Below are 72,089 nucleotides of genomic sequence, written 5' to 3'. Positions count from 1 at the left end.
TCAATGAATGGGTATGTGATGAGTACACACCCATGACCAATATTTATCAGCCTCTGATAAAATAAAATAAAAAACCAACCCTCCAAATTGTAGGATTATCAACTAAGAAAGCATTTTTTTGGACCATTCTGGTCTTTGGAAATTCCTGTCTATTCTGAGCCAGAATCTATCTGTCTCTATGATTGATAGAGATCTCTAGATCTGTCCTCTGGGGAAACAGGAGTGGTATTTGCTTAGTTAACAATAAAAATTCATCTAAAGTAAAGGATCACAGTTTAAAAAGTGACATAATTAAACATTTTATTTTAACTTAAAGCATATGAATGTACATTTATTCGCCAATCTTCCGTGCAGATGCAAGGCTGGGAATGTGGATCCTTTGATGATCTTTATCAGTTTGTGCTGTCTGCCAACATAAACCACACCTACAGTAACACATCACGCACATGTGAAACAAACTGAAATGAGAGGAAAGCCTCTTGAGTGGGAGAAAGAAAAACCTGGCTTGGACCAATCTGAAAAGATACGACTCATTCCTAGCACAGGCATTGTGTTGGATAACGTAGAACAAAAGCCACAGAGAGGGAAAAAAAAAAATCCAGAAGCAGTGACCATCCAGCCATGTAGTGGAGATCTCTTTTTATTTATATTAGGTCAAGGTGATTCATTACCTGCATTAAGTGAAGAAAGCACTCATGGTGTTTTCAGACTGTCCTACCTATATCACAAGCACTAACCAAAATATAAAAATAATTCCAAAGCTCCTAAAAATCAGGCCAATATAAAACACACGGTTGTCAGTTTTCTTTTCCGCTATTAAAACATTCTAAGATTTACCAATTTATGGAATGCTCAGACACTTCTTTGATTTCCATTTTGAGGATCAATTTCTATCTCTGTCCAATAAATTGCCCTTAGTTTATTATATGAATTTTATTATATTCTCTAATTAATCTGTCCTAGGATGTCTTTTGCTTGAATTTTTGAATCATGTTTTCCTTCTGTGATTTTCCAAAGAGTTCACTCATTCATTAATGCTCAACTTAAAATTTAAAGACTGAAAAGGTATTTTCAAGTATATATTTGTTCTTAAAATAGTGATATATTTTATTTAATAGATATATCCAAAATGTTCATTCTCACATAAAGAGTTTAAGAATGTCTTATATTTGTACAGTGGCATGTGCTTTAGCATTCATTATCTTGCTTAAGTTTCAAAGCAACTATGGGAGGTCAGTGGTATTCTTTCTCTTTTAAAAAGACAAAAAGAAACTCAGAGGTGGTCAGTGTCTTGTAACATATATGGGCCACCCAGTGGGAAAGTGACAGAACCTAGCCTTTTGATTTTGGGGGCCTTCTTTTACATTTCCTAAGTGTATCAATAAAAGCCAAAGAGCAGTAAACGGGGCTTCTCCTTCACTGCATGGCTCTGTGATGCCCAAATATATTGACAGATTCAAATAATGTTACTATTTATTTGACTTAAAGACTCTTCCCACCGTGCCCTTGGCAGTCCCCCCTGGATCTGTCTCTTGCTTCAACAGTGTTTGGACAGAACAGACCCAGGGGTGTCCTTCTTCCAGCTCCCTCCAACCTCTTTTCCAGTCACCACCTACGGAACCATCTTAGACATCCTCAGCCTCTGAGACCAGCCAACACGATTTTTGTTTGTTTGTTTTTAGCTTAACTCCTTATTGCCGAACAACCATGAGCTCCCAAATGCATCAGAATTATTCCACCCAGGAGGAGGCTGCCATCAACCGCCTGGTCACCCAGCACCTGCGGGCCTCCTGCACCTACCTCTCTCTGGGCTTCTATTTTGACCGGGAGGATGTGGCTCTGGAAGGTGTGGGCTACTTCTTCCTCAAGTTGGCTAAGGACAAGCGAGAGGGCATCTCTTAAAGACGCAAAACCAGCTCAGTGGCCGCATTCTGTTCCAGGACGTGCTGAAGCCGTCCTAAGATGAACTGGGGTAAAACTCAGGACACCATGGAAACCGCCATGGCCTTGGAGAAGGACCTGAACCAGGCCCTGGGGGATCTGCGTGCCCTGGTTCTACCCGCAGACCCTCAGCTCCGTGACTTCCTGGAGATCCACTTCCTGGGTGAGCAGGTGAAACTCAGCAAGAAGATGGACAACACCTGACTCACCTTCGCAGGCTGTGGGCCCCGGGCTGCGCTGGACTGGGCTGGGCAAATATCTCTTTGAGAGGCTCATCCTCAAGTACAACTAGGAGCCTTTGGAACCTTTGAGGGGCCCCTCTGCATTCCCCTGGTGTCTGGCTTTTGCCTGAGCCACTCCCGGAAACCACTAGCTTTCCTTATAACCACCCGGAGCCCTCCTCTATGGTACCATGCATTGGACCAAATGGAAACAATAAAGGTTTTTGCAACAACAACAACAACAACAACAAAACTCTCTTCCTTCTTCAAAAGGTTTGTCAAAGAGCTCCTACAATGATTAAAGTGAAATAAAGTATTTGGAAAGGTCTTTTTTAAATTTAGTAAGTTGTGCCTGGCTGGCTTGGTTCAGTGGATAGAGCATCAGCCTGTGAATTAAAGGGCCCCGGTTTTTTGATTCTGGTCAAGGACACATGCCCGGGTTTCGGGCTCGATCCCCAGTAGGGGGCATGCAGGAGGCAGCCAATCAATGAGTCTCTCTCATCTTTGATGTTTCTGTCTCTCTCTCCCTTCCTCTTTGAAATCAATAAAAAAATATTTTTAAAAAAATTTAGCAAGTTAGTTTTAGAATTTTTTGATGTTGTTAATCCTCACCTGAGGATATTTTTCCATTGATTTTTAGAAAAAATGGAAGGGGAGGGGGAGCAGAGAGAGAGAAACATTGATGTTGGTTGCCACCCACATGCCCCCTGACCAGGGCCCAGGATCGAGTCTGCAACCAAGGAATGTGCCCTTGATGGGTATCGAACCCGAGACCTTTCAGTCCTCGGACCAACACTTCATCCACTGAGCCAACCTGCTAGGGCTTAGAATTCTATAATATACCTGGAGGTAATTCTAGATCATATTCAGTGTTTTGAAAGTAGGATTGAAAATCCCTGTCTGATGTTGATTTAGCTTTGGGGGTTGGCATCATTACTGGTTTATGGTAAGTAATCATTTCTTCATTTTGTGACAGCAGAATATACTTTAAAAATTAAAAGGCTATTTAAAAAGTAAACTACAGTACACATTTTTACCTAGGTCAGTGAATAAATATAGGTAGATCGCAAATTTTAAAAATATTGTCAGCAACCCGAATCATACTCTGATTTGAATAAATCTTTTGTACAACTTTAATGACCTTTCTTAACATTCAAGGTGGGAAACTCAAAATTTGGAGGGGAAAATGCAAAAGCAATCCTATGAATCATTTAGCATGAATTTGGTTTAAATTTATTCCACCTGAGAGACGTTTCATTATTAATATAGTCCAAAAAGCTGGTCCTAGCTTCAGACCTTTTTATTTATAAAGAATATTTCTTGTACCCTTGATGATGGCTCAGTTGATTACAGCATCATCCCAAAAAGCCAAAGTGGTTCGATCTCGGGTCAGGGCACATACAAGAAGCAACCAGTGAATACATAAATAAGAGGAACAGCAAATCAATGTGTGTTTTTTTCTCTCTCTATCTCTCCCTTTCGCTCTCTAAAAAAATCATTCAATCAAAAAAATATTTAAGAATATTGTTTGTATTTTTATTTTTAAGAAAAATATAATTTCTAATTATATACATAATCCCCGCAGAAAAAATTCAACCATCAATTTCTTTTTTGAACTCCAAATAAAAAGTGAAATAAGAAAGGCCTGAGAAATTCATGTTTCACCAAAAGCTTTTAGGTTCCTCTCTCAGTTACTATATATGCCATTTCCTCTGTTAGATGGACATACGTGGTGAGCTTTTCATGACTCATATGACTTTTGTCTTGATCAAGATGACCTCTGGCACTATACCCCCCAAAACAATAAGCATAAACTGAGATGGCCCTGAATCTCTTTTTAAAATAACACACCGTTTATGTTTGACTAAAGATCTGCATCTACTATCATTTTCATGAGGTTTCTTTATTTGTCATACACACTCAGAACTTGTCTTTCTTTTTTACTTATAGTGCTACAGATCAAGTCTCACCTCCATCTTCACCCTTTAACTCCACCAATGGTGTCTGTCATCTGGGAGTTCAAAGTTGACTTGTTTAAAAGGTTGATGGCCTACAAAATATGTCCATGCATGTCTTCTCACCACATACTGTTAACAAAAAGCTATGATGAATATTGTAATCTTTAAACTATAATTAGATCTGCTTCAATTTTCTAAGCTCACAGATTTGTATTACAGCGATCCTAATTAAACAGAATGAGAGTACATGCCATTTCCAAGTCTAAATGAGAGTACAAGAAAAAAGATGATGTAGATATTGGTGGCACTGCATTTAGGCCTCTGGCTAAAACTGGAAAGTAAGCAGTCTCTCTCTGATACATAAGTCTCAGGTACTCAGTCACATGGTGCTATATGCTGGTTTCCTGTGACACCACACATGGAAAATGGCAAGAGAGAACTCTAAGAGTAAAAATGAGGTTTCAGTTAGAGGACTCTTACTTTGTTCAAGTAGAAATGATGGTGACTTCGTTTAGGGTTGTTATGGTAATGGTGGTGATCAGTGTGATAAAGATGGAAAAGAATGAAAGAATTTGGAATAGATTTTGGAGGAGAATTAATAAAAAGGTATTAATGAATTAGATATAGGGATTGAAGAAAAGGAGGAATCAAGGACATTCTTTAAGTCATTTGCCTCAGCTGCTGATTGTTAGTGTTGGTGGGTAACATTTATTAAGATTGAGACTAATAGCTCAGCCAGTGTGGTTCAATGGATTGGGCGTCATCCCATGCACCAAGAGGTCACAGGTTTGATTCCTGGTCAGGTGACATGCTGGGTTTTAGGCTTGATCCCCAGTAGGGGGCATGCAGCAGGCAGCCAATCAATGATTCTCTCTCATCATTGATGTTTTTCTCTCTCCCCTCTCTGAAATCTATAATATATATATATATATATATTTAAATACTTTGTTGTAAAAAGAAAAAAGATTGAGTGGAACAGGCTTTGAGTAGTAGAGGGGTGTATATTAAGAGTTCTGTTATAGACATGACATATTGAAGTTGCCTAGTAGCGCCTAGTAGCCATCCAACTGGGGATTAGAGTTGGAATTTGGTAGTGGAGAGTCAGATATTTATCCTTCTCAGCAGCCATTCAAATCCTTTGACATAAGGTGATGCCATGGCATGCTGGCTCTGGCAGCGTTGAGATATCAGGTAGGAGAGAAGAGTTTCCCACACGTGAGTGCTTGAAGTATAGGTGCCACAGTTGATCTTTCCCATTGCTGGCTGTGCCTACCTGCCTTTAAATGACACAACGACTTTAACTCTTGGCTTGGAATTCTGAGGGTTGATAACAGTTTCAGAGGGTGGAGGAGGCAACCAGATGGACCACCCAACGGTCTCCAATTGAGGCTTTGGGTGCTGTGTAAGTGTTCTTGGGGGATTTGGATTTTCCACATGGAATCTCTCTTAGCTGTCGTGGTATTTCTCTTCCTCTGGTGGAAGGTGAAGAGAGCTGTCAGACCTTTCTCACTGCACATGTTTGATTTATGATATTTTAAATTATTGGAATTCACACATTAGCTGACTACTCCTCCAAGATGGCCCCCAATGATCTCACCTCCTTGTATTTATGTCTTCGCACAGTCTCCTGCCACAGTGAATCGGGGATGAGGCTGGTGTGAATTACCAATAGATGAAGATGGGTGACTTCTAAGGCTAGGTCATAGTGAGATTGCAGCCTCACCTGTTCTCTTGTATTGCTCACTCTGGGGGAAGCCAACTAACATATTCTGAGAACACCAACCGGCCTTGGAGAGTTCATGTGAAAAGAGATGAGGTCTCGCACCAACAGCGAGCACTACCTTGCCAGCTATGTGAGTGAGTCCCCTTGGAAGGAGTACTCCAGGCTCAGAGCACCTTCCCAAGGCTTCTGCTGACATCTGACTACAACCTCTTGAGAAGCCCCAGGCCAGAACCACCTGTCCAAATTGCTCTAGAATTCCTAACCCAGAGAAACTGCGAAAGGTAACACACAATTATTATTTTAAGTATTTTGGGGTGATTTGTTATGCAGCAATAGATAAGATCCATTTTGCCTTTAAAAAGACAGCATCATTGTTGTTATGAACAACCTTATGACTTGCACTTTCATTTTGTGATATTAAAAACATGGAAAATAGATGTACTGTGAGCTTTCCAGAAGAGAAACAGTCAAACAATCAACTCACAGACTCTTGAATTCCAAGCTCCATGCTAAGGAACTGATACAGCAGAAGTTGTGATTATTTGTGGAGAAAGGAGCCACATAACCTAAATGTGTTAAATTGTGGTGGTTTAGAAACTCAGCCTGCATGACAAAAGAAAGCACAAAACTATGTTGGGTCTTTTGTTTTTATGTCATAAATAATTCCAAAGTTCAGAGGAAGGAACTCTGGTGTTTCCTTTACATCAAAGCAGACTAGGCTGTGCTGTTTTATCTGAGAATAGGAAGTTATGAGATTTTGAATTCTGAGTATCAGTCAGAATTTTTCACAGCAAGTACCTCCCAAGATGTAATTTCTAACCCAAACTTGCCAAAATATAAGTGTTTTGGTTTTTTTGATTTGGGTTTTATTTTTTCTGGAAACTTGTCCACCTTTAACAGAATTTGTTAAATCCTAAACTTACTTCCAAAACTTAAATGTTACATTCTGCTGTACTGGTCTGACTGCACTGTTGTAAACAATTGGGGGCCCCTTCTTACCCACAATGTAGCGTCTAAATGGATCAACATTGACAAGCCTGTACAATTTGAATCAGTTTCAAGTTGATTTTGCATCATTATCAGAGTCTTAAAACCACCTTGTAGGTTTTAACAGATCCCATTTAACAGATAAGAAAACTGACACCCAGAGAGGTTTTGCAGCAGCCTCATTTCCTTGAACAATTTACCAACTTACTTTACCTGTCTGAGAAATGCGTGGGTTGGACTGTTTTCTGAAGTCTCTTCAGTCCTGAAATTCCTTTATTCTGAGAGATTTCAACCAGATCAAGCCAGTGTGTGAGACACGAAAAACACAGACTCGGAGTTAGATAATCTGAATCTTTGTTGTACAATTTTGCTGACTTTGAATACTTGGGGGAATCATTTAAACTTTCCCAGTCTCAGTAGCCTTGTCCATAAAAGGGAGTTAACAAGAAATACCTGATAGAATTATTTTATAGGCCAAATGAAATGAAATATTGAAGTCACTTCTTTTCTCTAGAAATTTGATCTAATTACTCTCCCTGCATCCCAGGTTCCCATGCATAAAATATGGAAGGAATGCCCTAACTGGTTTGGCTCAGTGGCTAGAGCATCGGCCTGTGGACTCAAGGGTCCCAAGTTCAATTCCGGTCAAGGGCATGTACCTTGGTTGCGGGCACATCCCCAGTGGGGAGTATGCAGGAGGCAGCTGATCGATGTTTCTCTCTCATCGATGTTTCTAACTCTCTATCCCTCTCCCTTCCTCTCTCTTTAAAAATATCAATAAAAATATATTTTAAAAAATATATGGAAGGAAGCAAGTTCACTTTTGGTAAAATTACATGCTGTGATGCATCCCCAAATCCCCCCCACCCCCTTTTCAGGACTATAGCACTCATTCCCCAACTGCCTGGGGTTTGCCAGGTAACAAGTGTCATCCTAGTCCCGCTGGAGCAGCGATTTTCAACCTTTTTCATTTCACGGCACACATACAGTAACTACCAAAATTCTACGGCACATCAAAGATTGCATTTTTTTTTTTTTTTTTTTTTTTTTTTTTGCTGATCTGACCGAAAAAAAAAAAAGGTATAATATTGATTTAGTCACACCTAACAGCTATTGTTGTCATTTTTTAAATTTGACAATATATGGGAAAAGAGGTCAGTGCCCCTAACTAACTAGTCAGGTATTGCATGCTTTAAAAATTCTTGCTGTACACCAGTGTGTCTCTTGCTCACGGGGTTGAAAATCGCTGCTCTGGAGAATAGCTTGCAGCTGAAAACAGCTGCCTCCTCCGAGGTCATGTCCCCTTCCCAGGAAGCGGCTCATATCCATTGACTGTCAATTCAGGGCTATGAAGGCCCGGCCCTCTTGCTTCAACCTGGGGGGAATCTGAAGGGCTACGCCAGCTCCCGAGCTCTTTATGAGACAGGCGGAGCCCTCTGTTATAAGGCGTCTCAGTTCAACCTCTCGCTGCCCCGTCTGGTTTCCTTCACTCCTTCGCAGATGCCCTTCCTAAGAGCACTCACCCCCAGAATCTTTCCGTCTTAGAGTCTGTTCTCTGGGAACTCGACCAGCACATTGTAACATGACGATAGTGAGATCACAGATAAGAACGTTATCAGCAACGTTGGGTATCATTTCCTATAGCATAATGAGGGTTATCTAGAAAATACTGAACCAGTGTATTTTTTTATTCCTCCCATAAATTGTGTTCCTCTGTAGCCAGCCATTCTAGCATTATGGCCCCAGGGAAGAGAAAGGACAAATGTCACCCGCACAGTAGGATATGATGTAAGAGCAGCACCTTACAGCCAAAAAGAGGAAGTTTAGGGAAAGTTTCAGTTCAAGGAGGGGAAAGGAGAGACCAAAGGAAGAGACTGGGGAGGAGGTTGGATGCTGGTGTCCACACTACCCATCTTGGAGTGGTCTCTGTGGGGAGGTGGTAGGAACCGTCAGGGAGGTTCAGGCGAGACTGAGAACTTTTGGGCTAGTGGCTCCTCCTCTGGGACTAGGCAGAGGGAAGCTGCAAGATAGCACTGCGTAGCTTAGTTGTGATGGCCTAGCATCGGCAGAAATGAGCCCCGTTTCCCCAGCCCTGCGTGCGGCTGGTGGAAAGCAGGCATTTTAAGCATGTCCTCCCCCTGCCTCAGCCTCAGCCTCAGCCTCAGCCAGGGGAGGACAGCACACTGAGGAAAGGGGCAGGCTGGCAGAAGCCCCGAGGTGGGAAGAGGAGGAAAGAACTCTGCAAGAGCATCAAAACAGAAAAGCTGCTGAAAATATGACAGTCTGACTTCCGGGAGGAATCTTGATGAGATAATGCCAGTCTGGAAGAGGGTTTGAAAATTGCACAGTAGTCCGGGAGATTAAAAAAAAAAAAAATCACTGCCCATTGCAGTGTAGAAATCAATGTTTTTCTTTTGAAAATAATTATTAAAAGCATAGAATTTTTTGCTTTGTGGCCTGCTTATGTTCTATGTTTCAGAGATAATTACTTCAAATCCTATTCACTTTCCACAGCATTGAGGCCCTGGCCTTGCTGTGTTCTAGTAGACAGTGTATTCCTTATTTATAGCTCTGACAGCGTTAGTTTTCTGGAAACTCTGTATCAAATTTCGCCATCTGTTGCATCTCAGGGTAAGTTTAGCAGAACCCCTCATTATAGATATAGGAATTATGACTTGTTGACATTTCCATTGTAAGCTCTAATTTTGTATTGTTTATGCATAACTATGGTTTTACTTTACATTGGGCTGAAAGTTGGTAGAATTTCAGATAGTCTTTGTGAATACTAAGTTAGATTCCATATGTACTTCAGAAACTTGTTTTTAGTAAGAGCCTGCGAAAAAATTTTAATCTGCTTTTATAACTAAAAAACTTAGTTTAAGTATAAAGCTGTTGGTTGATGTAATCAGATTATGTTGTTTTAAAAACCAAACTTGTGAAAACTTAGATTTTAAAAGTAATTACTTATGTTCACTTTGAATCATTTAAATATAATTGGAATATTAGTTGAGAATGTTAGGAAGCATGTTTGCTTTCTATGATTTATACCATTTAATTGAAGGCCTAAGAGAATAATATAATGTATAAAATGAACTGTGGCCAACATGCAGTGTTTTTTTCTAATTGTATTAAGTAAAACAATTTGAGTGCTTATTTAATGAATAAGTTAAATAAGTGGTTCTCTAATAAATCATTAGACAAAATATGCCTTTTGTTTGTAATTGTGTTAATATTTTCTCAAGGAATAAAGACTTCCTGTTATAAAAAAAAAAGACTAAATAGTTAAATGTCCTAATATTCAGAATCATAACAATGCCTTTCTAACATCATTTTACTTGTTATGTTATTTACACTCTAAAAGTTTTATCTAACTGAAGTGGTAGTTCAAAATAATTTTCAGAGAAGTTAGGATGGCATAGGGTCTGTTCCTCTGATTGAACCCTGATGCAAGGCTTTTCATAATACTTATATGGATTTAACCTGATTACTTTTAAACTTAAGTGAATATATACACATTCACTATTTAGTAGCTTTATTTTTGTTTAGATATGCTGATGCAATATAAAAAGACAATGATTTTTAAAGATCACTTTCTCAGCTCTTGCTTTCAAAATCCTGACCATATTATTATTTGTCAACTGCTATGGAAAGTCCATACTTGACAAACTGGGGAAAAGTAGTAATTTGTGATGCCAATATGTCAATTTATTGATAATAAAAAGAGTAAATAATCATATTTGTCTTCATAGAATCATAAAATAACCTTGTCAAGCCCTTACTATAGGGCATGTTTTGTATCTAGTGGTAGGCCAGGATGTGGAAAGCAGCTTATTATAATTGCCTTAAATGATCTCTCCCCATAGAGTAAAACAAAAGCTAATAGTTGCATTTATGATTTTTAGATTATCTATTAAGTTTATTATTAAGCTATTTTATTTAAAAGAGAGAGATATATTGAGAAGAGGTTATTGTTACCAAGGAATTTTTAATATGCTATATTTCTGAAATGTAAACATACATTTTAATGCATATTTAAATAACAGTATAGAAAATAAATCAAAGCAATGAAAAATTGTAGTAAAGTTCATATTATCCAAATGAACCATTTGGGTGGTCTTGACATGTACTTTTGGTTAAATATAAACTTCAATGCAGTAATTCTTGATGTACAATTTTCATTTAAAATATGCCTCTGAGATTTTTTAAAAATACACATATATACATAGAAAAAATATAGCTAGAATGTACTCTAAAATGTTAACAACTTTTCTCCTCAACATAGTTGGTTTTTATTGCTTTTTCTGTATTTTTGTGTTTTCCAAGTCTTCTATAATGAACGTATTAATTTTTGAGTCAGAAAAAAAAAACAGTAAATGCTAACAAGGAGCTTGAGAGGAATGACCATCTGATTGTATTGGTAAAAATTATCTTTAATAAGAAGACCAAAAAACAGGCAAGGGGAGACCGTGGAGCCTGACATGCCATGGCAGAAGGATAGAATCTTATTAGGGAGTTTAAGGAGATCTAGTGAAAGATTTGAGTCTGAAAGATCACTTTAGGTACAGCATGAAGAATGGATTAAAAGGAAATGGTTGGCACAAAGTCCACATAGGCAGTTATAAAAACCTGAAGGAAAAGTTATGAAGTCTTCGTTTATATTGAGACACAAACTTCATGCACCTTCTCAGATCCCCTGAATGCCTCCTCCGCCTTTTCTCTCTCTCTAGGTCAGAAATTCATCAGTGCCAAGTTGCTGCTTTACTTTTGAAGTTGTATGGGGTACCACACTTTGGACATGAGATCTGCCTTCCTGAAAGCCACCATATGTTACAACCGAGAAGTTTGGGGGCATTTAGCTCTCTCTGAGATAAACCTTCACCAGTAGCAAATGAAGCCAAGAGAGCCCTAACCAGTTTGGCTCAGTGGCTAGAGCGTCGGCCTGCGGACTGAAGGATCCCAGGTTCGATTCCGGTCAAGGGCATGTACCTTGGTTGTGGGCACATCCCCAGTAGGGAGTGATCGATGTTTCTCTCTCATCAATGTTTCTGACTCTCTGTCCCTCTCCCTTCCTCTCTGTAAGAAAATCAATAAAATATATTTTAAAAAATTATTTTTAAAAAAATGAAGCCAAGAGAGACATCAGCAGATACATTTCTCCTCTTTTCTCTCTGTTGTGGATGATTCTGAGATGTAGTTCCTCCTTGTAACCTTTCGGAGAAGTCCCATGCTTGTTGAGTGATTTGTTGTGTCATTGCACGACAGGACCACTGTGGTAACACAGTGCATCTCGTTAAGTCACATCTATCCTTGCCTCATTCCCTTCCCACCTCCTAAATAGAGTGCCTCATCCTCTGCTTTCTACAGCAGCTGGGCTTGGCCCATCTTTACCAACGTAGTGACAGGGGGAGTGAGTGGAGAGGAGGACAACTATTAAAGGGATATTTAGAAGGTAGTATTGGCACCAGTTTGGTGGCTGATCTATTATGTGGGGAGCAAGGGACAGGGGTGTGTTTAAGATGATTCCTAGGTTTATAACTTGGACATATGAAGCCCTCAGTCAATATTTATTAAATGAATGAATACATGAATGAGAGTACCATAAAGGGAGTATGTTTATTAATGTACCATATGTAGAGTACATTCAAGGATATTTAACAAATATTAGCAAGGAGGTTTCCAGCTCTTTCTTAAGAGGCTCTGACACAGTATGAATGAGTGGTCAAGGCCCTAGAAAGAGTAGTGAAATGTTGAGCCTAGATGGGTACTGACAGGCTGTCTACAGTTTAAACAGATTCTATTCTTGTTGACTCTGATGGAACCTAGTCTGTTCCAAGTAGTACAGTGGAGTTTAAACCATCTCAATTGTCCATGCTTCACAGAGCAACCAGGCACAGTTAACATAGTGCTAAGTTCTGAAAATCTCATCTCTGAGCTATTTTCATTTTCACAAAAACCACAGAAGAAGAGAGCTAAAGAGCCATCCAGAGATTATCTGGCTCAGTTCCCCTGGTTCAGGGATGATTTAGCAAACAGGTTTGGGGAAAACACTGGTATTTATTTTTCTGTAGAGCTGACTGACACTCAACTACCAAATGACAATATTGTTATAGAAAAGCTGGCCAAGGAAAGCTTACAACACTGAAAAGTAAGGAACATCTTTTATTCGACTATAGAATGGGTGATTCTCTGAAGGGACATTTTCTGTTTTGCAAAGTTGGGGATACTTTGGCCTAAATGGAATTTATTAGTAAGCGTAGATGCTAGAGTAGAAATAGCTGTAAAATAGTTATTGTGCTTGGTGCTAAAACCGAAATCACTGGTCTAAAACCATAATGAAATCACCAGTGCTAATCACAGTGGAGCAGTATCTTAGGTTACAAAATCATTGAGAAAGGGGAAAACCCATTTGGCTCACTGGATAGAGTGTCGGCCCATGGACTGAAAGATACCAGGTTCAATTATGGTCAAGGGCATGTACCTTGGTTGCAGGCTGAATCCCCAGTATGGGGCATGCAAAAGGCAGCTGATCGATGTTTCTCTCTCATGGGTATTTCTAGCTCTCTATCTCTCTCCCTTTCTCTCTGTAAAATCAATAATAAAACATTTTTTAAAACTCTCACAGAAAGTTTATTATGTTCCAGACATTGTTCTGAGAACCTTACAAATATTAAATATTTAGTCCTTATAACATCCCATGAAGGAGGCACTATGATTGGCTCGTTTCACAGAAGAGGAAACTGAGGTGCTGAAGGGATCACACACTATTGTGGTGCATTGAGGATCCAAATTCATTTCCCAACTGCCTTACATTTGAGGGTCATGCTGTTCAGACTATCAGCATTTTTAAACACCCAGTGTGACACATTGATCATAATATGAAGAGCACAGACAAACTGAGAGTAACTGAGAGCAGATTCATGTCTCTCATCTCGTGTTTATTTCAGTACATACACTTTCTGAGTAAACGATAAACAGAATTATCACGCTATTTACATTGTTTTTTCTCTCTCCATTTCTCTCCTTTTACTCCCTTCCCCCACTGACTGAATGTAGTTTGATTCACATATTTATATGCATGTAGGATTAAACTTCTTTCCAATAGCCAATATCCATCTTGGAGCTGGAGCCAATCAGGAATAAGCTCATGAGATTAGGGAAGCATGAAGTTTTCTTGGGTTTACACTAAGGGATACCTTGTTTCCCCATTGCTTTTCCAGGTGGAGACTCTTTTTACACTTGCATTTAGCAATTACTTATGATGTGCCTTTTATATGACAAGCACTGTTCTAGACCTTTTGTTAAACAAGATCTACCAAGTCCTTACCCTAAAAGAGCCTATAGTCTAGAGGTGAGACAATAATCTAGTAAAATTTTAAGAGATTTGATAAGAGCTATGATAATAAATCAGGGAAATTAGTTAGAGAATAGCTATGGGCATGATGCATCTATATTAGATAAGACAAGCAGGGGTTCTTTCTGAGGTGACATTTGGGCAGAGACTTGAATGAATTAAGGTAAGCCATGAGAAGATCTCGGGGTTGAAGGCAGGGCAAACAGAAAATGCAAAGACCCCAAATAAGAGCCTTCTTTACATCTATTTTAGGACATCGAGAAGGCTGGTGTGACTAAAGAGGAATAAACAAGGGAGAAAGTGACAGAGGATCAGGTGAGAGAATTAGACAGGCGTTAAATCATATGGGCCATAGTTAGGAGTATGGGTTTTATTCCAAGTGTTGATGGGAGACTCCTAGAGGATTTTGAACAGGAGTCCTTTTATCTTTTAAAAGGACAACTTTGGCTGCTGTGTGGAGAGTGACATGTAGGGTGGAGTGGAAGCAGGAAGAATAATTAGAAGATTATTGCAGTAGGTTTGCCAAAAAATAATGATGCTTGGACCAGTTGCTAGTGTAGAAGGTAGTATGAGTGGGTGGAGTTGTGACATATCTGTATCTCTATTATATCCACATCTATAAATTAGAGTTGACAGGAGTGACTGATAGATTGGACGTGGAGCATGAGGGAGAGGAATCTTGGGTGATGAAAAGGAGGGAGCTGCATTATTGTTTGGAAAATATTTCTCAGGGAAGATGATGAGGGGAAATTTCATGGGAGACATTTTAAGGTAAAATGGGACTAGGGTCCAGACTACAAGGACCACCATCCTACTCCTTCTTTCTTGGGGAGCTTTCTAGTTAACATGACAGGAGGCCCAGAAGAGGTCACACTTCTCTCATCCAATCAAAATCAAGGACAGCTTCCGTTTCAGCCCCCTCTTCAGAAAAGTCAGACCAGTCACGCCCAGAAGAAGAAAGTTCTACCTTTTTTGCAGGTGGTGGAAAAACTTCCCAAAGGAGGGACCTGTGTGTATATAGCATCTATGCTGGACATGCTATATATAAACACAAATGTACCTTATGTATTTAAAGTATGTATACCAATGCTTATGAGATGAATATATCCACTGTATGCACAGAATATGTTAGCATTTACCTGGTTATAAGTACTTTACCTTGCTTTATACAGTTGACAATTGAACAACACCGGTTCGAACAGCACGGGTCCACTTATATGCAGATTCTTCTTCAATAAATACAGTGGGAACTTCATCTTAGCCGGGTTTGCTTCTATGGATTCAACCAACCCCCGATGAAAAGACGTATTTTCTCTTTCCCAACCAGGGATCAAAATACTGTTTTCAACCCTCGAGCGGCAGGTTGGTTGAATCTGCATTGGGGAGGGATGACTGAAGAGTCAAAAGTTATACACAGATTTTCTCTCTGTGAGAAAGTGTCCACGCCACTAACCCTTGCGTGGTTCAGTACTGGTCTGAGTTCCCGCGTTAGCCTCATCACCCAGTGATGGTCATTCTCAATCCCAAAGCTTCTTAAAGTCCCTTTCTTACCCCTGCAGGCCCTGGTATACAAAGGAAACATTGCCTGGCTACAACAACCTTTTGAAACCAAAGTGTGTCAGTGAAGGAAGGAAAAGCCAGTCTAACCCCACCACACACACACACACACACACACACACACACACACACACACACTTTAAAGTGGAGGACACTGAACCTGGAGAATATATGACTCACAATGAAGTTCCAGTAGCTCCCTGTGTACACAATAGCCTTGACTTTTTTCAGAATTATATTTGGAACTATGTCTAAACTAAACTAGTTCAAAGTTCCCACATTTTCATTTGATACAGAGGCTGCCCTAATCAGATTCCTCTATACTTAGCGAAGGGAGAAGGAGATGTGCAGAACAAGGAAGAGGAGGTATATAATGGGAAACCCAGAAGTCAAATTCATTTTATAAAAACAAGTTACATTATGAGGAAAGCCTATGCATCATTATCATTTCATCCAATTTAATCTCATTTGACTGAAAACTCTACCGGGGTTTATAGACTTGGAGATGTGACCAGGGTTGCAGGTTTTACCTGTTCAACAGATGGAAAAACTCATCCTCTTAAAAGCGGTGAACTCTGGAGGCGGCCTTTTCCACCTGCCCATGCCCACAACTTGTATGTTAGTGACAAACAGAGGTTACTCCCATTAATAGTAATAATGATTACTGAGCTTTTGCTATGCACCAGGCTTAGAACTCGATTTGCACAATCTCATGAATCCTTGATCCTTATATCACACGATGCCATAGGGACAGTTACATTTTTAGAATGGTGAAACCGAGGCACCAGGCGCCAAAAAGCAGAGTAACTTGCCACAGGTCACAGACATAACGATAGAAGAGCTATTATTTGAACGCTGAGCACTTAACACCCTGTATTCTTGTTACGGTTCTCAGTGAAGCCCAGCAGTCTTTGGGAAACACCAAGGTTTGTCCAGTACCAGCTGGTAGCTAATGTGGTGCCAGAGCCCATTCACGCACGTTGCCCCTAACGGGGCGAGGGGAAATTTCCCTTAAGTGGCAGAAAGCTGTAAACAGAGTTTCTCATTTTACTTTGGCGGAGAGTATGTGATGAAAAGGGGAGAACGTCTTTTAACATTTCCTGTCGTTAATTTTTTTTTCTTTAAAGATATTTCCCCCCTCTGGTTCTCCAAATTGTCACAAAACATTTGCGTAATGACCTGGTGCTGACACGCTTAGATGAAACTCTAAGGACAACTTGGATGAAGGTCAACTTGTAATTAAAGCATCCAGGAGACGCAGGCTCTTAGGGAACAGCCGTGACTCCACGGCAAACACGGCTGCGTAGCCAGACGTCACACTCCCGCGTGCAAACAACCTGGGGCGCGCCCACCCGCGCTCCGCAGACTCCTCCGAGCAGCCCCAGTTTTGGAGAAAGTCTGGAGGGCACATGTTGCTCCTCCCCCTCCCGGTTCAGGGTCAGGCAAGGAGAGAAGGAAAGGCGAGCAAGGCCTCGTCGGGATGCGGGACCCTTGTCGCCCCAACTAAGCGCAGAGATCGCGCGGGCGCATAGCTCCTTAGCGCTGGGCAGAGGGAGAGGAGGAGGGGGGAATCCCGCCCTCCGCTCCCCTCCCCCCGCAGGATCGGCGCGCCCCTCCCCCGCAGGAAACGTGCCCGCCCGCCCCTCCCTCCTCCACTACCTCCTGGGGACCTGGGTTGTAAAATCCCACGGGTGGGACGGACTCAGCGACGGGGCGGGGCGAGGCGAGGCACTGACCAGGTCCAGCAACCCCCTCCCCGCGCCCAACCGCCTCTCCGCACACGCTTCCCCGCCCCTCCTCTGGCGTCGCTCTACTATCACAACACCCCTCCCCCGGCCCCAGCTTGGCTGCAGCACTCCCACCCCCGCCAAACCCGCGCGGGCTGGCCTATCTCACGCTCCGGGACCATCTCCCCAGGCTAGACCCCCGCAGCCCGGGCTACAGGGAGGAGCCACAACGGCGGTAGCCCCGCCCTCGGTTTCTTGGACTCCCCGGGCCCCTCGAACATCTGGGTGCGGGGGTGAGCGTCCCATCTGTGGCTCCTGGGCGGCCAGATGTGCGCGCTCCCCCGCCCTGGCCTGGAGGCCGGCGAGTCTGAGCGGGCGCGCGGGAGGGGCTGGGAGTTTTCCCGGGAAGCTGACTTCCCCGCCGGCGGAACCTCAGCCCCCGGGGCACCCCGCCTTGGCCTCCCAGCGCTCCCGGACGCGCCGCCCCCACGAAAAGTTTCCAACCCAGCCCGGGCCCCGCTGCCGAACAGCCCTAGGAACCTCCCAAACCAGCGGGGAAAATAGAGCCGGGCTACGGGACTCCCCACAGAAGAGCCCCCTGTGTTTTGACCATGCGGCCCGAGTCCTGGCCGTGGGACCCCACGTGTGCAGCCAGCAAACCCCGTGTGTGGTTGTATTTGGGGTTTGCCCTGAAGTGCTCTTTGACCGGTTATGGATTCCTTTTTTGAAGTTGGAGGTCGTATTGCAACCGGTACAGGCAGTTCAGGACGGGAGAAAAGCCAAGTGAACCCTGTGACTCAACCCCCTTGGAATGTGCCTGGAATAATAATGGGGACTTGAAAGGTTTTTATGGCCGAGGTGGAGGAGGCGAGGCTCCTGCGCCTGCAGCTGGCGGCCGGCCGAGGGGGGCAGTATTGCCTTTTTCAGTGCTGCCGCGCGGGCAAACAGGACAAAAATAGTCGGAGCATCTGGTTTGAATCAACCAAAGAGCATTTCTATCAGCTTCACCCACCGTCCTACGGAACTGACAGAACAGGACAAGCCAAGTATAAAAGTACCCTTTTAACGCTCCTGCATTCGCTAAACCCAATCACACTTTACCGCTGGTATTTCCAAGTGTCCTAACGTACAACTGTCGTTACTTTATATATGTTGCAAATTAAACTTCCTTTTCTGAGGTTGTGTGTGGGCTTGTACTCGAGCATTTGCATTTGCAAGCAACGCTCTGAATATGTTATCCGTTTTCAAAAATGGATGTTGAACCGTGAGGCTCTAGAATAGTGTGTTTTTTTTAAAAGTGAGGCTAACATATGGATTGCTTATACTATTACATATATAGTCGCATTTCCCTCCCTTAACGCCCTACTCAGTATTCCAAAGGCAAGTTGGAACAAAAGGAAAACGTGTCTTAGTGTAAAGAGAGAACCTGTGCCAAGAATTACAGTCACAGGGTAAATAACCTTGTTTTCTCCTTCATCCGTGGCCGCTACCAAACCCCGCTCTTGGAAGGTGGCCAACAGTCTGTCTGGTGGAGGGTGCTGCTAATTAGAGAGAGCCCATAAACCTCCCTGTCGAAGAGGGCATATGACCTTCCCTTCGAGTCTAAACAATAAAGCTGGCGAAGTGCAGACTGCACTTCACGCTGGCTGCCCTGCGGATTCCCTAAATAGGAACAGGATGAAGGCCAGGCTCAAGAGGTTACCATAGCTCTGCTCTCACACTTTGAGGAATGGGTCACTCCACTTCCCAGTGTAACTTGTTTCAATTACTCCATACAATCTATTTAGAGGAGAGCAGCTTGCAGAGAGAACTCATTGTCTCATCTAAATGAGGAAGCAATTACTTGCTGCAGTCTAACTTGCTTTGAGACTGTCGGGTCAAATACCAACCAGATCTCCTGTAACTTGACTTTGCACTTTGGAAGATACATCTTTTTCCTGACCATTTTATTTCCCCCTGCTTTTCTGAAACGCTTTTTTTCCTATTAAGGTTACAAAGTTGTCATTTTCCCCCCCCCCTCTTCAGCCTTCAAAGCTTTTGTTAATTTTAGAATTTGTTACTGCAAGGTAAAGACTACAGCCTCTTCTGTACATTGTTTAATGTTAAATATTCAAAAACGTATTATTATTTTTTATAGGCATCGTCTCAGGACATAGCCAAATAGTCCCCCAAGTCTTCCCTTCTTTGTCTAATTTATCTCCCTGGGAGCCCCCTGCGAGTTTTAATTTTACACATGTTGTAAACTATAAATAATCCAGTTCCACTTCCCTAGAACATGTGGAAACTGTAGCCTGCTATATATCCTAACTGTACTTGCTTTCAACTTTAAAAAGACAATGAAGTCCATCTCCAGTGTAAAAAGGCATTTGGCCCTTTTTTGTGTTTTTTGTTAGTTATGACCCAGTGTGGAACAACACAGGAGAATTCTTCTTGTTGTCAACAGAGCACATAAAAGGGTTTACAAGGTGTGGTTGAAGACAGGAAGTCATGGAGCAAATGCTGGTGGGGAGGTGAGGAAGGAAGGAAAGCACTTCCTGAGAGGATACTCCTCCTGTTTAAGCTACATCCTCTCTTCACATCTCTACCTGTTTATCTTAACCAGTAATTGATAATAAATGGTCTTTACTTTTCCTATTTTAAAAGCATCCTTTCCTTACTGAAGCTACTCTTAAAACCAAATCTATCACTAACTACAAACCACTTTAAAAAAAAACTTGTTTAATCTTCTAATAATCCGAAATTTTTGTATAATGCATGTATCATTTCTATGTTAGCTGCTTAAGTAGTCTGTGATTGCCAAGATAACCAAGTGTAATGGAATTAACGACGCAGAGTCTAAATCCAAATTGTGGCTGGGTCCCAGGTTAGTCACTATTGAGTCTCGTGTTGTTTTGTACCGTAACATGCTGTACTGGTTTGTAGCCTAGGAGCAATGGACTAGTAGTGTTCAGCAAACTTGTTAGTCAACAGAGCCAAATATCAACAGTACAACAATTGAAATTTCTTTTGAGAGCCAAATTTTTTAAACTTAAATTATATAGGTAGGTACACTGTTATTAACTTAATTAGGGTACTCCTAAGGCTTAGGAAGAACCACACTCAAGGGGCCAAAGAGACGCATGTGGCTTGAGAGCTGCAGTTTGCCGACCACGGGACTATACCATATAGTCTAGGTGTGCAGTAGGCTATACTATCTAGGTTTGTGTATGTGCATTCTATGATGTTCACAAAATGATGAAATCGCCTAAGGAGGCATTTCTTAGAATGAATCCATGTCATTAAGCAGTGCAAGACTGTATATAGCAGGTCCTCGAGTAATGTTTTCTTCAACATTGTGTTTCTATAACTAATGGGGGGAAAAATAGATTCTTGGTGAGGCCACTGTCTGTGTGGAGCTGGCAAGTTCTCCCCATGTCTGCATGGGTTCCTCTAGTGACCCCGGTTTCCTCCCACCTCCCAAAGCGGTGCACGTGGGGTTAACTGGCCTGTGAAAGTTTTCCAGTGAGTGGGGGTGTGTGTGTGCCCTGTGCTGGATGGGCCTCTTGTCCAGGGTTGGTTCCCACCTTTCATTGAGCTGCCAGGAGAAGCAGCCACTTATGACGGGAACTGGAATCAGCTGGTTGAAAAAGACTTATTTTACTTATTACTAATCTTTCTTAAATGTCTGCATAGCTCACATTTATTTGAATCTATACTAATATAAGGGTAATTTGCTAATTAGAGTGGAGTCTTCTGGACGTCCTTCCGGACAAAGCTGCGGATGGCCGCTGCCACTGCCAGGGCCCGGCTGAGACTCAGGCAAGCCGCGGTGGCTGAGAGGGCTGAGTCTCAGGCAGGTGGTGGATGGCGGCTGCCACTGGGAGGGCCCAAGGCTCAGGCAAGCTGTGGTGGCTGCGAGGGCCAAGGCTCAGGCAGCCGCTGCAGTCGGCAGTGGCTGCAGCGGGGGGGGGGGGGGGGGGGCGCGTCACCTTCCCCTGATCCACCAGGTCGCCTCCCTCAGAGGAAGGCCAGACTATGGCTTAGGCCCGCTCCCTATGGGGAGCGGATCTAAGCCATCAGTAGGACATCCCCTGAGGGCTCCTGGACTGTGAGAGGGGGCAGGTCGGTCTGAGGGACCCCTACTCCAGTGCACAAATTTTCATGTACCGAGCCTCTAGTGTTTAACATTAGAGGTGTTTTGTGTCTTTATTTAGAAGTTTGGTAAGGTTTCTGTGACCAGAAATATGCCATAGAAACTTAACTCTTGTTTCTATCAATTAGCCTATGGTAAAATTCGTGTCGCTCTACATCATTTTGCTTAAAGTCTCAGTTATCAAGAACCTACTGATGGAGTTAAGTGAGGACTTACTGTACACACACCCACATATATCTTATTGGTGCCATTTCTCTGGAGAATTTTGACCAATATAGATACCTACAGTTGACTTTGGCACTACCATGATCTATTGTAGCACACGAGTTTAGAGTATCCGAAATTAGGCCTAACACTACAAAGGGGTTTGGGGGTGGGGAATATCCATCTATATCTGAAACTTTTTCCCAGTACTCTGAGATAGCATCATGTCAAAACACATAATTCAGCCAAAAGCTCTAACCTGGCTTCATCAACTCTTCTTTTTCTCCTTTTCCAAATTTCAGCATTCAACAATGCTTGGAAGAGAAAAACTCCTCTTCCAAGGGTGATATACAAAACCTTCTGTTTCTGTGTTTTACCTCCCTTCCTCTTCACAACCTTCTTTTTGTAGTTCCCAAAGAAATACAAATGATAAGAAACTGTGGTAGTTCTATGGGACTAAATGTTAAAAGTTACCTTGAAAAATTTGCAAGGCTACAAAAAATGTAGTAAGGTTTCAAGAAATTCTGCCTTAAGTGAAAGTAATGCTCTGAGCCCTGGCTGGTGTGACTCAGTTGGTTGCACCGAAAGGTTGCTGCTTTGATTCCTGGTCAGGGCACATACCCAGATTGCCCGTGTTGGAGGCAACAGATCAATTTCTTTCTCACATGATGTTTCTTTCCCCCTTCCTGTCTCTCTCTGTCTAAAATATGTTTTAAAAACCCCCACAAAAAACCCTTCTAACAACAACGAAAAAGTAATGCCCCGAGTACTCCAGATGAGAGATGATGATGGCTGAAAATAGGGCAGTTGAAGGAGAGGCGAATGTAATGGTCAAATGTACATAGTTTGAAGAGAGCCAAAAGGACTTACTAATGTATTAATGTAAGAACGAGATGAGGGTAAGGAGATCTCCAAGGATTAAAAGAAGGGAAAAAGAGTGCTGTAAGAGAAACCAAATAAATTGTTCAGTAACCAAAAAGAAATCCCAGCAGTAATGATACTAAAAGAATCCAAACATCTGGTAAAAGTAAAGATGTTTTTATTAAAGCAAAACTTATTTTCCTTAAATTGTTATGCTATCCTACTTGGATATAGGCATTGTGAAGAAACATAACAGAGATACTATGTACAGTAGGCACTAAAAGAATATATATTTTTAAAAGTATGTTTTTATTGATTTCAGAGAGAGGAAGGGAGAGGGGGAGAGATATAGGAACATCAATGATGAGAGAGAATCATTGATTAGCTGCCTCATGCACGCCCCCTACTGGGGATAGAGCCGGAAACCCGGACATGCACCCTGACCAGGAATCAAATGGTGACCTCCTGGTTCATGGGTTGATGCTCAACCAAGCCACACTGGCCGGGCTCAAGAAATATTTTTGAATGAAAAAGAAAATTGTTGCTAATCGGATTTGTACATATGCCAAACACCATACTTTCCTTTTTCTTTCTTCCTCCTCTTGTCCTTAGTCTGGAACTGCCAGGCCATCGAAGGGTAAATGTGACTTTCCTGCTTTTATTGAGCAGTCTTTTAGCATCCTGTACTTTCAGTACCCTATACTTATAGTTATCAATCTTGTGCTTTAAAATTTCAATTTGAAGCATTATCTTATAAAAAGCAATTTAAAAAACATTATCAGAACCAGACCATAAGGAGACTGTTTCAAGGCTAGAATACTGATAGGTAGATAAAAGGGCAGAATGTTTTTCAGGGAACAATGAATCAGTCTCTGACATTTTTGTTCTATGAATCTCTCAAGAACAGTGAACCACTTTAAAGGGAGAAAAAAAAAACCACTGGGAAAAAAATGTCATAGTTCATATATCCATGTGCTCTTTAGAATTCATTTTTTAAAAAAAATTTATTTTATTGATTTTTTACAGAGAGGAAGGGAGTGGGATAGAGAGTTAGAAACATCGATGAGAGAGAAACATCGATCAGCTGCCTCCTGCACACCCCCTATTGGGAATGTGCCTGTAACCAAGGTACATGCCCTTGACTGGAATCGAACCTGGGACCCTTGAGTCCGCAGGCCGATGCCCTATCCACTGAGCCAAACTGGTCAGGGCTAGAATTCTTATTTACATTTCTAACTTCTTTGGATCATCACAAGGATATACCTCCTAATAAAAATGAAACTACAGCCCTAACCGGTTTGGCTCAGTGGATAGAGATCAGCCTGAGGACTCAAGGGTCCCAGGTTCGATTCCCGTCAAGGGCATGTACCTTGGTTGCGGGCACATCCCCAGTAGGGGGTGTGCAGGAGGCAGCTGATTGATGTTTCTCTCTCATCAATGTTTCTAACTCTCTATCCCTCTCCCTTCCTCTCTGTAAAAAATCAATAAAATATATTTTTTAAAAAATGAAACTATAACTCCATTTGAAATACTTCAGCACACATTATATACCATAATGAAGTAACACAAAGGAACTTTTTAACACAGGATTTCCTTCTGAAGTTTAAATGTGAGGCAAACAGACGTATGACTTTACAACAGATGGAACCCCAGAACCTTCCCAGGATACGTAAAACTGAATTTTGTGTTATATTCTATGTCTGAGACTTCTAGCCAATACAAATTGATGGCTAGGGTTTCTTTACTAATTGTTTTTTCCTATCTTCTCTTTCCAACATCCAAATTTAATAATTCAGTGTTTCTTTTAATCCCCTGGATGAGCATTCCAGAATGTATATGATTTTCATAATTTGCTCTGTGATTTATAATCTTAAATGTGTGCATATGCTGTCTATTCTTCAATCAAATCATAATAATAATCAATTCATGTAACCCAACATATGTACTCTGACAAGAAAGAAAACCAAATCGTCACTAATAAAACAAGTTTATTTTATATTACAGTTTTCAAAAACCACATTTGTAAAATTACCCCTATATTAGGTCTAAAAGGTAGCCTTTACAAAGAGTTTACAAAACTACTTTCTCTTAACTATTAAAGTACATAGATTTAAAAGGTTTTAGAAGAAAAAAAATGTTAATTCATGGTAAACATTTAAAGAATTCTTACACATTAAATCTGTAGGATACCTTAGAAGGTTATGTTTTAAAAAACAGAGAAAAAAATGTCTTTCCCTTTCAGAAAACTTTACTCTTAAATTATGTTTATTTAAAAATGTACACTGTGTATTATACTGACAATGATCTTCCCAGATTTAACTACTAGCTTACATTAATAGTAGTGAAATACTAATTACTTATTAATTACTAATTAATTAATTACTTAGCTTGCAAGTCAATCAGCCCATATAAGAGAAAACAGGAAATTGCTTTCTAATACATATTAACTCCTTAATTTTCCTGATAAAATCAAAATCAAAATTTAGTCTATTACAATTAAACACACAGATTATTGATATTAAAGATAAGAAAGTATTGTATTATTTTGAATAACACAACAGTTCAAGCATTCCGGAAGCATAAACTGTTATTTCAAAAGGAAAAAAAATAAAAGGAAGGAAAATATATTTGTTTAACCACTGTCTTACAGAAATTTAGAATATTTACATCTTTATAACACTGTAGAAATCTTTGGTGGTGACATATGGATTAAGTTCCCTGAAAACACTTTAATAATTTTGTTCCATCAATCTGTGTAGTCAAGTATTCATAATTAGTAATGCCGGCAGTATCATTTTCTAGCCAAATCCACATACATATAGTGAAGTGTGTGGAGGAAATCTTATGCAGGTCGTAGGCGGGTTTATATAATTAATTACTTAGCAAGTAGGCTTATTTCTGGCTCATTTTTTATACCAGAAAAATAGAATAAACTAAAGAACAAATCAATTCTTACATCTAAGCAAACTCTGGAAATAGTTAATATTAATGAACAAGTTGAATGCATATATGTTAAAATGGCTACAATTTCTGGATAAACTTTAACAGCTACCAAAATAGTGCCCTAAATAGGCTTGTGCAGCATGTGATGCCCATTCACACCAAGTGGTAGTGGTGGGAAAACAAGGCACTGTGGTCTAGGGATAAATTTACCTCTTCTAAAAGCAGTAGACTTATAAGCAGAGAAACAAAACTGTCCTGCTCAACCTTAAAAGAAACTAAAATGTATAAGCCTATTATACAAGGTTCAAAGGAAAGGGCATGCTAAAACACATAAGAGAAAAGCGCCCTGGCCGGTGTGGCTCAGCGGTAGAGTGTTGGCCCAAGCACAGAAAGGTGCAGGGTTTGATTCCCGATCAAGGGCATGTACCTGGGTTGTAGGTTTGTTCCTTTGTGTGCGGGAGACAACCAATCCATGTGTCTCTCTCAAATTGATATTTCGTTCCCTCTCTCCTCCTCCCTCCTTCCTACTCTCTTAAAAAAAAAAAAAGTTGAAAAGAAGCAACATTTAAGAAAAGGAGAGGAAGGAAATGACAGGAAAGCAAAATTACATCACTGTATATAAGGATGTAACCAGTACAGTAGAAATACATCAGAGGAAGCATTGTAAGTGTGAAGAGACACAATTAAACAGAAGGATTTAATTACCTCTATGAAACTGGTGTTGTCTTTGATTAAACGTGTTGATTCTAGAAGTGGAGAGGGATACATAATTCCTCCAGTTTAGAAAAGTACGAGTTTACCATGACTAAAGAATAGGTATAATAATGAAATTATATTTGAAAATGATAAAGTGGTACAAATCAGCCCCAATAGATAATGTTTTTGATACACTGTCCTTTACATGACCTTGTCAGGTACTTTGAGATGACACTACCTTTGCACAGGAAAGCAAGGTGTAGCATTTATACTGATAAGTCTAGGACTATGCAATATAAATACACTCTCTTTTCAAGAGTTTTCATCAGAATTCATAGGAATTTTGAATACAAATTAAAGTTTTTCCAGAAACTAAGAGGCTAAAAATTAGTCAAGGTAAAGTAGATGAAAATACTCATAGAAATAAACTTTAGGAGAAAAGACGTTGAATGAATTTTTACTTGGTGTTATGTATCAAGAATGTGAGATAATCTAGAAAAAATACATATTTTAATATATATTTTAAAAAATGTTTTTATTGATTTCAGAGAGAGGAAGGGAGAGGGAGAGAGATAGAAACATCAATGATGACAGAGAATCATGGATTGGCTGTCTCCTACATGCCCTCTACTGAGATCAAGCCCGAAACCCTGATTTGTGCCCTGTGGGGAATCTAACCGTGACCTTCTGGTTCATGGGTCAATGCTCAACCACTGAGCCACACCATTGGGCTAGAAAATATTTTAAGACTTGTATCAAGAGAAGTGTCTGAATTATACTAAGGTACTCCTGAGTAACCATTCTGTTCTCTGCCAACACTCTGAGGAGGTCCGGAATATACACTGTCAGCTGGCTTCATTTCTTAAAAGGTAGAAAAGTCAAAGATCTTACAAATCTCTTTTTTTCTTTTGGACAAACAAGTAGAATCCTCAAGTAAATTACCTGAACAAGTATAATTGTACAAATTTCATTACTGATCACTAAAACCATCACCAGAAATATACTGACTTGGAGTTCATAATGCATAGCTATGAATGCAGGCTAAAAATGCCTTACAGTCCAGTAACTCAAAAATAGCTTGGATTAAAAAAATGATATTTTCTAATATCTATTCTAATAGCTTCTAATACATGAGATTAATGACATCTGTATTTTGCATTGGCAACTATCTTCAGGAAATTATATCAGCCAGAAAAGAAGTGATTCAAGTGATTTTAGTTAATGCCAGATTTATTCATCAGAAGCACATATAAGTGCCAAGCTTGTGAATGGATTGGCTAGATATTTTCATTAGTTAGAAGAAACCTAAGTGCTATACTGGTCTCTGACTCTATTTCATAAAAGCTACTACTTTTAAAATCTGAGAATGTAACCAGTGTTAATAAAAAACATGCTGAGTTCAACTACAATGTACAGCTAAATACAGAAAACTAATAATTAAGATAATTTCTTATCTTTAAATGAGATAAGAACAATTAGTTATATTTTTCTACTAATAAAATCAAGCAAATTTAACAAATGAAACCCACAGGAAAAAAGATGACATCATTTAAGGCATAAATTTGACATATCAGAATCCAACAAATAATAAAGATAGTGTCAGTAAAACTTAAAATGTACAGTCATAAAAAAAGTAAACAATTTTCAAGTGTGCAAAACTAGTCAGGAATAAAAGTGCTATGTGGATACCTGGTTTTCAAATATTTGTTTTGAAAACTTTCAGTTGATGGTGGAAAAACTATAAAGTGTTTAAAAAAAGTAAAAATTTTAAAGAATATGTAAAACATACTTTATCTCACATCATGCCCTTGTGCTATCACTGCTGGATCAGAGGCCTATTTAATGACTATCCTCATGTGATAGCTATAACATAAATGGAGGTAAACAATACAATACCACAAAGGCCGATGGATCTTGAACCATAAGACGACTTTTTTCAAGTATACTGGGTTTGTGTGTCCTCTTAAATCCCAGGCACTTGATGTTGTTGATGAATTTGAAAACAGATTAACACAATTTTCTATTCTTTCTGATATATATATGTATTGCATAACTACCTTTAGTAGTCAAGATTTAAAAGTAATTGTTAAAGAAATAAAAATTATTTAAATTAACAAAAGTAAACCCTACCACCGCCACAATCTAAAGGATTACTTTAATATGTAAATCCTGAACATAATGTTAGGAAAAAAAGTTGATACATTAGCATAATTTGTCTTGGGATACGTGAAGCGCACATGATTAAAAATACACCTGCGGTCTCTTCTTCACTTTGTATTTTAGTGACCCATACCGCACCTGAAGAGAGAGATGTGTTGTTATTGCAAATTAGATGGTTATTTTTTGAAATGATATAAGATTTAATAGTTCATAATCAGCATAAGAATTTTTTAACTTTTCTGATATAGAGAATCAATTATCCTGTAAGTGTGTATGCAAAAGACAACAGTATTTATATTCTAAAAAATGTAGTTGGTTCTATGTTGAATATATGCTGTAGATTATTATCACTAATAAAAAAAACACTAACTGTTATTATTTATGCTTTGCTTGGTACATTGCTCATAGTAATCTGAGGCCATTCCCTGGAATCCTCCATTGCTTTCTGGGCACATGGACAATATATAATTATAAACTTTTACTATTTAATCCTCATGTAGGGTTGCTGGTTCAAAACAGATCTATGTAGTTAATCTTGTTAACTGCTTTCTTTGCTTATGGGTAGGGCTGGAACTGGGTATTTACCACAACCATATCATTCTCTATCTGAGAATGCCATTTTCTACGTGTAGTGGAAGACTAGCAATTTCTAAATTTCCAGAGATCCTACTATATCTGATCTGAATAAAGAATTTAAAAAATAACTGGCTCTACCATCCCAATCCTTCACTTATGGACCATTAACATCCTGAATGATAATGCAACAGGGAAATCCTTTCATATCAATCATTGGGAAAACAACTCTGTAATTGACTAACCTCTTTGCGGACTTTCATGGTTTTCACAGATTTCATGCTTTGCGATCTTCGAAGCCCTTTGTGTGTTAACATCTCATCATCTGAAAACGGCCCATCCGCTTCTTCATCTGTTTTCTCATCTCCGTCTTTCAGCGGAATTCCATAACCTAAGGGAGTTGTCGAAATGAGCATGTTTTGGTAAAAACATACCAGTCAGAACCACCTCTTAACTGCAGTTCTCTGCATGGCCTGCATTTGTCCGGTTACTCCTCCCCTTCCTCATCTGGAATGTGCTCCCGACTCCTCGGCATTGATCTGTGCCTACTGCACTATTCTACATGAAGCTCACATTCATTTCTTCCAGAAAGTTTTCCCTGACCATTTTTTTTTTACTATGCATTTTTCAGAATAAATAAAAATAATTATTTTTGAGTAGGTAACACATTTATCTTGTTCAAAAATCAAAGAATATAAATAGATATATAGCAAAAAGTCTCTTCCTGCCCTTTCTCCTTTTCATGAATTCTAAATAACCTAAGCAATTGTGTGTTTTAGTCTGTCATTTGTACCTTTACTTTAATTAGGAATTTAGGGTTTTCCCCATCCCACGTGGCAAACCTTTTGTCAAGACTTGGAATGGTAGGGTGAACTTAAGGACTCATAGAAGACCCAAAGGGGCTAGAATTTTGGGCAGGTGCACTAGGAGCAGGTGATAGAGATGTTGAACCAACACTGTTGTAGCTGCTGAGATAGAACCCAACCAGACAGGCTACAGTAATTAGAAATACCACAGGCTATGCTGGCAGATGTCAAAGAAAAGAGGCGGCATCCGGAAGGGCAGGAAGAGATTGTGGGGATGTGCGAACAGGCTGCTAAGTGTAGCTGCAAAGGCTTAACGTTAGCAAATATGCAAACATCCAGGCAGTCAGGCTGACTGTTGTCAGGAAGCCCGAGCACCTCCTGATGCTGGGATTCAGGGACAACAATGTTCCTATTCCTGAAGCAGATGGTCCCAAACGTTAGCAGACTATTATGAGTCACCTGGAGAACGTGTTAGTTAATACCCGGATTGCTGGGCCTGAGGTGGACTGAGAATTACATTTCTAACTAGTTTCCAGGTGATGCCTATGCTCATGGTCTAGCAGTGGTTCTCAACCTTCCTAATGCCAAGACCCTTTAATACAGTTCCTCATGTTGTGGTGACCCCCAACCATAAAATTATTTTCGTTGCTACTTCATAACTGTAATTTTGCTACTGTTATGAATCGTAATGTAAATATCTGATATGCAGGATGTATTTTCATTGTTCGCGACCCACAGGTTGAGAACCGCTGGGGCCTACACTTTCGGAAGCACTGCCTGGATGGAGCAAAGGAGGGGCCCGAGTCTAAGGCAACCAGAGTACTAGGTAGGTTATAAAGACAAAGGTGAGTTTACAAGGCCCATTTCAAATTCACCTATTAAAAAGGAACATAAATACCTAAATCTTACGGAGAGAAAAATGCAGCAGGTTTTTTCAGGATCAGAAGGGGATGAGAGATGGATTGCTTGTGTGTGAAGAAAAAGATACTAAACGTTATTAATCTGCTCTCACAGGACATGTGTAACTTGAGACTCACTAAATTGTTCATAAGCTTCTTAGTCTGGTAATAAGACAAACATGTTTGTATATTGAGCTAGTACAATTTAGGCTGCCAGACTTCTAGACTAGAAATTAGGAAGGATTCAGGAGTAGAATCAGTCATTACTGAGGTCAGGATCCTTAGTTTCGCTGCAGCAGTCCAACAAAGTATGTTTTAGGGAGAAGAGAGAGCATGTGCAAAGGCACTAAGACAGGGGGAAGCAACTGCTTGGAAGAGCTGTGAGGAGGCCAGTGTGGCCCAGGGAGGGATGGGTTGGTAGTCCTGGGGAAACACTCCCAATGCAATATGGGGGGGGGGGAGGGGGGGGAATGTACATATAGAAGCAAACAAAGGAAAAACATAAAAACGTACTCATTGTACATCTACACAATGGAATACTACACTGCTATAAAAAAAAAAAAAAGGAATTCTGCCCTGGCCGGTTTGTCTCAGTGGATAGAGCGTCGGCCTGCGGATTGAAGGGTCCCAGTTCGGTTCCGGTCAAGGGCATGTGCCTTGGTTGCGGGCACATCCCCAGGGAGGGGGGTGTGCGGGAGGCAGCTGATCGATGTTTCTCTCTCATCGATGTTTCAAACTCTCTATTCCTCTCCCTTCCTCTCTGTAGAAAATCAATAATAATATTCTTACCATTTGCAACAGCATGGATGGAACTGGAGAGCATTATGCTAAGTGAAATAAGCCAGTCAGAGAACGATAAATATCACATGATCTCACTCATTTGTGGAATATAATGAACAACATAAACTGATGAACAAAAACAGAACCAGAGTCATAGAAGTATTGAATAGACTGTCCAACCTATGAGGGAAGGTGGCGGGGTGAGGGGGTGAGAGATTAACCAAGGGCTTGTATGCATGCATATGAGCATAACCAACAGACACGGGAATGGGGGGTGGTGGTGAGGGCATGTGCTGGGGGTTGGAGGAGGTCGGGGAGAGGTCAATGGGGGAAAAAGGAGACTTATGTAATACATTAAATAATAAAGAACTTAAATGAAAAAAAATGATGAACCCATTGAATCTCTTGAAAATGGACTTTTAGGAGATTTTAAATTCATTTTTCCTTTTTTAAAAAAAAATTTGCCAATTTTTTTTTTAATCCTCACTAGAGGATATTTTTTCCATTGATTTTTAGAAAGAGTGGAGTGGGGTGGGGAGAGAGGGAGGGAGGAAGAGAGGGAGAGAGATGTAGAGAGAAACACTGACTGGTTGCCTCCTGCATGTGCCCTGACTGGGGTCAGGGATCAAACCTGCAACCCAGGTACCAGCCCTTGTCTGGGAATCAAACCCATGACCCTTCGGTATTCAGGCTGATACTCTAACCACACAGGCCAGGGCCAAATTTTTATTTTAAAAACTGTATTACTTCTATAATTGGGGAGAATAGACCAGAAAAAATGTTTTTAGGTTGTCATTTCTACATTTTTCTCTATTGCTACTGCTTACATAATATTCCTGGTCCCAATCTAATAAAAATAAGGTAGAACAGAGAATGAGGAATGAAGAGAAAGAGAGGAAGAATCTGTGACCAGAAAGTTCTCTGAGGCCCCAGATTGAAGCACAAAACTACAGTTCAAAAGACGTGGCCCTTGCTGTTTTAATCCCCTCTCCTTTTATATTAGGAATTGGAATGTCATTCAAAAGATGATATAAATCTTATTTCTGTATTTCCTAATTTTACTTTAAAAATCTTATCAGCTTTCTAATTACAGTTTCAGGAAAAGTGATGACTTTTTTTTTTCTCCCACAAATATTTTAAAAATTCTACATGGGAGGCAGTGTGTTAAATCATGGTGATAAAATGATGAAAAAGACACAACTGTCATTTTCTACCTTAAGAAACTTACAGAAATAGACTCTATTGGGCATTAGAATCCTATAAGAGATGCCACAAATGGAAGATAAGGACAAGGTGCTATCGGAGCAAATAGTAAGAGAGCTAGCTCAGCCTGGGGTTGGGGGAAGTGGGTTGTGAAGGAGGACTTCTTGTAGGAGGTGGTGAGTAAGCTAAATCCTGAAAGGCTCATGATTCTATACAGCTAGCACATGATGGAGTGGGAACAGGCCCAAGGAGCTAATGCACCACATGCTATTGAGTTTGGATTTCATCAGAGAGCAATGGGGAGCCACTGAAGCATGTTAAGCAGAAGGGTTATATGATTATATTTGGATTCTTTAAAAGATTATTCCTGCACTTTGGAGAATAGTGGAAAAGATTGGAAACAGGGGGGTTACTGCAGTATGGTAGGTCAGAAATGACAAAGTCCAAGGAGTGAGGACAGAGAAAGTAGCCAACGATGGGAGGTAAAATAATTAAGTTAGCAACTTAGTAAACCAATCCCTCCAACCAAGAGAGGAGTCAAGCCAAACATCCTCACTAAAATATGCATTTTATCCCCCTTAATACCTGGAAATGAGTATGTATGAAAATTCTGTTGTGAGTGCTAAAAATGATGTTAGTCAATGTTATGCGAGTATTTAAAAGTCTTTGGAGGAGGAGAGGGAGACCTGAGATTATGAGAGAAACCCAAATCTGGATGCTGAATTGAGCAGGAACTCAAGGAGTTAGCTGGCTGCGTGGTTTATGGGTCTGCCAAGCCCGGCCAAGGTAAACTGGTGGGGTACTGCTGGTGTCATACAAAGCTGATGCTAAGGTTGGCTGCTTTAAATCATCAATCTAGACTGGAGAGAGCCCTCAGTATGGTGCCTCCCATGCCTATTCCTGTGGAGTGGTGACTGGGGACCAAAGAATGAGGAGCCTGTGTTGCCCACCCTGGGCCCGGGGCTGCAGCTGTGTGGCTGGCTTCAGCCCACAGCTCTGTAACCATTTTAGAAAACTAGCAGATCCTTTTGCAAACTGACCTGGTTTTTATTCGCAGTTTGTACATCTTACAGTTGGCATATTTTAAGTTTTCTCTCCTTAAAATGGTAATAGCCAATATTGATCCAGTACTTAGCATGTACCAGGCACAGCTCTAAACAGTTTCCATGTATCGATGTAAGTGCAGAATCATCGAAAGTTTGACTTGGAAGGAGCCTTAGCTCTGGTGGTGGAAGGAACCCTGGACACATGTGAGGAGAAATGAGCACTGTGTCTTCTATTAGCTGTGAGACCCAGAGTCATGCCTTTTCCCAGGCCTGCTTTCTTATCTGGTAAGGTGGTGAGAGATGAGACGATGAATAGTTTCTATGTCAATGCCAGCTCTGAGCCAGCTGCCCGGGGCACTGTGTGAGGTGGGATTCTGGGCCATTGTGGGAAAGTGCCACAATCCACTAGCAATGTCTCCTGGCATGGGCATGGGAGTACGCTTGTCGCCTATTTGCTACCTTTGACTAAAGCATCTCTAAGGTCCTTCCTGCTCAAATGACTTGAATTCATAGCTTCAGCCCAATTGTCTCACTAAGTGTAGCCTCTTTATAAATTAAAAAGAGTAATAGCATGGTGAAGGCCTGGGGTGAGTGGTGGGCCAGAAGGTGTCACTGGGGGAGAAAGGGGACATATGTAATACTTTCAACAATAAAGATTTTTTTTTTTAAAAAGCTGTTTGGCTTGGTGGATAGAGCGTCAGCCTGCAGATTGAAGGGTCCCAGGTTAGATCCCAGTCAAGGGCACATGTCTGGGGTTGTGGGCTCAATCCCCAGTAGGGGGTGTGCAGGAGGCAGCTGATCAATGATTCTCTTTCATCACTAATGTTTCTATCTCTTCCTCTCCCTTCCTCTCTGAAATAAATAAGAGTATATTACAAGATTTTTTTTAAAGTAAACATTTGCTTAGGAACCTTGGATACCCCATTTCTGTCACTAAGTATGTAGACTTTAATAAATAATTTAATCTCCTTTAAGTCTCAGTTCATTCATCTACAAAATAAGGATAAAATACTTAACCTGCATAGTCATCTTAAGGATTAGATAAATATATAAAGCACCTAAAACAAACAAGGAATCTCTTTATGCACTGGTATTGAAACTGAATGTTGAACCACTTGTAACTAATATGGGAGCAGCAGGTTCTTTGCAGAGAAAATATTTCCACCTATCAAAACATGGTGTTCTCTCAAGGGACGTGAACAATCATGTTCAACGCATCCATTGTCTTACAGGAAAGCATTTGGAGGAAGATCTTTTTTCCCGTGGCAACAACATAAAGATTTGAATGATTTCATCAAAGCAGGACTTCTTTTGATCAGCTAACCTCAAACTGCCTAGAGCAGGCCATGGTGAGTTTGCAAAGGGGTCCCGTTTTGTAGATATTTGAGTTTGCCTGTGTGAACAAACAGAGCTTCTGAGGTAAATGTATTGATTACATGAACCAGTAAAGACTTTCCACACTTAAAAACTAAGCAATTTGTGTGTTGTTTTTTTTCTTGAGGAATTTTGGAAGTAAATGAAATAGGAAAAAATGCATGATAAAAAAATTTAGTACTTAATTATTTTCAAAAGGGAAAGTGCTGTTGTTTTATTTCTGATTTTGAGTGAAAGGTTGACTTTTTAAAAAATCATTAAAATTCTACTACTTAGAGCTAAACACTGTTAATATTTTAGTAATATCCTCCCAGACTCTCTATTATCTATTGTGTATATTATAACACAATATAATATAACACTATTGGTGCAGGATTATAATACACACACTGTTTAGCTGTTATTGTTTAGGTAGCCCAATGCAAGAAATTAGTGCATGGCGGGGGGAGGGTGTCCCTCAGCCCAGCCTGCACCCTCTCCAATCTGGGACCCCCCAGGGGATGTCCGACTGCCAGTTTAGGCCCGATCCCGCCTAAACCAGCAGTCAGACATCCCTCTCGCAACCAGGGACCGCTGGCTCCTAACTGCTCACTTGCCTGGTCACCCCTAACCACTCTGCCTGCTGGCCTGCTCGCCCCCAACTGCCTCCCCTTGCCAGCCTGCTCGCCCCCAACTGCCCCCCCGCCAGCCTGTTCACCCCCAACTGCCCCCCTTCTGGCCTGATTACCCCCAACTGCCCCCCACTGCCGGCCTGCTCGCCCCCAACTGCATATACCCTTTTATTAGTATAGATTCCCCTATAATCTGGTTATATTTTCATTTCAGTAAGTATAGACTGACCTTATTATTTTTCATGGCTAATAAAGCACCTTTTTGCTTAAACATTTCTCATAGGTATTTGGTTTGTTCCAACATTTTGTTACTACAAACAATGAGATGAACATACTTGTACATACATCTCTGAACACTTGTCTGATTATTTCCTTAAGGCATATTTCTAGAAGTTTCTTGTTGAGTTAAAGGGATTAAATTTTTATAGTTATTGCCAGACTGTCATCCAAGAGGATTATTCCACTTAAATCTCTCATAAAAAGTATACGAGAGTGTTTGTTTCCTAGCATGCTTGCTGTGGTGGTTTTAACACATGTTCTGACACTTTTCTCTTCGGACACTGGCTCTGAGCCAGGTAAGGAGTCCAATGATCCTCAGAGACCATGGAGAGAGAGAGAGGGAGAGAGAGGGAGGGAGAGAGAGAGAGGGAGGGAGGGAGGGAGAGAGAGAGAGAGAGAGAGAGAGAGAGAGAGAGAGAGATATGCTGGAGAAGCTCCAGCTGTTTTAGCTACCAGCTGTTTGACTCTTTTTAGCTCAAATGTGTAAGTGAAGAAGCCTTTCACATTATGCCTCCAGCCCCAGCTGCTGTTTGACTATAGATGTACAAGACCCTGAGCAAGAACTGCCTTACTGAGCCCAGTCACCCCCCAGACTATGAACAATATAAATGACCATAATTTTTTTAAAAATCACTATTTGGTGCCCAGCCAGCGTGGCTCAGTGATTGAGTGTTGAACTATGAACCAGGAGGTCGTGGTTCAATTCCCAGTCAGGGTACATGCCTGGGTTGCAGGCTCAATCCCCAGTGTGGGGCCTGCAGGGGGAAGCCAAATAATGATTCTCTCTCATCACTGATGTTTCTATCTTTCTCTCCCTCTCCCTTCCTCTCTGAAATCAATAAAAAAATATATTTTTTAAAATCACTATTTGGAAGTGATTTATTATTACATAGCAACACACAACTGGAATAGTTACAACACAGAACACTATTAATTAAAACTTTTTGCCAATCTGGTGAACAAAAATTACTATTTGAGGCTAAATATCCTTTTCATGTATTAATTGGTCAGCTGTATTCTTTGATAAAGTTGCCAATAATTGGCTTGTAATTAAAATCAGGCCCTAACCGGTTTGGCTCAGTGGATAGAGCATCGGCCTGCGGATTCAAGGGTCCCGGGTTCGATTCTGGTCAAGTGCATGTATCTTGGTTGCAAGCTCCTTCCCAGGCCCTGGTCGGGGCTCATACAGGAGGCAACCAATCAATATGTTTCTCTCACATGGATATTTATCTCTGTCTTTCCCTCTCTCTAAAAAATCAATGGAAAAATATCCTTGGGTGAGGATTAACAACAATAACAAAAAAATCAGCATACCTAATTTTTAGGGGCATATTAAGAAAAAGCCTATATTAGAAACTACTTTTACATTATTTATGTATTAAGAATGATGGTTCAAAGTTCAATGGTTCCTCATTCTTAAAGATATTACAACCTTAATCAATGGCCAAGCCTATCTCTCAGATATTAGTCACCAACTTTGTGAAGTTATTCATTCTAAGAACTCAGAAGAAAGTTCACTATTTTCCTCTATAAGAAGAGACAGTTATTTTATTTTTCAAACCAGTTTAATTATTTTTAAAATATTTATTTATGATTTTAGAGAGAGAAAGGAAGGGAGAGAGAGGGGGGAAAGCAGAGGGGAGAGGGAGAGAGGGAGGGAGGGAGGGAGGGAGGGAGAGAGAGAGAGAGAGAGAGAGAGAGGGAAACAACCATTTGTTGTTCCACTTATTTTTGCACTAGGTTGATTCTTGTATGTGCCCTGACCGGTGATTGAACCCACAATCTTGGCATATTGGAACGATGATCTAACCAACTAGCCAGAGCCAAATTAGTTTCAATTATAAAGGATGATTTTTAATCTTCCTCAAAAGAAATCTCCTAAAAAAACAAGATCATCAAGTAGCCTTGTACCTTATGGACTTAATAATACATTAATAAGTGGTCCTGAAGATCTTAGTTTTCAGCTGAGCCTTGAACTAAAACTTTCTTATATGTGACAAAATGACTAAGGAACTATGTCTTTTTATTTATGTGTAATATAACATTTTTTAGTAAAGTTTTAGATATGTCAACTATGACATGCTCATGACTTACATTAGAATATGCCTACAAGTTAGTTCTTGAACTAGAAATACATGTAATTTCAACACATTTTCCATTGGAGTAATCCTATTTTCAAATTGAGTCATCTTTTGTCACCCACTTAAAACCTTTTATCTTGTGAGTCAATATACTTATTTGTTCAGAGTACTTACAGTAAAGAATGTTTAACTATGAAACTCCTTAGATGTCACTATGGTTTAAGGAGAAGGAGTATGGATCACAGGTCAGAACTAGTACTGATGGCGGGTAAGTGAGGGTAACCACTCCCAGAGCTTCTAAACATTCATGGCAGCACAAAAGGCTACCGCTACTTTCTTAGTTGGATTATCTCCAGAGTCAACAAAAGGCATGCACTAACTACAGTTAAGGGTAAAGCTCAAAAATATAAGCTTAAAAGGAAATTTTGTCTACCCCGATTCAGAGCTACCAGGGATTATCTTACTACCCATCCTGACTCTCTATCAAACTGTGAAAGGATGATATATTAAAGCAAAGAAGCGCACCTGCAGACTCACTGGAGGCGGCTTTACTTTTCTTTTTTGTCTCTGGTGGAGGCTGGAATGGTCTCTGCCTCACGTGCTCCTCCCCGGGGATGGCTGTCAGGTCGTGCATGCTGAAACTCCGCAGTCGCTCCGTGATCGCTCCTTGGCTCTATGGAACAGAGAAGCGACAGATCCCAGAAAGGAAAGTACAGCTCAAAATGTTTAATATGCTTACATGGGACATGTCCCCCAACACTTGATCATGAAGCTTATTCATTTTATTATGAAACTTTCAGAAAAGTTGAAATTATTATAGAGTGAACACCCATATGTCATTTGCATTTTTCTTTATTTTCTTTATCCCATATCTATCATTTATCTATCCATCCAACAATTTTTAATGCACTTTAAAGTGAACTGTAGATATCAGCACATTCCATCCCAAACATGTCACCTTTATATTTAATTTTAAAGTGTAAAAAACATATAGAGCTTACCCTCAGAGTAAACAGCACCCATAATTTTGCTCTCTCTTATAACTATCATTTGGGGCTTACGCTTATGATTCAGAAGACATTTTTAAAGTAAGAGCGGTACTATTGTAAGCTAAACTACGTCAGGAGTGGTAATGTCTCTACCCAGAACAGGGTAAAAAAAAAATTTAAGAGCCTAAGAATCTTGGATACAAAATGACATTCAGTTAATGAATTCACTCTCTGGAAAGGCATATCTACTACTGTGAAATTTGACTTTGTCATGTTAACAATATGGTAGGCACTGAACACGTGGATATTTAAATTTAAATAAACTAAAATTAAATAAACTAAAAATCTAGGCCCTTAATTGCACATTTCACAGGCTCAGCAGCCAGACACATGTAGCTAGTGGCTACTGTATTTGATAATGCAGATGCAGGACATTTCCGCTGCTGCAGAAAGTTCAATTATTACATCATTGCACAGCTTGGAAAGGGCATTTCTGAACCTTTTAGACATAACTAGATTTCCCCTTAAAGTATAAAGCTTTGGAAAGAGAAAAAAAGATTTCTAAATTTACTCATTTTGAAAATTTACATAGCACATAGATGACTCATTTCTTATGTATAGCTGAATTAAAAATATTCTTTTGGTGGATTTTTACACTTCTTTCTCCTTCTCACACATGTCAATTTATGACTGCCTCTAGTTATAAAGTTACCATAGAAATTTGTCCCTAATGGTTTATCTCTAAATTTCAAAGCCTAGGTATGGCACTATGAACATTTGAACGTTACTGCTAACATGTATTTTATCCTGAGGGAAATGGTCTTGATTCAGCTACTCTTGAGTTTGTGATATATTATGTTAAAATCAAATGCCTTACCCCACTTAAGTTTTGCAGTTCTACCATATTTTTTTGAGTTTGAAATTACTTGATTACAGGGTCTATATCTTCAACAAAAGTAACTGGGTTCCACACATTTTTTAAAACATTCTTGGCATGGTTTAATTCATTATTCTTTCTTCCTCCTTATCAGATATCAGTTACTTACTTCAGATATCGGTGACTGCAGATTTCAGACAGATACTAAAAGGAAGTGACCGCCCTAACCTGTTTGGCTCAGTGGATAGAGCGTTGGCCTGCGGACTGAAAGGTCCCAGGTTCAATTCCGGTCAAGGGCATGGACCTTGGTTGCAGGCACATCCCCAGTAGGAGGTGTGCAGGAGGCAGCTGATCAATGTTTCTCTCTCATCGATGTTTCTAACTCTCTATCCTTCTCCCTTCCTCTCTGTAAAATATCAATAAAAATATATTTAAAAAAATAAAAATAAATAAAAGGAAGTGACCAATGCTCTCTGAAACAGATGCTTGGTTTTCTCAGAACTATCAATGTCTTTATTTTGTCTTTGTATTTCTGTGCCCTCTCTTAGAAATTCTTGACTTTTTACCTACTGCCAAACAAATGATAAAGGTCATATGCATCCATGTTACCCTCTACCCGACTCAGGTGCAATTTCCAAGGCTGGCTGTGATGCCCAAACAAGCCCTCCTACTCAAGAAAGTACATCTCAGAATGCAAATGAGTCAAAGTGCCACTGAATCAGTCTAGCTTTATATGGTCCACAAACTTTGGTATCTTTGGGTATAATCAACTAATCACTTAGTACAAGTAATTAGTATAATCAACTAATTACTAATCACAAATGAACCCACACATTGTTAGTTCTGTTGTGCTGTATATATTTTGCCTCCAAAACAAGATTTTAAGAAACTAGGTAAGATGAATAAACCTTTGGCTTCTTCAATTTTCCTAATGTACCTGATATGGTACTGATACTGACATACTGAGCAGGTAATAATTAAACTATTCTTTTTATGCCTCTTCTTTTTCATTACTCTTAAAAACAAAAAGGCTAGAGAGAGGGAGGGAGAGAGAGAGAGAGAGAGAGAGAGAGAGAGAGAGAGAGAGAGAGAGAGAAACATGTATTTGTTGTTCCACTTATTTATGCATTCATTGGTTGATTGTTGTTTGTGCCCTGACCGGGGATCGAACCTGCAACCTTGGCATATCAGGAGGACACTCTAACCAACTGAGCTACCTGGCCAGGGTTTTTTTTATTACTCTTGATTGCTTGAGTTCTCTAAAGATAGGGGCTTGTTTAAACATAAACACTGGTGTTTTTATACAGAGGTTAAATGCAAACTACAAGTATTGCCATGGGTATCTACATGGGTAGACTATACCATCCATCAGAGGTTTGTTTCAGGTTTAAATTAAAGGTGAGCAAGGACCAACCCTGAGGTATCTGGGTAATCTACTTACAGCAAAGATTTTAATGTAGCTTGAGTAACCAACCCTACAGCCCTAATTATTATCAATCTCTTCAAGGTTTCAAGAAAGGCCAGGAAAAGCAAATAGAGGCTGTACACCACCTTTGAGGACTCCCAACACTTCAACAGCCATTATCGTTTCAAAAAATCTTATTTTCCCACTGTATATTTTTTAATGGGCCCAGAATAGAGTTAATATGGAAAGAGAAAATTAATGCAGTATTGTGAACTCAGAAAACATTATATAAATTGTAAGCATCCAGGGAAAACTCTAATTATAAAATAATCACACCTAGATGCAGACCTATTCCCTCTAATTTTTATGTCTTTAGAACAAAAAGTCTATTAAGAAAGAAATTATGTTTGTAATAAAATAAGTGGAAATACGTCCCCTCTACCTCAGATTTCGAAAGCATATGCATAGTATGATTACAAGTATGAAGTATGGTTATAAGTAGGGAAAATAAGCAAAAAATGAACAGGATAATGTTTAGGCAGATGTGATGAGTGATTTTTCCCCTTTTTTCCCCAACAATTTCTTTAATATTGCAAAATTAGTCATAGAGGGTATAAGTGAAGTTTTAATTGTAATGAGATGCATAATAAAAATTTCAATAATGTTGCCCTAACCGGTTTGGCTCAGTGGATAGAGCGTCGGCCTGCGGACTGAATGGTCCCAGGTTCGATTCCGGTCAAGGGCATGTACCTTGGTTGCAGGCACATCCCCAGTAGGGGCCGTGCAGGAGGCAGCTGATCGATGTTTCTCTCTCATTGATGTTTCTAACTCTCTATCCCTCTCCCTTCCTCTCTATAAAAAATCAATAAAATATATTTTTAAAAAATTTTTCAATAATGTTTATAAGCTTACAACAATCTTTTACAGAACAATTCTTACCATACTGTTCAACAATGAATGGCCAGTAAGCTCTATTTCTGTTATCCTTGACATACTACACTGTAATGCAGAGAAGGCAAGTTGCCAGGTTTTAGGGAAATCTCTTTTCCCTATGGACATTCATCAATTAATCTGATCAAGTCTAAAATAGAACTGACTGTATTTGCATTAAGTGAATAATGTATTTTAGTGGTTTTAAGGTGAAAAAACATATTTATCAAAGAACATTTATAACGGAGAAAAACATACAAAAGAAAAATTGTTTGTAATCTACCACCAAAACTACCTATACCTATTTAAATATCCTTTTAGCTTTATCGGACTCATCATACTTTCTCAACTTCAGCACTACTGCTACTTTGGGTTGGATAATTTTTTGTTGTAGGGAAACTTTCCCGTGCAGTGTAAGATATGAAGTAGCTCCCTGATCTCTCCCTCTTGGATGCAAGGAGTAGCATCCTCTCCCTCAGTTGTGACAACCCAAAATGTCTCCAGACATTGCCAGATGTCCCGTGGGAGGCAAAATCAACCCCCTTGAGAAACACTCTTAGAGATATAAGAGGTTTTAGAGGTCAAGTTTCCCCCCTCTGTTTTTACAGGTAAGAAAATTTATACTGAAAGAGATGAGTGCAGATGATTTGCCCAAAAATCTCATGGCTAATTTGTGGCAGCATCAGAGCTAAAAATGGCAGATGAGTTGACTGCTATAGAATTCCATGTTCATTATAACATTCTGCTTCCTAGACAATAAGGAAATAGCATGGCCATTTTTCCCCATTGTCTGAACAACTGCCTTCTTTTTAAAATTGCTAATAAGCAGCTGAATATCCACAAATCTTTTCACAAACTGAAAGCCACTAAAACAGACAGCAAGATGTCAGGATCTCTGACCTAATTCTGAACACTTGAAGTCAATTAGAGATCATCAAGTTTACCTGTAAGGCTCTAATTTCTGTGATAATCGATTTTTTGAAAATAATATCTGCTAAATAATTTACCAAAGGCTGCCAGAGAAAATTCTAAGAGATGGTTAATGTGACTAACAGTCTCATTAACTTGTCCTTCATCCGGCAGTAGTGCTGTTCATCTGTACAAAAGCCACCTGCATTTTTCATGTGAAAATCTACGGAATACTGAACACCCTCAGCAAAATCCTTGAAGGTCCTTCATATGTTTATGCTTTGCTCAGCCAAAATAAACTCGTACATTGACCTTGTGAACAGATGCCTGGTAATGAGGTCATAGAACTGAGTAACATTTTCAGAAAATTGCTTTACGGTGTAATAAATGCTCTGTTAGATTCCTATTTTAATCTCTAACAGGCTCAGGTGGTTCAACCGAGGAAACCTAGTCAGGGGCATTACCAATAGTTAAAGGTCACACCAAGAGTCCAAATATTTTTAGCCTAAAAGATATATTTTAAGAAACTATATGTTGTAAAATTTTTAAACAATTCTCAAACCTAACTCCTGGCTTTCTTGCAGTTTCTCCTCAAACTTGACCTATTTTCCTATTTCAGTTTCAATTTATTCCTCTGTATGAATTGTCTGGTTCAGTGATTCTTCCATCATGGTGTCTTTCTTTGACATCTCCAGAGATGAAATTAATTTCACCTACTTTAAAAGAGGCACAGTACAACTTGAGGCAAATAGTGTTACTGTGATGTTATGTTCAGCATGTTTAATGAGTATTTCTAATGAATAAAATCCAGGATGGTTGAAGCCAACCTTCCTGTGCTCACATTGAGAATGGCAAGGGCCACCTCACAGTGATCTTGATAACAAAAGGATCATGAAATCACAAAGGGAAAGTTCCATAATGAATTCAAATTATGGGATAAGTGTTTATCTAAGTGGTCACTTAGATGATTTTATGCTCTCTGTTTCCTGCTTTTGAAGGGAGATGTTTTTAAGGCTTATATATATATAAAAACAAACAAACAATGAATCACAAAACAGAAATATAGGTATATGATTCTACAGAGAGGTATTTCTGTGAGATAACACTTATTTTGACTATGCAATTCCTAGTTGTTGAGTGGTGGGACTCCTGGATGACCTTTTTTATTAGACATGGGAACCAGGAATGCATTTTCATTAAGCAAGATATAAAAAGCAAATGTACTTCTTCTACAAGAAAAAATAATCCTTAAATAAGCTGGAAATATTGCTATTTTGGTATTTGCTTATATCTCTACTAATAAAAAACCTTCAGAAGCCAATAATAGGGAAACTGTACTAAAGTGCTGATAGATAATAATTAATAAGACTTGTCTTACATGTATAGTGTTATATAGTTAACTAGAGGCCTGGTGCACAAAAATTTGTGCACTGGCGGGGGAGGGGGGGGAAGAGTGTCCCTCAGCCCCACTTGTGCCCTCTCACAGTCTGAGACCCCTCGGGAGATAACCACCTGCTGGCTTAGGCCCGCTCCCTAGGTGGCAGATGGCAGGCCCGATCCCTCGGTGCCTGCCCCGCCTCCCCGGGTCGTGCACATGGCAGGGCCGATCCGGGGGTTGGGGCACCGCCCCGGGTCGGGTTGTACACGGGATGCCTGGGCGGGCTGGCCGATCACTGCTGTACTGCCCGGCCACCCTGGGTCGGGTCGCACACAGACGCCTGCCGCCCCGGGTCGCAGATAGCAGGCCCGGATGGCGGCAGGGCAGGGGGGATGGCGCTGTCCTGCCATGCCTGCAGTATGCAAATTAGCTGCCATCTTTGTTGGCGGTTAATTTGCTTATCACGCTGATTAGCCAATGGGAGGCGTAGCAAAGGTATGGTCAATTACCATGTTTGTCTATTATTAGATAGGATGTTTCCACTTAATTATCAATGTAACACTTCTAGTATATAATGTCAACTTTTTATCCTGTTAATCCTATTAATTATGATACTTCAGCTAAAGATCACCCTGAAAAAAGAAGGCCCATTTGACATTTTATATCCCTTCACCATTGCTATTATATAAAATCACCACTTAACTAGAATATTTCCATAGCATTAATGTTTTAGTTCAAAATAACTAAGTTGAAAAAGCCGAACTCAAAAGCTAGAATACTATTTAGTCTCAATTTAACTTAATAGCAACAAAATCAAATTTTCCCCTTAATTTTGATAGATACATGATATTTCTGTTTATTGGGTTCCTACTATATTTTGATAAGCACTGTGCTTTTATACATGCCCTCACCAATGGGTATATTATCCCTGTTTTATACATGAAGCCACTAAGGAATACAGAAGTTAAGTAAATTGCTGACGGTTATTTAGAGAGTCATACTCAGCACTTTTGGGGTTTGAAGCCCGTTTTCTCTGCATACACTGCACACCAAAATCAATTATACTATCACATTTAAAATAAACCACACTAATTACTACATGCAAAGGAATCCAAAAGCCACAATGCAAGTTTTCACAGAAGGCATTCATTTGATAACTTGGCTTGCAAAACACAACACATGACATTAGTAGTGGCTAAGTAAAATCTCAAGTTTTCCATGCCTTATTTTGAATAATCAGTTACCTCAAATTGGTTGAAGTAGGGGTGCAGAAGTAAGCCAGAAATCCTATCAAGATATTGCCACCGAGAGAGAGAATGCCAAAGACAAGGAAAGAAAGAACGGTCATCTTTACTAAAGGTGATTTACTCAAACTATTTGAAGTTTATAAAGTAGGAAAGTTATGGCAAAATGACATTTTCTGGTTTATTTATTAACTAGCTCTCATTTTGTGATCGATTAAGAGTTTCAAAATATTTAGTTACAGAAAATGTGTAAAAATGCTTATAACATGACATACTTGTTTTTCCCAGTATTAAAAAAATAAACAGAGAGCAAAATTCTGCCAACATTTCATACTGATCTGAAATAAAGAGCCACCCTACTTTATCCGTTGACTTAATGTGCTTTGGATAAACACTGTAAATAAGAAATTACCTTCACTGCTGCAGTAACTGCGGCAGTAGCTGCCAAGTTTAAACCTTGTCGTCCAAAGTTTACCATCGTCTCATAGCCTCGTTCTTTTGCTTGTACAATATAATCATCAATCTCCTGGGAGGAAAAAAAACCCAACCACATAGATATTAATTATATTTAAGTATAGTGTCCAGAAGCAAAAAAATAGGACTCTCCCATAATATAATCATTTCACAATTTTTATAGCATAAAGCATTTGATGATATATATTTCTAACAAATGATTGATGGCAATAATTTAAATATCTTACCCTTTCCTTTGAAGAAAGAAGTGGATGAAGGAATTTTCTATATATTAAACTTGCTCCTTTGGTATAGGGAGAGAGCAGCCATATGACAAAAGCAATCTTAAGTTCATAGTACAGGGGGAACCTAACAAGAAAAAATTTGAAGGGAAAAAAAAAGCCAATGAAAAGAAACTCCAGACAATGAACAAGTAACAAAACACTTTCTAAAAAGTTCAGTCTCTATGTTAAATTTTCATACGTAAAAGTGAGAGATCGAAGAAACACCTGTGTTTGAATGACAAACTAATTTAGTTAAATATAGATATCAGTTGAGGGAAGAGCAACCTGATCCCCACAGAGATTCACACCTTCCAGTGAAGATTCTTCAGTGTAAGCATTGCGCACAGGGAAGCTGCCAACCGAGTGTGGCAGTCCAGAGGGCACTGACAGCATTTAACCAGGCAGTGAGGTAGCCCCGTTCTGTCTGCAGAGCCTAACAGCCCTGGCGGTTCCTGATACACCTCCAACCATAAGGACTTATATTTATAGGCCACACGTGCACAATGTTAGCCCATACACACATCTTCTCATTCTCAGAACTCCCAGGAAACTTCCCCTCCCATCTCATTTGGCCAGAATTCCAGCACTTTGCAGACCTAAATTGTTCACTTGCAAAAGAAACGGAATTACCACTGTGGTAGACTGAGAGTTAGGGTTAGATCTGGCCCATGCCCCTTTTCATGAGACTTTGCAATGCCTTCCCAGTAGGCTGAGTACACTTCCCCAAGCAGTGACAGTGGGCTTAACCATGTGACCTGCTTTTGCAAGCAGAAAGAGTGTGACAAGTCACATGCAAGGAGAAGCTTTAGATGCCCTTTGACTCCCTCACCCCAACACCCCCACCCTCTTGCTTTAAATGTTTGCCTTCTGCTGTGACAAGTGCTTCTTCAGCCTTGGTCCCATAAAGAAGAGACACTTGAAATAGTCAAGCCCAGCAAAGCGGCAGCAACCATCTGCCCTCATGTAGTTTGAACAAGAAATAAATGTTTGTTTTTCTAACTTATGCTTTTGGGGTTATTTGCTGCCACAGCAAGTTAACTAATACAGCATGAGGGAATCAACATCCTGCGGTCATGAAGATACAGTATGACTGAAAAACCTGGACTCTTCTGAGGAGGCAGATGGGTATCGGGCAGTGAGGAATGCCAGCAGAAGGTCTCCGCGATGCTGCAATCACAGAGGAATTTCTGGTTTTCACTGATGGTGGTAAATGCTCCCTACACTGTTCTTTGTTGTTTTTTTTTATTCCACACCTGAGGAGTTTTTTTTTGTTTTTTTTTTTTTGTTTTTGAGAGAGAGAGAGAGAGAGAGAGAGAGAGAGAGAGAGAGAGAGAGAGAGAAACACCACTTGGTTGCTTTCTGTATGTGCCCTGACCAGGGATCATACCAGCAGCCTAGGCATGTGCCCTGACTGGGAATTGAGCCAGCAACCTTTTGGTATATGAAGCTCCAACCAAGTGAACCACCTGGCCAGGGCCAGTTTTTTAATAATATATGCTATATTTGCAATCATAAAACAATGAGAAGTCTTTACAAAAAGAACTTTGAGACTCAAGAGGCCTACCATGATTTGGAATCTGTGTTCGGACATTTAAAAACAAACAAACAGAAAACCCTCTCCCAAACCCCTATACCAAAAACATACCAGGGAAATGAATGAGCTATGGGACAGAAAAAGGAAGAGAAAGATGGATGAGATGTAGTACAGAGAAATTCATAAATAAGGGCAGGATGCTAAGAACATTTAAGTCTGATGACTTCAATTTTTTTTTCTAGCAATCCAATGTGACCTAATGTACCGTGAGAATATGATGAGAATAGCAAAGTCAGAAAGACAGTTTAAGGAGAGAACAGTACATGTGTGAAACAGATATAAGAGGGAATTGGAAGTAGCAACTGACCAAAAGCAAGTAAAAGAAGTAGGGAAGTTCAAACTGATACCTATATGAGCAACTGATTGATTTTTTCAGCTCATTTAGTAGCCTGGGAAAGAAGTAAAGACAACTGGGCTTATTTAGGCTGAAGGATAGCCCAGCAAGGGCAGCTTAAGATACTGGCAAGGTAGTAAGTTTACAGATTCTGAAAGGAGGACTTTTCCACGTGATGGCAAGATTTAGATAGAAACGCACTACTGAAATACAGCACAAGGAGATTCAAGTTGTCCCATTAAGTCAGCGGTTCTCAAGCTGTGGGTCGAGACCCCTTTGGCGGTCGAACGACCCTTTCACAGGAGTCGCCTAAGACCATCCTGCATATCAGATATTTACATTACGATTCATAACAGTAGCAACATTACAGTTATGAAGTAGCAACGAAAATAATTTTATGGTTGGGTCACAACATGAGGAACTGTATTTAAAGGGCCAGAAGGTTGAGATTAAGTATTTGCTCCTCAGTAAAATGTTAAATCCTTGAGGATATAAACGTGCTTTAATTTTATCTTAGAGGTTTGGAACAGAGTTGGAGGTCAATGGGTGTCCCCATGGATACCATCCAATTTGAATGTAGATGAGAGTTTTAAGGATGGGGAGGGACTGCTGTGGGTGTCAAAAGAGGAGTCTTTTAGGAAGTAATAAAGAAAAATAGCCTGAAGACATAAGTGTGGAAAAAAAGAATGAGAACCAATTTCTCTATTCCAGATCGTGGGAGATGTGTGGGGGATGGGCAGGGAGTGGCCTGTGGGAAGAATGAGCTGCCTTTATTCCAGAGAGACTGTAAGGAAAGTAATGTTCTTATGGGGAAACCAGATCAAGAAACGAGACACTGGATAATTAGGTAACTTGATCAAAGTCACTTAGTTAACAGCAAAAGCAGGATAAGAACTCAGGACACCTGATAACAACTCTATAGTCTGGTCCTTTCTCAATATTAGAACTTACCAAGCAACTGTCTGATCTGCTACTGTTTCAATCACAGTGTAGAGAGCAAAAACAATCCAGTACATCATCCATCGAACCTGCCAATAATAAAAATACTTATGAAATAATAAAGTAAAATTATTTGTAACTGAATAATTCTGTATATCTCATATATATATACATTTCTATATATATAGTATGTTGGATCAAATGCAGAAGGTAATGGTTTAATTTTCAACAGGTTTTATGTTTGAGCTCCACACATCACTGTATCAGCAGTCCTGGGATACAAGAACCAAAAGAATAACACATCTCTGGGCATGATATAATGTAACATAGGGATCTGAATGAAAGAATTAGAAAAACAGGATATATTTCTCTTAACTAAAGGAAAGTAGAAGATCTTATCTATAATCCTTCTTTTGGAGACTATTAGCTATTTAATTATTATATAAATAATATGGTAGACCACATTTAATCTGTATCAGTTTTTTAAATTTTGCATTCCTATATTTTCCATATATAGAAACTTTTCAGAAACCAAAGAACAATCCTGGATTTGTTATATGCACAATGCTAGTCACTCATTTGGAAAGTCTAAGGTTAGTGTCGTCTTCTTTCCCTACATATAAATCTGTTACGGCTCATACATCCATTTCTTTCTTCTAATCCATTACCACAATGACAGTTACAATAGACTGAATGTTTGGGTCCCCCCAAAATTCATGTTAAAATCCTAATCTCAAATGTGTATTAGGAGGTGGAGCTATTGGGAGGTTATGAGGTCATGAGAGTAGAGTCTTCAAAAATTAGTGTTCTAAAAGGACTCTCAGAGAGCTCTCTCCCCTTCCACCATACAAGGACACAGCCAAAAAATGATGGTGTCTGAACCAATTTTTTTCAGTTCTCTCCCTCTACTATTGTTGTAATGTACCCCGCGAATCACAGAAGGACGCCTCAAGAAGTCGAATTAAAGAGTCACATTTATTGCAATCCGGGACTATGAGGGGCCATCCCCAAATCTCATAGCAATAAGATGGTGGCAAAACCAGACTTATATAGGCAAAAATCACAAAGGTATTGATTACATCTCAGGGTTTGGAATGAGGCACCTGGCTCGCAAAAAAAGCAGATTACAGAAGCAGAATTAAGCATGTTAATTACAGTTTCGGGTCTCGGGGTCACTGAATTGACAGAAATACATTATCTAGAGCCCTTGGGTAACCTGGGTTAAACTTAGGCATGTTATCTAAATTATAGTTCTGGGTCTCCGGATCACTGAGTTGATAGAAACACATTATCTAGAGCCATCGAGGCAATTTAGAGTAATTGCACTGTCCTGGTCTTAGGACCACTGAGTCAACTGGAACGCACCACCTGTGGCCACTAAAACAATTTAGGGTAATTGTGCTGTCCTGTCTCCCAGGTACAGAAGAATGTGCTTCGATAACCAGTGAGATCACAATCAGTGGGATGGTCATTCAATCAATAAGTCATTCAATCGAATGGGATGATTTATACAATTCAGAAAATCAAAATAACCTGTCCATTGTTAAACAAAGCAAATAGGTACCATACTTCACTATACTCTGCACAGGGATCTCAGAGAACATTATCACCATCTTTCCTGGGAAGGTGGGGGCTTAAATTAAATTCTCACTTTCACAGAAAGTTTAGGAAACTTTCAGAAACATAAATTATTTAAGTCAATGCTTGTTATTCATTATTTCACAGTTTCACAACTATCATTATGCTTGTGATCTTCCAAGTGGAAAAGAACAATAAATAATACTCCAAGGAGAGTCTTAATTTGCCTGTTAATAGACCTGAGTAAAGGTGAAAGGGATTGTTCAGACAGTAGCTGGTGGAATGCCCTGAAAGACTAGTTCTTGGATTTACAGCTGCTACACACCCCATAGATTTCAAAAACACCCTTGCTTCAGTGTAGTCAAGTGCTTATTCACTTTTCAAATAAAATTATCAAATTAATTTTAAAACTCACAAAATAAATTACTGCTTTAAAATATAGAAAGTTTATCTCCAAAAGAGCAAAACATGTATGTACTTAGGTTGTGAGAATATTTAATAATGTCAACAATTTAAAAAAAAGGATAAAAAGAAGAAAAAGAAGGGTATGCCTTTTTAGTTAAAAAACATCAACAAACTAATCAATGGGGTGTTCCTGGACATTTTCCTGGGGGATTGGCTAAAATTTTACATAAGCAAAACTCTATGGTTTTAATTTATATTTAATAAATAAATTTTTTGACAACATGCTCTCTTAACCTTGTGGAATTTTTGTTCTCCTTATAAGAAATATGGATCTCAAATATAGTTGAATCCAAGCAATAGTTAAATGAATTCAGTGTGTGTGTGTGTGTGTTTTATTCATGGGAGCGACCACAAAGAAAGTTAACCTTGAAAAGATATTACTTCCTTTTTCCACTAATGGATTTGGTCGGGATTTTATACCAAATGATTACTCAGCAAAGCTTTTATTAAAACTATACCTCAAGGCTGTCCAGCCTACTGTTTAAGGTTTTGCCCAAAGGAAAAACAGAAATAAGTCAAGGTTAAAAAAAGAAGTCGAGAAGAGGGCAAGCCACCAAATTATAAGCACAACTAATAATATGTGATGATAAAATATTCTTTAGACCAGCAGAAAACACCAATAACAAAATGCAGTACTAAAACAAAAAAAATTGGTAGGAAAACAATCACATTGATAATGTTGTAAGTGTATGCAATCAAATAATGGGAATAAGTGCTATTAAAATGTCATGCAAATAAAAGTCACTTATCAGGTAACTAATAAATCACCATCCCCCTTTCAAGTTACTGGAAAAAAAGGTTACTGGCATCATCTTTATTGGTAAAAATTTATGTTCTTGAAAAACTGTGATCAAATAGTATTTCTTTCCAGTTCAAAAACAATTGGTAAAATCAACAAACTGTTGTTTAGATAGTTTTGCAAGAACAATGAGTAATAAGAAAACGTACTCAACTGTTTCTTAAAAGTAAGTCTCTTTGATCCCAGGGAATTGAATTGAATTATCCAATAAGGTGAAACTTATACCTATAAACACTAAGATGGACACACACACACACACACACACATATCCTACTTTTAATCTTTCATATCAAGCATAATTTAGGTAATTCTTAAGGACTCAAGTGGCATTACTATTTTATAACATTCATTCACAAAACTGCAGCAAACCCTACCTACTTCATGTCATGGTAACAAATAGGAATATGACAACTTTTGTCCTCAAGGATTTAACATTTTATTGGGGAGAAAAATGAGTGAATGACTGTGACCAAAAAAAAAAAGTTCTGTTATTTTCACATTAGATGCTCTAGCTTCAGTAAGAGTCAAGATCATAAGAAATTAAGGAAAGCTTACTAAAGGGGCTGTTTATAAGTTGTGGGCAAGGTAGAGGAAAATCAATAAAGGATAGTGGTGTACTCTTGAGGGAGCAACAGCAGGAACTGCCATCACCCCTAGGTGTGAAGGAGGGAGGAGTGGGAAAGGTTTCCAGGAGAGGGTCACTGTAGGGGAGGGCTGCAGCCTCAGGTCGAGACACAGCCAACCAGTGGGGGCAGGAAGTGGGGAGATCAATATTCTTTTTTTTTTTAAAATATATTTTATTGACTTTTTACAGAGAGGAAGGGAGAGAGATAGATAGTCAGAAACATCGATGGGAGAGAAACATCGACCAGCTGCCTCCTGCACATCTCCCACGGGGGATGTGCCCGCAACCCAGGTACATGCCCCTGACCGGAATCGAACCCGGGACCTTTCAGTCCGCAGGCCGACGCTCTATCCACTGAGCCAAACCGGTTTTGGCGAGATCAATATTCTGTCCTCATGTTCACCCTGTCTTCTGCCCCTCATGGGCAAACCCAAAGGGAAGCCAGAACTGATGCCATCTGTATGGGTCAGCTTCCTGGGCCATAAGGAAGGAAAAGAATGTGGAGTGTGGAGAGGAAACTCCACTGGAAGGATGGAAGGTTCCAGCACTACTCAGCCTGTCAGCTCTTAGAAACATCCCCAGAACGGAGTCACTTCTCATCACTTCCACAGATACCTCCCAGCCCAGATGACCATAATCTCCTGTCTGGGTGATTCCCAGAGCTGATCACTCTGCTTCTCTGGATTTATTTTGCATAGAGCAGTCAGAGTTATCGCCTTAGAACACAAGCCAAATCATGTCATTCCTCTGGTTCAAATCCCTCCCATGGCCCCCATCAGGAATCTCACCACAGCCTAGAAGGTCCTATGGATCTGGCACCAGCACTCCTACTCCTTCCCCTGTTCATCTCCAGGCACAGTAGCCCTTTTCCTGTCCTTGGGCATGTGTGTGAATATGCTCCTGCCTCAGCGCCTTAGTACATGCGTTTCCTTGCCTGAAATGCTCTTCCTCATATGAAGAGCTTCCTCACTTGCTTCAGGTCTCTGTGCAAATATTATCAGAGATGCCTTTCCTGACCACTCTGCTTGAAATATCTCTATCCTCCTAACTCCCTTATCCTGATTGATTTTTCTCTTTAGCATATGTCACATATCACAGACACATCTAACAAATATTTACTGCCCCTCCCCACCTTCCCCTACTAGAATGTAAACCCCAAGAGGGCAAAGGCCTTATTTTGTGCACTGCTGAAGCCCCTGTGCCCGGCACAGAAGGGGCTCAGGAAATATACGTTGATGAACTGTTGACTGAATATGGGCCTGCAAAAGGTTAGACAGCAGATAGGAGGTGAAGACATGATGGGTAAATATAAACTAGTCTTTTAAGAGATCTGGTTTAAAGAGAAAAAAGGAAGGGGGAATACAAAGTAGCCTGAGGCAAAATGAAAGCATATTTGCATCCTCAAGGATGGCACGTTTTACCATAGAGACAGTGAGACTGAAATTATGAGAAAGCAGAAATCCTTAATGAAACCAGATCCAAGATGAGGCTAAGAAGATTAGGAAGAAGAGTGGGCTCAAGAAAGAAGCAGGGATGCATCTTCCCCGGGACAAAAGGAGAGGAAAGAGTGGCCGTGTTGACGCGAGGGTTGAAGTGGTCATAGCTGATGACCTCTATGTTTACTCTGCGGTAGGAGGGCAGGCCATCTTTTAAAGCTGGGGATGAGTGGATTTAAGGAGAGCAGTAAAGGTTTAGAAAAATTGTCTATACAGGTGGAAAGGGAACTGCCGAGGGTACAGATGGAATGGAGTATGTGGCTGAGGATGCTCTCAGCTGCTCTGGGTGTTAGAGATGGGGGTGGAGGGGCTACCATGAAAGGTCTAGGACAGTGAAACAAGAGAGAATCAGACAGAGGTGATGGCTTGTTGTCCTCAAAAAGGCATAACGATAACAGAGCTGTGGCTGGGAAGTGGCCCAGTCAGGGCCAGTACTTCTTAGCCCCCGCTTTGCAGGTAGGTGGGGTCATGTGTCCAGTTCTTACCAACAGACTGTGAGCCAAGGCTTTTGAGAAGTGGGAGGAGCTCGCCAACAGGCCAGTTCCCTCCCTTCTACTGGCTGGGAGGGCACGGAGCAGAGCAGCCGTGGGAGCTCTATGTTACAGGTGGATAGAGCCCCAGGTTGAAACGGCTACTGAGAATTCCTTGCTGAAATGAACACCCAAGCTGGACTGTTATGGCAGAAAAGAATACATTTCTATATTTCTTTCACCACTACATTTTTGCTGCACATTATAATTTTAGCAGCTCACCTTACCCCAGAGCAAGGCCATGGGAGCAATAGTCCCAGAATTAGGTAGGTATCAGTCACAGTGCCAGGGCTGCCATCTGTGGCACAGCCAGTGCCCGGGTTAGTGGTGATGGGTGATATTACAATGATCTGGAAATAGAGAGGAGGACTACCATTTTATGAAAGTCTGCTTGAGATGCACACAGGGGACTCCCAGAAGGATGTGGGAAGAAACTGAATGATAGGAAAGATGGATGTTCTCATGTAGCAGATTGGAGCAGAACCAGAGAAATAGTACTATTTTGAATTTTTATTGTGACCCATTGGCAAATGTGACTTATTCTGTGTGAATGTTAGTCATCAGCTGTGTTGTCAGTATATATGACTTCAGTAGTGATCCCCTTCTACTTTTGATAGGTCAAGAAATCAGATAAATTATAAGCTTGTTAGAAATATGCATGAAGTTTAAATTAAATATATTCTGGGTAGGAGACTGAGATAGCCAAAGACTGAAGTACATAAAAGTCGATGTGAAAACTACATGAAAAAGTTGTTTGATGGCCTATTTTGCTTACTTTGTTTTCTTTCTCAAGAGCATACCTAATACCTAGTAGGTACCTGGCACAAAACAGATGCTAAAAAATATTTATTAGAAGAATTAATGAATTGGGCTAACTTACAAGCAATACTGTAATTTCCATTTTTCCTATTTGGTAATAAATGTCTTTTGAAAGTGGTTACAATGCAATGGCTGTCATATTTCAATCTTGGAATACTTTACCCACTATATTTTTCATGACTAGAGAAATGTGATAAATACATTCATTTAATATAAATAAAAGATTCCTCAAATGGAATCTTAAAATCATTTAAATACCCAGATTAACTTATTTCCTAAGAATATACACTATTATAATTAGGCAACTTCTTTTGATGATTATGGAATCATCTGTGATGTAAAACCATAGTATCTAAAATCACATTCTAGGTTATATAGTGCATAGAAGAGATTATCTTACTTAACAAGCCAGCACTTGTTTTATTATTACTCATAATCCATAAGGCTTTCATAAAGCCTTAGCATTTCAGAAACCCAGACAGTCATGTGATGGTGTTCTTAGCTTTACTCTCTCTTAGAGGATATTTTAAGCCTGAGTGAATGCTGTAAAATGAATATACCCATAGGCTAAATTTACTATCAAAAGACCATGCTCCATTTAATAGGTATGCATTTATCTACCCAGATGCCAAGAGAAAAATTGGCCTCATTTCATGATCTTTTAACTTTTTTTTTTTTAACAAAACAGGTTCTATGATTCACATTCTTAGACAATTTTTATGAAACTGATTTAGATCCCCAGACAAACAAATAAAGCAAACAAAAGTTAACTACAACTGTAAAACAATCTTTAGGATTTCCATAACAGAAACTGAGAGCAATGCATAGGCCCCAAATATATAGGAGACTAACATGTTCTAGCGGAGGCATGTAGCTGGAGATACCAGCAGCAGTGGCATATTAATTAAAAAGTATTTTTCTTAAATTGTATCTTTATAAAACTTATTCTTTCTATGTTACGACTAGTGTGATATTATAACAGCAATATCAACAACCATATATGTTAAGTGACATAACTACTAAATATTACCTGAATGATAAAAATAAAAATTATATGATATGTTAATTTGATAAATATTACTTAGGGCTTATTATAAACAAAGCCCTTTGACAGGAAATCATCATAAACCCTGGTGTGAAGGCATCCCTAATCTCAAGAAGCTTTCATGGGTGGAATTAATAAAAGAAGACCAAAAAGGATAAGAGTAACAATGTTTGACCCAACATATAACTGCTATTTTATTATATACGAGAGGCCCGGTGCATGAAATTAGTGCACAGGAGGGGGGGGGGGGTGAAAGGGGGAGACGGTGTGTCCCTCAGCCTGGCCTGTGCCTTCTCACAGTCTGGGATCCCTCTCACAGTCCAGGGCTCTCGCAGTCAGGGACCCCTCACTCCTTACTGCCCACCTGCAGTGGAGGTGGGAGAGGCTCCCACCACCACACCACCACTGCGCTCGCCAGCCATGAGCCCGGCTTCTGGCTGAGCAGCACTCCCCCTGTGGGAGTGCACTGACCACCAGGGGGCAGCTCCTGCATTGAGTGTCTGTCCCCTGGTGCTCAGTGTGTGTCATAGCGACCAGTCGTTCAGCCATTCAGTCGATTTGTATATTAGGGTTTTATTATATAGGATTATTCATTTGCCTTGTATTCATATTCAGTTCTAAAGGAAAGCCTTCCACAAGTCATGTATGTGCTTTGTGCACTGTACTTTCCATTGCAGCATATCTGTGTAATTGTTTACATATCATCTGCCTCTGCTATTTGACTATAACAACCCGTAGGGGCCAAAATTGTCTTGTTTATCATCACGTTCTCAGGACCTAGTACCCTGAGTTTGGTAAAACAAACAGACTTTTACTTAACAGTTTCTTAGTTTTAAGATTCAAACAAGTAACTCTGGACTGCAAACAGCAGTTCATAACATAAAATAGCCTATTTTGTTACAGTTGTTTTCAACAACTCTCCAACATCTCTTAATTTCAGACTCTTGGAATCATAAAGCAATTAATGTTGGTCTCTAAGAAAAAAAAGAAAAATTACATATGCATAATGATTTCAATTATAACCACACTAAGTAAATCCAGAGGATAAAATGCTAAAATATGCTTCACTGGGAAAAAAATCTTTGCTGAGTCTCAAAAGAAATAAACACTGATGAATTTCAGACCACCCAAAGAGAACTTTATTTTTTGACCATTATTAGTTGTTCACTCAAGTCAACTCACCCCAAACATTAATTCTACACCACATTTTGGAGACCACAGAGAGACCTTCTAATAGAGAATTTTTTAGAAACAGTATAGAGTTGAAAAGATTTCTCCTATTTCATTAACATTATGCAATAATTTGGTTACTTCATAATGATTTCCCCCATTAAAAAACAAAAAGGAACAAAATGTGAGAAATCAAAAAGAAAAACTCCCTCTTTTATCGAACCCAGATGGTTCAGCTATGGGATTTTTCCCAGGGCTGTGCCAAGTTAGAAGCTTGCTTGAAAATAAGCTAGTTGAAGTTCAATTCAAAGTGAAGAGAGACCATGGTTGAAAACAGCTTTTTGCTTTTTTATTTTTTAAAGATGGGGCATGTGTTGGGGGTGAATATGTGAGGCTGGGATTGATTTGGGCTTCTTCAACTTTGGGGAACTTCTTCCCCCACTGCCCATTTAAGAATGTCTCCACTTTCTCCAGCTCCTCAGGACTCAGCTACTTGGGAGTTAATTTTCAGATGCGGAACTCACAGCAACATGGTTTACCTGCAGTTTCCAGGTACCACTGCCAAAGACCTCCCAGAAGAGCCTGATGTTTTGAAGAAAGCCTCACATTACATAGATGTCCCCGGTATTACAAAGGGGCAGATTGTAACCAGAAATATGGTCATAATATTGCCTTGGTCTTCTCCAGTGCCCTCAAATCACAGAAGCCTCATGTATCTCACCCCAACCTTGGTAGTTTGAGGAACGTGAGAGAAGGAAAAAGTGCAAAAATGTTTAAAAACTAGAAGATAATTAATTTTCTAAAAAGTGCTGAAAAGGCAGTGTAAACACAGGAACTGCTTATGGGCATAGTTGCCAGGAGCAGAATTTAGGAAGGAATGACTTCTCTGTCCAAAATAACTCTCTCCGTCCATGCTGGCTGAGAATTCACATTTCACTTCTTAAAAATAATCTTTATTGAATTTATTGGGGTGACATTGGTTAATAAAATTATATAGGTTTCAGGTGTACAGTTCTATAATGCATCATCATCATCTGTACATTGTATCGTGTGTTCACCACCCCAAGTCAAGTCTTCCTCCATCACCATTATACCTTCTTCTATCTGCCCCTCCACCCCTTTTTCCTCTGGTAACTACCATACTGTTGTCTATGTCTATGAGTTATTTTTTCTTTGCTTAATCCCTTCACCTTTTTCACCCAGCACCCAACACCCCTCCCATCTGAAAGCTGTCAGTCTGTTCTAGGTATCGGTACTGGTTTTGGACTGACTTATTTTACTTAGTATAATACTCTTCAGGTTCATCCATGCTGTTGCAAAAAGTAAGATTTCCTTCTATTTTTATGGATGAGTAGTATTCCATTGTGTAAATGTGTCACAGCTTTTTTATCCACTCATCTACTGATGGGCAGTTGGGCTGCTTCCAAATCTTGGCTATTGTAAATAATGCTGCAATGAACATAGGGGTGCATATATTCTTTCAAATTAGTGTTTTGGGTTTCTCCAGATATATTCCCAGAAATTCACTTTTTATATTGTTTAAAGTCCTATTGATTTACATGGGATAATAAATATAAGAGGCACAGTTCCCTTTTCATAATACCACATAGCATTTCTCCAGATGTTAGCATGGTAAAGTGCCTACCCTGATAGAAAGAACTAAACTGGGCTAAATGGACATCCTAGTGGTCATCCAAGTTTCCATGCTAAACTGTCATCCTACCTTCTTTTTTCCTTAGTGTTCACAAAGTCTTGGCCCATTATGTTGCCTACTTGAGGTATTCACTGGGGCTGGAACCACTTCTTAGGCACCAAAGTCCCCCTGTGCCCAATCTACCATGACATAGTCAATTCCATCTCGCTATTTTCACAAGTGAACTAAAAGGTATGCTTCCCATTCTCTGGTTTCTCTTCAGATCGCATAAATCTTTCGCCTTTTAAAAGGTATGCTCCTTTCTCCAGGTGACTGACAAGGTTATATGACTAACATAGTAAATTAAAAATTTCATACTCTAGCTAAGATACCACTCTCTATGTACAACTTGTAGCATATTTAAACATGCAATAATCATTCAGATAGTAAGAACCAGCCTTTATAAACCACATGATAAAACATAGCCTTCTTGAGAAGCAAAGATTGGTAGGAAAAAACTATAGGAAGAATCAATCTCTGTCATGATTGGAATGAGCCTGTGTTATTAAATTACTTTCCTTCAAAAGCATGTGCAGTCAACCTCACATAGAGAACTGAGGTTCACATTGGGGTGAGTGCAGAGAGAGGCGAGTGATGGAACACAGGCTACTTGGGGTAAGGAAGGGCTGGCCGAGTGCCAGAGTGCAGGACAGCATGAAGGCCCTGGGTAAACACAGGGAGGAGAACAAAGGCTGGGGAGAGACACAGAAAGCAAGATGGATGATTCTCAAGAGAAACTTCACTGAAGCAGAACTTAGGATATGGCCAGCCCTACAACAGGGAAACTAGGATGAAGTCCATCTGCATACATAAACTTATGTTTAAAAAGCACAATGTGGTCATTACATTCACTTTCACAATAAAATAGGATACCCGTAAATGATTTTCACCTTGTTTTTTGCTAAGAATTACTTGGGGATTAAAAAAATTTATATAGATTCCTAGGCCCCATCATCACAATGTGCAGAGAGAGGGCAGCGAGGGGGTCCAAAGCTCCATGAGAGTTTTTGATGTGTAACCACTGTTGAGAACATGCACAACAAAAGTCTTGCTACCTGAACTGTGGTCTATAGACCAGCAGCACTGGCATCACCTGGGAGCTTGTTAGAAATGCAAAATCTCAAACGCAGGCCATGCGAACTAAATCAGAATCTGCATTTTAACAGATCTCAGGGGCAATCCTATGCCCCTTAAAGTGAGAGGAACACTGCAGTGGGAGGCTACTCTGTGCACGTTCTGGTGGCATCAGGCAGAGAAAGGTGATATCATTCATAAACGGAATGTCAGAAGAGGCTGGGGTTTGGAGAAAAGATGATGGACTCAGTTTTGTGTGGCAATTTGTTAAGTGTAAAAAGTTAAAATGTACCCTTATTTTCATAACACTGTTTAGGCACATCATCATTAAAACAAACAAACAAACAAACAAACAAAAGCTGGGCCTTTAGTCCAGTTTTCAGAGGCCCTGTTTATGTCTAGCAATTGAGCAGACAAAAGCTTAGAGCAAACTACTCAGGAAAGGGAAGCCTTCAGGCTCTTCCACCGGGAAGTTCCGTGAGGACGGTCCCTGTTGACTACCCCAAAACCCAAGACCCCAGTTATCTCAAGAGTGGCCACTCGGTGAACTCTCCCTCCCTTCCCAAGGAGGAAGTGCCCTTAGACTGTTCCCTAAGAGCAAGTCTAAATCTGCCTCCTACAGAGAGAAGGTAAGAAGGTTGATTACGAGGCTGATGTTATATTCAAACAAAAACTTCCCCAGTTGGCTTCCATAATTTACTTTGCTAATCTTCTCAAGAAGGATATAATAATAAAACTGAAGTGTTAGGTCTTCATTTAAAAGATGCCTGTTGGAAACCTTTGGAAGTTAAAGTAGTATTTTAAAATGAAACCACTAGACTCAATCTATTTCTGTGTTTTCAAAACCTTTTATTTTACTAGTAGTTGGATTTGTGGTTTTATTTTTTTTTAAAGAATCAATCTATATTCTGATAGCCAACAGCAAGACAAAATTTTATATATTTATATAATTCAATATATTTTAAATATTTTATAGCTTTAAAAAAGAACTTCACCTTGCAATTCTATTACATTTCTGAAGTAACATCTCATGAGCTTTTAAAAATTACATGAGGTTTTGGGAAAGATTTTAGTTTTCTTACTTAGCTAAAATCTTCAGGAACTGCTCTAGCTTTTATATTTTTAGAGGGCCCTTTCGTAGTGTGATGGCAATATGGCTGACAATCTGATTATTACAGCTGTAGCTGGTAAAACACTATATTTCTAAAATTACGTAGTGGAAAGATGATGTATGTAGCTGAACATTCCAAAGGTATATCCTGGATTGTGTAAAAGAGAAGATTTTCCTGCATGAATAATGTAACCTTTAGCCAAAAAGGAAAAAGACCTGCTATGCCTTTCATTATTAGAAAAAATTCTATTTTTAAATTAAAAAAAATTAGGTAGTCTAGTATTTACTGTCAAATTTATCATTGTTTACTTAACCCCTCTCTTGTTTCACATTTTGTCAGACCTTTTTTCTACTCTTCTCTCTATCTCAGCTATTTCAAGTATGTATCTTATTAGACTTTTTCAAGGGGAACACCTCTTAGATACTGTAATTCTCCCAATTTTATATTTTTATCTCTGCCTTTTTATTCAGCCTACTTTTTACAAATTCCTTTAATTTTGATATTTTTCTTGCTTTGTGAATTTAATGTTTCATTTTTTCACTTCCTTTTCAAAATAAAGGCTTAGAAATCTATCATATTCAAGAATCTGAACGTATCACTGCCATTTTAATTTTTTAATTCATCTAGTATTGCATTTTTATATTTTTTCTTGTATTCAATTATTATTCCTCCCTTTTGGAACTTATTGGGGTTTTTCTTCAAAGTAGTGAGTTTGTGGTTATTTCCGAACAGATTAGGGGGAGGCAGAACACTGGCTGCCTCTGCACACAGTTCTCCCTGCGGGGAGGGTGGTGGCAGCTGAGTTTTTCGGTTGCTGTAGCTTTTATGATTTTAAGCTGTTCCATCACTAGGGATTAGGGTGGAGGTGGCTAGGCCTCCCTCCAATTTATTACTTAACAACATTTCCTTTCATGGAAACAACGGTTTCTGTCCCTGTTTTTAAAAAATCTATTTCCATTGGCACGATAGTTGGTAAAATTTTTCCTAGATATTAGCAAATGCCTGACTTAGCCTCATAGGTTTAAATGTTACCGTGAGAATTGTTTTTCCTTTATGTCTGTTTTTCAAGGTACTTGCCCTGGAAGCTAGAAAAGGACAAGACAGCTGCAGTTGTTCAGCTACATCTTGGCATGAAAGTTGTGAGGATGCTTTCAGTTTACTTCATAAAGGTGAAGGGGTATGCTAATTCACATGCCAAAATTTTAGAAGAAACTGTGTTGGGCATTCATTGAAAGCTCTCCAATTCGACAACCTTATTCAAGTTTACCACTTGTTTTCTAAAATGGATCCAATGTAACTAATGATCCTGAGATGTCCATGAAGAAAGTGTGTTTAGAAAACATAAGGTAGAGTATCTCACTTGATAATAACAACACTATCAATTATTTCAGCAGCTAAGTTACATACTGATATGTATTACATATAAAATAGGTAAACCTGACACATCAAAAATTAAGCTTACAAAGAATACTCATCACTAGTTTAGGTAAATATAAGTACATTTACTTCATTAAAGGATAATGAACTGTTCCAAGTAATTTCATTTACTGTTCAAAGTGAAAATTGTGATTTTTATCAAAACCTGATTTATAAACAACTATAACTCAAGACAAGATACACATGTATTCATTGTTTGTCAGCTAAAATTAAAATTTGAAATTATTGTCAAAGATAAAAAAATGATGTAAATTACCATTAAACCTATCTCTTATGTGAACACATTTAAAATCAATGTTAATGATAAAGTAAGTCTTACTTGGTATCACATAATAATTCAACCACAGTATCCCACTAACAAGGTCAATTTGGAAGTCTGGGTGAAGACGGTAGACTGAATATACACATTTAATTGCATCCTCACCACAAATCTGATTAAAACAACAGTAAGCGGATATTTTTAAAAGACCCAAGTTCAGAAGGATATAGAAGAGAAGAGAACATCAAATTTGTGGAGCTAGGAAGGAAATGGATGAGAAGTGACTTAGGAGGCCTGAGAAAACTGAGTATTAGCCAACAGTGGGAAAAACTGCAATCCTAACTTTCACTGCAAAACTCCCAAAAAAAGGCTCAAGAACTGGTGGCACAACTGCCCTCCTATTTTAGCTGTCTGATGGTACCCCTCTTTCCCGCAGCCCAATTCTGAGGCTTAGTCTCTGGAAAGAGTGAATCAAAGGTTCTCTGGATTTGCAAATCTCCTGCACAGTGTAGAGTAGGGCTAATAGGAACCAAGTAAAAGTTTATAAATTGAATACTTAGAGCCCCCACCAGAACGTAGCAACTACTAAGTCATCTTTATTAGAAGGAAGGCAACTGATGATGTGCATGTGAAAAATTAAAAAATAGCAAAAGTATAAGCATGTTAATTAGATATGAAAATACATACACTAAAGGATTCAGATAAAAGAGTTGAAAGTAGTTGCCACTGGAGATGAGGAGAGGGTAGGAAACTGCTGTTTTTCATAGTAAGTCTTGAAAAATCTTTGATTTTAAAATTATAAAGAAATACAACCTTAATAAAAATAAAAACTAAGAATATCAGAATGGAAAATAAACAGATAAGTATGTGGCCTGACAAAACCAATTTTCAAAAAAAAAATTTTATATTCCACTTTAATCAGTGGGTTAATCTTTACACTACCTACATTATTACAATCCTTGAACCAAATGAATTTTTTTAATGCAAAATATGAAAAGATTCCTAAGGAACACTTTTTGACAATAAAGAGAAGTTCTTCAGTGTTTTTTCCTCCACCCTAAATCTAGTAAGCAACTTCAGATTTTAACAATTGATAAGAACCAGTATGTGGTATGTTTGTTCATTTTCATATCACCCAAATACTCAGCCAAAAATTAGGTCACTTTCAAAACCCAAGTCAACAGAGTTTTAGAGGGCCATTTTAGCCTTTGAAAGGACTAATCTCACAGAGTTTTCCCTGTTCTTTGTTCTTGCTCACAGTAAATCTCAGGACCAAATGTCTGATTTTGATTTTTATGTGCTGTTAGACAATCTTTTCATTGCCACTTTCTTCAACATTCTTAGAATAAAAACACTGGTTTCCTAGAAAAGCTACAGCAATTACACACCACTTGGAAGTAAACACACTATTTTCAAGTCATGAAATGGTATAAGCTTGAAAAAATTTGCAAACCATACTAATTCTTCAGTAAGTTTACATTTCAATTACTGCAAGACTGAAAGACTTTAAGTAGGCCATATCAGCCACACTATACAGGAAATTATATCCTAGGAAAGCTCTCTTTTAAAAATAGGCAAAGGAAGAAAGGAAGGTTGCCAAAATATACAGCACTTTCCATGTGTTTTGATTTGAACACAGCCATCTGTTTTATCAGGTGCAATCTACTATTTGAAGGCTTACAGGGAATGGTAGTAGTTACGGTGGGAAAAAGTAAATTAATAAAAAATGTTGCTTTCTGAAAATAATTTTGAAGCAGGTATCAGTGGAATTTAGGTTAATAACCAAATACCTCAAAGAAAGTGGGCTTTGGGATAAGTGGGACTAGATTGTATACTCCTTACCCCAGCAGCAAAGCTGAGAAACTAGACCAATCTACTTAAGAAGTATACATGCTCCTGTAAACACAATTTAGTGTTTGATATAGACTTAAAAGTCAACTCTTATTCCTTATTTATTCATTCATTCAAAAAATATTGAGTGCCTACCATATACTATTCTAGGTAGGGAACTATAGCAGTTAACAAAAGTATGGTGGGGAAGACAAACAAAACCAAATAAATAACATAACAGATAGTATAAGAGGCTGTTAAAAATAAAATAGGGAAATTTTAAGAAGGTTAATTTTGCTAAAAAACGAACAGACAAAGCAAATTTGGATGGGGATCACCATACAGGAAAACTTTCTGAGAACAGACTGCTGGTAAAACTGTTGTAATTGAAGGTTACATTGGATAACTAAGTTTAGATGAAACTCAGCAAGAAAATTTTTGTCAGAAATAAATTTAGGTTAGAAATACTTAAAGAACTGCCAAGACTTTACAGAACTTTCAAAGACTTCCAATTTCATTTTCTACCATTTTGATTCTATTTCATTTAGTTGCTCATGGGTCCTGCTCTAGAACTGGTTAAGCTGCCTCACTGCTCTTCTTAGAAAATACCCATATAGTTGTGGCCCCTGAAGACCTGCCGTGGAATTAATCAGAAGCACATTCACTGGCTGGCTGTGAAAGCTATTTCCACTTTTTTTGTGAAGCTAGATCCTCACCTAATTTTCTAAAGGTAGCATGGTAGAAAAGAAAGAATAAAATATTACAAACAGAAGATATCCATTCCTTCTTTAATGATCCATGTGACCCTGAGCAAGTTAATTCACTGCTCTGAGTCTATAATATTGGAATATTTTTCTGCCTACTTTATAGAGTTGTAGTGAGGACCAGTGAGATATTGTGGTCTGAAGAATAATATCCCCCTCCCTCAAAAGGTCCACATCCCACCCTGAAATGTGTGAATATGATAGGTTACACGTAAAGGAGAATTCAGGTTGCTAATCAGGTGACCTTGAGTTGGGGAGAGGATCTTGGATTACTCAGGTGAGCCCACTGTAATCACCAGAGTCTTCCTAAGTGGAAGAGGGAGGCAGAAGAGAGAACCAGAGAGATCACAGCGTGAGGACTCAGCCCAACATTTCTCACTTTGAAGATGGAGGAATAGAGCCTTAAGCCAAGGAATGTGGGCAGCCTGTAGAAGCTTGAAAAGGTAAGTAAACAGATTTTCCACTAGAGCCCCCAGGAGGAATGTAGCCCTGTTGATCCATTTCAGATTTCTGAACCATAGGACTGTGTTAATTTTGAAATTGGTAGGGAATTATATAAATGTAAGAGCTTAATAGTGACACTATTCATAATAGACAAAAGGTAAAAATAATCCAGATGTCCATCAACGGATGAATGGAGAAACAATGTTGTATATGCATACTGTGGAATATTATTCAGCCATAAAAGGAATAAAATACTAATACATGCATGCTATAATGTGGACGAATCTTGAAAACAGGCTAAGTGAAAGAAGCCAGACACAAAAAGGTCACATATGATTCCATTAATATAAAATATCCAGAATAGTTAAGTCCATACAAATAGCAAGCAAACTGCTGATTACAATTGTCAGTAATGATGAGGTATCTGCATTTTTAAATCAATTAGAAAGTAACAGAACAACTATGAAAGAGGGAAAAGGTTTTGAGGCTGAAGAAATATACTAGTAATATACCTATAAATTTATAAGGCTAAAAAACCAGACAATCCCCCAACCTCTTAATTATACTGGAACTTACAAACTACGTGAGTAAGAGACATGTAATTATTCATTTGGGAATTAGATTTATTTAAATGTCAATTGACAATGCACTATTTTTTATTTCCTACTTTAGAATTCTACTGAAAATTAGTTTAAAAACAGACTAGTTTTCAGTACTCCACATTTATATCACATTTTTAACCCAAAACATTATGCCAGCCATTTCTAAAATAATGAGTTTTTCTAGTCTTGTATGTAATGGATACATTAAAATAAAATTAATCACTCAGAAAACTATACTTACATATTCCTTCACATTTTTTGATTTCACAGCTTTGTATGAATAATATGCAGGATACAGCATTCCAAACACCAACCTACAAGTAAAAAGTATGAGAAGACTAATCAAATAATGCTTTCAACAGCTCATGAAAATATCAACTAACAGAAAAGTAGAAAGTACATGGAAAACATATGACAGTGTAAATGTGTATGAAAGCAAACTTGTGTATAAACTAAATTACTCAGAAATGCAAAATAAATAGGGACTTTTAAGAAACAACAAAAAAATGATTTTAATATTTCCAGATACAGTTTTATGGAAAAAAGATTTTTTAAAAATTGCCATTTAAACCATTTTTTCTTTCTTTTCTTGAATACTTTTATTGATTTTTAGAAAGAGAGGGAGAGATAGAAACATCGATCATCTGCCTCCTGTATGCCCCCTACCAGGCATCAAGCCCAAAACCTGAGCATGTGCCCTGACGGAACCAAACCGGCAACATTTTGGTGCCAGGGATGATGCACAACCAAATAAGCCACACAGGCCAAGGCTAAAACATTTTTTTATCACAAAAAATATTCTGTGGTTCTTTGAAGAACATTTGGAAAATGCAGAAAACAGAAAGAAAAAAGAAAACGTTGTCCCAACCCTACTATTCAGAGATAACCATAGACAGAACTTTAGTGTATGCAAAATCCTACTATTATATGTGTAGTATACTTTAAAAATAACACACACACACACACACACACACACACACAATTTGTAACAGTGAAAAAGCGATCCTTCACTTCTAATTATAATGACAGTGCTTGGAAACAATACTTGATATATTTATTACGATATGCATTAAAATAACTCTTTAAGCATTTATAAAATTACTAAATCACAAACAGGACTTATTTTAATGCCTTCTGTTAAGATTATTTCACCAAATCCCAGATCCAAGAGATGTGTACATATCTATACTAATAAAAGGGTAATATGCTAATTAGACTGGGAGACCTTCGAGGAGACCTTCCGGATGTTCTTCTGGACAAAGCCATGGTGGTGGGGCCGAGGTAGAGGCAGTTAGAGGCCAAGAGGGGAGGGCAGTTGTGGGTGATCAGGCTGGTGGGGGGCAGGGCCATTGGGGGTAAGCAGACCAGTAGAGGGGCCAGTTGGGGGCGAGCAGGCCGGCAGTGGGGATCAGTTGGAGGTGAACAGGACAGCGAGGGGGGCAGTTTGGAGTGAGCAGGCCAGCAGGGGGGCAGTTGGTGGCGAGCAGGCCAGTGGGGAGGGGAGGTGGGGGTGAGCAGGCTGGCAGGGGAGGCAGTTGGAGGCAAGCACACTGGCACGGGGGGCAGTTGGGGGTGATCAGGCTGGCGGGGGGGCATTAGGGGACAAGCAGGCGAGTTACGGGGGGCAGTTGGGGGAGAGCAGGCCGAATGGTTAGGGTCAATCAGGCAGGCAGGCAGGCAGGTGAGCGGTTAGGATTGTGAGAGGGATGTCCGACTGCCGGTTTAGGCTCAATCCCTGTAAATCGGCAGTAGGACATCCTTCGAGGGGTCCCAGATTGGAGAGGGTGAAGGCCAGGCTGAGGAACAACCCCTCCCCCGTGCACGAATTTTGTGCACCGGGCCACGAGTCTATATATATAAAAGGCTAATGTGCTGTGTCCCTCCAACTGTCCGACCAATCGCTATGATGCACACTGACCACCAGGGGGCAGAAGCTCAACGCAGGAGCTGCCATGGCGCGCACCTGCCAGCACCACGAACCTGGTGCCCACAAACCAACACCCAGCTTCACCCAAGTGGGACACAGGCTCTGCCACCACCCCAGAGCAACACCTTACCAAATTGCAGCCAATGCTGCCAAGACCCCATGGCGCAAAATACAGCCCACAGCCCAGCCCGGAAATGGTCGCTGTGGGTGCCGGGTAACGATGTCATGTAGCAACGCCCGGCTTCCTCTTCCTACTAGCCTCCTTGGAGTTTCTTCAGCCCACGAACACGACTTGCTTTACAGCCAGGTACAAACATTTTACACTTTAACCAAATGTCTGTGAAACATTTTCACGTGCCTCATCTCATTTGATCCTTACAGAAGTCCTGGAGTAGGTAGATAGGAGACTCGGTAGAATCCTATTTTCTTTTTATTAGCCGGAAAACGGAGATTTAGAAAGTTTAGAAATTTGACCTGATTGAAAAGACAAAATGGTGGAACTTGAAAATGACTTCAGGTTTTCTCACTGCGCAGAATAGTCAAACACTGCTGCAGTTAAACATTTTACCCTTCGTTCTCCCTGTGTGATCGTGATCTACAGTAATGTTGATATTTGCTGCTATGTTGCTGACAATTACCTGAAAGAGAAGTTGGGGTGCTTCACTGGGCTAGAGTAGCTAAATCAGAAAGCAGGTCTAATTAAGCAAGTTTTTTCTATATGTGTGTGTGTGTGTGTGTGTACATATATAAAAGGTTAAGCTCTTGCTGGTTCCAATTACACGCGTGTGTTTCGATCTGTCATTGTCGATCGTGAATTTGGTTGACACTTCTAATATAGAGAAAGGGCGAATAGTGATATTAAAATATTTCTTCTAATTAATTTCCTTTCAATGTGCATGAATCCGTGCACTGGGCCTCTAGTATACATATAATGAAAGAACAGACACAGAAATGGCATGACAGAATATATATGGTTTACAAGAGGCATTTTCACATGTTACCTCATGGAATTTTTTGTCTTTAAATATTCTACTGTATTATTCATCATTACATTCTACATTGAGATTCCCATTGTTTATTTAAACAATCCTACATTGATCACATTTGGTTAATCTCCAGGTTTTGGCTATTGCACATAATACTGTGAAAAACACATCTGTGTATATTGATGTTCACTTTCTGATTGTGATGTTGTTGCTTCAAATACACACACTTAAACCTATTACCAAAATAAAATGCCCTCCAGAGGGGTAGTTCTACTTTACATTCCTACACATTGCCAATTATCACACAAAACAAGTTTGCCAGCTAAATAAAATAATGATTTCATATATGTTTTAATGTGCATTTCTGAACACCAGTAAGTATGAATTTCTTCCAAGTGTTTACTGGCTTTTTGATGCCTGGGGTATGTGATATCCTGTTGTCTACTTGTGGTTTTTGACTATTTTTTAAAAAGAATCATTTATTTTCAAATAGTTTTAAGTTTTATAGAAAAGCTGGGAAGAGAGCATAGTTCCCATATACCTTGCACCAAGTTTCCCCTATTATTAACATCTTGGATTAGTATGGTCACAATTAAAAACCAATATTAATATGTATTAACTGAAGTTCATACTTTACTCAGATTTCTTCAGTTTTTACCTAGTATCCTTTTTTTCTGTCCAGGGATCCCATTGAGAATTGCATTAACTGTTTCTTGCCTCCTTAGCTATTCTTTTTTTTAAAAAAAATCTTTATTGTTGAAAGTATTACATATATCCCCCTTTTCTTTAGCTCTTCTTGGCCGTAACAGTTTCTCAGAGTTTTCTTGGGAAATGACCTTTGACAGCTTAAAGGAGTATTGGTCAAGTTAATTGTAGGAGGCCCCTCTACTGGAATTTGGCTGATGTTTTCCTCGTGATTAGTCTGAGGTATGGGTTTTGGGGAGGAAGACCACAGAGGTCAAGCACTGCTTCACTGTAGTATATCAAGGACACATGCTATCAACATGACTTATCCCTCTTGATGTTAACCTTGACCACCAGGCTGAGGTAGTGCTTGTTGGATTTGCCACAGCAGAGCTACTCCCCCTCCCCCTCTTCCATGCTGTACTCTTCAGAAGGAAGTCACTATGCACAGGCCACACTTCAGTGGGGAGCTATGCTCCACCTTGAGGGTGCAGTATCTACATAAATTATTTGGAATTCTTCTGCACTGGAGATTTGTCTATATTCCCCTCGTGATTTATTCATTCAATGATTTATTTGTATCACTATGAACTCATGTGTTTATTTTACACTTGGTTTCTATTCCAGTAATACTTTATTTTGTTGCTCAAAGCTTTGAACATTGTGAGATTTTTAGCTGGTTCCTATGCCCCTCTGACACAGCTCCATAATTGTGAGGGTTGTTTTTGTTTTGTTTTTTAAGCAATTTGTTACTTTCTGGCACTACATGATGTACCAGGCTCCTACTGTGTACTTCCTGCCTCACTCCTAGAATCAGCTATTTCTCCAAGAGGCCGAAGTTTCTTTTATTGGAAGATGGTATTTCAGACCAAGATCTGGGTGCTTGATATGCTCACTATTAGTGGAGCATAGTTGATTCTAGGCCCTTCTCTGTCTATCTTACATGTTAACCAACGTTTTCCTAGGTTACTATATCTTTTGATTTTGTTTATGAGGTTTCCTGAAGTACAATTGTATCATGTTTGCTAGGGCTGCCATAATAAAATACCAAGGTTGATATTTATTTCCTTATAATTCTGGAGGCTAGAAGTCCAAGATCAAGGTGCTGGTTTCTTCTGAGGCCTCTCTCCTTGGACTGCAAATGGCTGTTCTCTCACTGTGTCCTCACATGGTCATCTCTTGGTCTCTCTGTGTGTCCAAATCTCTTCCTCTTGTAAGAATACCAGTCATATTGGATTAAGGTCCACTCTAAGGACCTAATTTTAACTTAATTGCTCCTTTAAATAACTTATCTCTATTCA

The 72,089-nt window shown here is 39.4% G+C and overlaps 1 protein-coding gene across 1 annotated transcript; it reads right to left on the bottom strand.

Moving 5' to 3' along the window:
- Positions 1 to 24,632: 24,632 nt before the first annotated feature.
- REEP3 (receptor accessory protein 3) lies at positions 24,633 to 67,500 on the bottom strand. Its single transcript, XM_023754621.1, has 7 exons — positions 67,433 to 67,500; positions 49,462 to 49,538; positions 46,547 to 46,667; positions 46,258 to 46,371; positions 38,651 to 38,786; positions 29,280 to 29,425; positions 24,633 to 28,599 (listed from the first exon to the last, which is right to left on the bottom strand). The coding sequence occupies exons 1-7, from the start codon at positions 67,490 to 67,492 to the stop codon at positions 28,543 to 28,545; spliced, it is 711 nt and encodes a 236-aa protein (XP_023610389.1). The 5' UTR covers positions 67,493 to 67,500; the 3' UTR covers positions 24,633 to 28,542.
- Positions 67,501 to 72,089: the final 4,589 nt, after the last annotated feature.

Source organism: Myotis lucifugus, unplaced genomic scaffold, assembly GCF_000147115.1.
Source record: "Myotis lucifugus unplaced genomic scaffold, Myoluc2.0 scaffold_62, whole genome shotgun sequence".
NCBI classification, from domain to species: domain Eukaryota; kingdom Metazoa; phylum Chordata; class Mammalia; order Chiroptera; family Vespertilionidae; genus Myotis; species Myotis lucifugus.
The sequence above is the reverse complement of the archived record's forward strand: the minus strand, read 5'-3'. Positions and strand labels throughout refer to the sequence as shown.

Coding starts and splice junctions, on each gene's coding strand:
- REEP3 (XM_023754621.1), bottom strand. CDS start 67,492: ATGCTGTATCCTGCATATTATTCATACAAAGCTGTGAAATCAAAAAAT. Junction 29,426..38,650: donor GAAAAGTAAAGCCGCCTCCA/GTGAGTCTGCAG, acceptor CAACTCCCTTAG/GTTATGGAATTCCGCTGAAA. Junction 28,600..29,279: donor CCATGAAAGTCCGCAAAGAG/GTTAGTCAATTA, acceptor CTCTCTCTTCAG/GTGCGGTATGGGTCACTAAA.